Source organism: Lemur catta, chromosome 8 (assembly GCF_020740605.2).
Source record: "Lemur catta isolate mLemCat1 chromosome 8, mLemCat1.pri, whole genome shotgun sequence".
NCBI classification, from domain to species: Eukaryota; Metazoa; Chordata; class Mammalia; order Primates; family Lemuridae; genus Lemur; species Lemur catta.
Window position 1 is genome coordinate 5,212,330 of NC_059135.1, and position 60,948 is coordinate 5,273,277.

Genomic DNA, 60,948 nt, shown 5'->3' on the forward strand with positions numbered 1-60,948 from the left:
AAAAAATAAACGTCTTTCAATTTTGGGTCTTGCAGTCTATGAACACGGTATATTCTTTCATTTATATCTTATTTACTTTCTCTCAATGATATTTTGTGGTTTCGTATGTCAAGTGTGTGCAATGTTTTGCTTGATTTATTCCTTGGTGTGTAACGCTTTTTGTCATAAATGGGATTGTTGTTACATATGATAATTTACACCCTTTGTAATTATACTGCGGTTCTTGGATATTCCGTTCTGTCTTATTCATTCTTTGTTTCTCTGCATTTCAGCTTTGGAAGTTTCTATCGACATAGTTTCAGGCTCACTGACTCTTTCCTGGGCCGTGTCCCATCTACTGACAAGCCCGTCAAAGGCATTCGCCATTTTTGTCATAGCGCTTTTGATTTCAAGCATTTCTTTTTAACTTTTTTTAGAGTTTCCATCTCTCTGCTCACATTAATCATCTGCTCTGTTGCCTCTTGTTCACTCTGTCCATTATAATCCTTAGCATATTCATCATAGTTGTTTTAAATTCCCTGTCTGATAATTCTCAAACCTCTACCATATCTGAGTTAGGTTCTGATGCTTGCACTGTGTCTTCAGACAGTGTTTTTTGGCTTTCAGCACAGTTTGTTATTTTTTGTTGAAAGCCCATGTGATGTGCTGAGTAGATAGGACTTTAGCGTGAGGCTCATGTTTACCTGGCGAGGTGTGAGGCTGTGTTTACTGCTTATTGCAGCTCTGGTGCCACAGGCTAAAATTTTTCCCTTGTTTTTGTCTCCCCTATTGTCTTTTGGTTTTCCTAGAAACTTTTAAAATAGACTCTAAGGCTTGCAGTTCTTTCACTTTTAACCCTCTATGGTTATGTCAGATGGGAGCCTAGGGCAATGCTGCTGAGGTGGGGGGAGAGGATGCCTTCTACAGCACCATGACCAGGCCTCAGCCTTTCAGTGAGCCTGAGCTGGGTATTCCCCTTCCCTGGGCCTTCTTGGCCCTGGTAGAACCCAAGTTAGGCTCTGGTAAAATAGCTTCCCTTGTGGGTGTCAACTTTAGATCATGAGATTCAGAAAATATGATTAAGTAGAGTATATTCAAGCAAAAATCTTGAGGATTGCCACCCAGAAGACACTGACTCTAAGTGAATGAGGTCAGTATAAGGTTTCACTTACATAGGCAGAGACAGAGACATTTTAGCGGGATTATAACATTCTCCAAAGGAGACCAGGGCATGCATTACCAACCAACTATTTGATTGGTTGTACACTGTTACATTCCAAGGAAGGTTACTTTATTGCTCTGCACGGTGGAGTTGTGATCTGAGAGATTCTTATCTCTGGTGCCCTTAGGTCTTCCTCATTATTTACAGAAAAAAAAGGTAGAAGTTGCAGCTGCGTGCCTGTGACTCAGGCTGCATAGCCACATTCCTCTCAAGGCTTGGAATAATTTCAAGTTCCAGCAGCTTTAAGTTTGAATTATTTAATTTTGGAAAGGTAGCAGTTAAGGAGAACAGAATGCTCTGGACATATATTTAAAACAGTTGCTTCCCCCCAACCCCTCCCTAGGGAGTATGAGGGGTCTTCACAGTGACTGCGAGGCATGGCTTCTGCAGGTGAAACTCGTGGTAGTGTGGGGGTCCCTAAGAGTGGCCCCTCCTAGAGTTTTAAGCTCTCAAACTTGTCCAGCTGAGAGCTTCTGCTCCTTTTAAGCTGAGGTTCTCTGTATCTGCCAGTCTGTCTGTTTCTTCCATTTTCAGGACAGTAGTTCACCTTGGGACCTCAATTCTCTGAAGGATATAAGAACGGTTGATTTTCAGTTTATTCAGTTTCTTTTTGTTGTAGTTGTTGTTCTTATTGTGAAGATGGGACTGAAGACTTCTAAGCTCTTTACACATTGAACTGGAAACCAGAAGTCCTCTATATAATAGTATATCAAATATCATTAATTTTTGAATGGTAAACCAGTCTTGCATTGCTAAAATAAATGCAACTGGGTTATGTTCTATTATCCTATTTATATGTAATGGACTTTAATTTTCTAGTATTTTGTTTAGAATTTTTCATCTACATTCATAGGAGAAATTGGCTGGTAATTTTTCTTTCTTGTAAAGTTCTTGTCAAGTTTCTTTATCAAAGTTACGCTGCCTCATCAAATGAATTGAAAAGAGGTTTATGTTTTATAAAAAAATGTTTAAGATTAATGTAATTTCCCCTTAAAATATTTGAATTAATTCAGGCCTGGAGTTTTCTTTATAGAAAGAAACCTTTGACTTAGAGAATAAATTTCTTTGAGAGGTATAGAACTATTCATATTTTCTATTTCTTTCTATCAGGTTTGGTAAGTTCTCCATTGGATATCTGTGTTTTAAACCATTATTTCTGACTTTATTATCCCCTCTCCTACTTTCTTGGGCTTAATTTACTTCTGCTCTTATTTCTTCTTCTAAATAGGCATTTAGATCTCTTATTTTTCATCTTCTCTTTTTTCTAATGTATGCATTTAGTGCTATAAATTTCTAAGTACACCTTTATTTAGACACTGTGAATTTTGACATGCCATATTTTAATTGTAATTTACTTCAAAATATTTTCTAAATTTTACTGAGATTTGTTCTTGACACATAGGATATTTAGAAGCAAATGGATTAATTTCTAAATCTTGGGGATTTCCTAGTTTTTCTTTTTTTTTTATTGATGTCTAACTTATTTTCAAACAAGGTTGTGTTCCAAGGTACTGGGAGTTAGGTCTTCAACATACAAATTTTGGGGATGCAATTCAACCTGTAACACCTGCCTAACTGCCCTTTAGGTACTATTTACCTCCCATCTGCCTGGCCCCCCTGTGTGTGTTGGGGGGCACATGCCGGGTGCATGTGTGAGTGCGTGCACACACATGCATGTGAGTGTGTAAATTTAATTCACTCCCTTATCAAGCACAATTGGGGACACTGAGACTCAAGGAGAGAACAATCCTACCAGGGTCACTGCCCTCACAGAGCACACATCTCATCAGGGGAAGGAAGACAGTGAGATGCTAATCAGATGAAAGATGATTTTGTCTAGAAATCTATGTGTCCCGAAGAAAATAGGGTGACCCGGAGTCTGGCTGGGGGGTGGGGTAGGGTTGATCTAGAAAGGCCCCTCTCAGGAGATGAGAGGGAAGAGTGTGGCATGCAGAGGGCAAGGGCTCTGTGGCAGGACCAGCCCCAACTCCTCAGGGAACAGCAGGGCTCGCTTGACTGAGGGGCTGTGAGAGGTGAAGGGCCGTGGCGGATTCTGCAGGCCTTAGAGGCCATGGCAAGCCTTTGTGTTGTATTTTCATTGGTGTGGGCAGCCCTTGGAGGGATTTAAGCAGGGCACACTGTAGTTTGCATTTGCATATTCTTAAGTGTCCTCAGATGCCATATTACATAACTGAGACAGGAGCCAGCAGGCAGGAAGGTTGGAGGGCTCCTTTTAGGTCACAAGCTTTTAGGGGCAGGTTTTGACTAAAATAGACATCTCTAAATCCTCCTGCTGCCAGAGGCAGAGACCTGCCTGTCTCCTCTCCAGGGGTGCCAGGAGGGGCTCTTGGTGAAATACACATCCTGCATGCTTTCCGTACACAGAAGCAAGCAAGGCTGTATTATCTAAATTTGTTTCCCATCTAAAGCTTTCTGAGTGAAAGGCAATGAATTTTCCAATTCAGACTTTCATTCCCTTCACCACCCTAAATTGGCTTCCTGCAGAAAAACAGGTCATGACAGAAAATGGGCTATCATCAAACAGGAAGGCCGTGCGGATGCATTGGCTCGCTGGTGCATGGGGAGGCTGCGGATGGGAAGTAGCTGCATCTACGATCTGGCATCTCTGTGACACAGTGGCATTGACAAAGTGCACATTTTACCCTGAATCACTCTTCAGACTGCTCAACCTGCTTTGTAGGATGACATGAAGACTTGATAGCTTGTGAATTTATGCCATGGCTTTGGTACCCAGACAAAGATTTATAACTGTGAGTTGGGTATTGCTTTGCGTCTCTGGAGAGAGACGGGCGATGATCTTTGATAAAGTTCCCAGAGGGGCTTGGCTTGGAGAGGCCAAAACAGGGACTCTGGCAAGTGTAAAGAAAGACATGCACATCCAGCCAAACACACTGGGCACCCTAGTGACATGCTGTGTGAGAATGGAAGTTAATTCCATGCTGCCCACCCTTCCGCACTTGCCTCAAGTGGGTAAGGCAAGCCCCAAAGGCCTTTAGGACCCTCCACTTCTAGAGTAGCTCTCCCTAACAGAAATAGAGCACAAGCCACATGTGTAATTTTAAGTGTTCTAATAGCCACATTAAAAAAGTTAAACATTCTAATAATAGATCTTATTTAACATAACATATCCAAAATATTATTGTTTCATTATGTAATTATTTATAAGCCATTATTAACAAGATTTTTATATTTTTATTTAGCAGTGTTTGAAATCCAGTGTGCATGTTGCACGACAGCACATGTCACATACATTTCAAGGGCCCAAAGTCGCATGTGTCTGGTGCCCGGGAGATGAGTGATCATCTCGGCTCCCTGTGCCTTTTGTGTCTGTGCTCCTGGGAGAAAGTGGAATCAGAATTTTGCCAGCATGGTATAGTAATGTCTTGTCTTCTCAGAAGATCACACCCATCTTTTAGAGGACTTGAAACCTGTGTTTCTGGCGGGGTGGCCAATTAGGGGACTCTTGCACCTGGCCTTGGTGATTAACCCAGCCATGGGCTTCTGCCCTCAGCTACCCAATTAGAGTCCTTTCCTGTGATTTTAAAAACTGGGAAGAAGCCTCTGTCTTGTCCAGTGAAGAGACAGTAAGGCTGTAAAATAGAGTGTTTTATGGTATATGGTGGACTTACAGGGCCAGCTGGCCAGAGGGAATGAGGCCAACCCAGAGTGAGAGCATGTGAGTGTGTGCACACGTGTGCTCTGTGTGTGTGTGTGTGTGTGTGTGTGTGTGTGTGTGTGTGTGTATGACAGAGAGGGGGGAGAGAGAAAGAGAGAGAGAAGTCACCTCAATGCAGTGTAGCTTTGTCTGGCTTCACTCTGTTCTATGGGTTCATAAGCTAATAATTTTTTTCCACTTAAATTATGCAATTGGCTTTTGTCCCTTGCAAAATCTTGGCTTGTATACTTTTTTTTTTAAGTTCATCAAGGTGAGATTGTGTATCAGTGTGTTGGGGTTGACAGGTTGAGGAGCACAATGCTCATCCCTAAAACCCTTGCCTTCTTCCCAAAACTGTGGGACTGGGAGGAAATGAAGATAATGTTAACTGCGGATTGAAAAGAGAAAAAACTAGCCTACTTTAAAATGATAAATTTGGTTTTGGGGTTCAATCAGCTCTCCACCAACATGCTCTGTTTTCAGTGAAATAGTATTTTTCATTGTTACAGCTTCAGTCCTCTCCCGAGCAGTGACTGTCTTTTAGCCAAATGGTAGAGTGTTTCTGTGAAGCGTTCACTTGCTCAATTCATGAAACCCTCTCTAAACCCAGCTGTTTTGTGCTCAAGAGAATTTTAGCTTCTATCTTTTATTAAAATAGAAATAAACATGTCACTTTAAGTACAATAGTAGGAGCAATAACAGCAAATTGCATTGTTCATTTCTTTTCTTTTGGAATCCAACTCAATCATGTTAAAAGAGCCTCATGTCAGTTTTGTGTTAATGAGATACTTTTGCTACAGAATTCCTCTTAAGGTGAGCCAGCAGATTTTAAGTTAATATTCTTTTCACACCCATGTAGGCAATGCTTAGCTACATAAACCACATTTTCCCTATGCTATTGTATTCAAGGATCCATAAAATTGTCTATGGCAGTGTTCTAAATATGTTACTCAGGCTGTTCTTTGGAATTTCCAAATCCTATTTAGCTGTTCAATTCCTTCTTGCCTGGGATCATTTGAGAGCTGGTTTTACCCTGGAGCATGTTGCTTAGAACACTTTGTAAGACTCAAGAATTATTCAACCAGCTTTTGAGGCGAGGAGTAGGTGCTGGGGACAGGTAAAATAAAGCCAAGGGCATTCGCAACACAAAAAGGTCAGAGCAATGGTATGTAGCAGGGGTCCTCAGTGACATTTCGGAAGCCTCCCACTGAGTCTATTTCTCCATTAGGCCCAGGCTGAAGTCACGGGCCCTGCCTTTGCGGACTGAAGACTCATCAGTGTCCTCCACCAAGCAAGGGCATCCATTTCAATAGCTGCCCCTTCTCCCTTCCTTCCCAATGTCAAGAAGAAGGGGCGGAATGAAGACTTAGTTCCACAGCTAGATGGATTATGCTCTGTGATTCCCATCCTCTAGGAAGGCAGAAAAGACTGTGGTTATCAGGTGAGGCTTGGTTTCAAGTCACAAATGCTTCCTTCCATTACCTTGTCAGTGTGATCAGCACTGGAAGTCCTGGAGCCGTTACTGTTCTCCAAGAGGCCTCTGGAATTCTTCAAGGGGCCTCCTTGGCCAGAGTGTGGCTAAGGAAAGCCAGAGGGGGCTTTCTGGGTGTTGCTGCTTCACAGGAATGGTCATTTTCCTTAGAAACATCCTTTGCCACTTTTACTCAAGTCCGGGAACTATGCCTAAATGTGTTGCAGCTCCAGAAATACGATGTTGACAGAATCAAATTCCCAGTTGTCTCAGAACCACTGTGGTTTAAAACCCTTCCTTTGGATTTCGGGGCTCAATCTTGTATTCTCCGGAGGTCCCTTTAAAACAACTTAGATTTGTGGTTATCTCCCTCTTCACTCATTAATTCGACCAATTTTATCGAGTACCTGCTGTGCACCAGGAACTTGGCAGTGTACTTGGATATGTACACAGCAAGGAATGAAACAGAGTCTTTGCCGTCATCAAATTTATAGCAGAGTGGGGAATACAGACACCAGAGCAAATTAATACAAGTGTAATGAGAATTATAACGGGGAAAATGGAAACTACAATATCAATTGTTCCCTTTAATGAACATGATACGTCTTCTCCTCTCTGCCAGTTAGTTTTAAAGTATTCATCAAGGCCATCCACACACCTCAAGAGGATTGCTCCTGTGTATTTCATATTTATTGTTATACTGTGTATGGAATTTTCCTCCCATTACATTTTCTGCCAGGTTATTATTGGTGTAAAACAAAGCTATTGATTTTTATAGATTTATTTTGTAACTAGACACCTTATTAAACTCTTTTATTGTGTTTTAAAATTTGGTAATAGCTTTTCCAACAAAAGCAATTTTCGCTGACCTGATGTTCTCTTTCCAGAACTGCGCTGTCTCTCCAGCCATGTCAGGAGTAAAAATTATGTATGAAAAACCACTTCAGCGATAATTCTCTCCTGCTCCTTGGAGCAAGTCCACTTCTTAGGGGGCATTTGTTCTAATTCACCAGAATTGTGCCCTTCTCTTGAACTCCTTCATCTTTTCATACGTCTGGTGACTTCCCCGCCTTCTCTTCTCACCTGGGGAGGATGGTGTTTGCTCAGAACAGGAGCTTGAGGACGTTTCTTCCAGAGACGATGTGTTCAAATCTTTAGGCTCAGGTGAAGTAGATGTGGGGAAGTTTGGGTTTGGATGAATATGGAGGTTAGCCCATAAGTCCATTGGTGCGTCCGTTTATGTATTTCCTCAGGGCCGTGGCCTTGCTCTTCCCTTTTTCTGCAATGCTGTTCCCTCAGGCGTCCATGTGACTCATGCCCTCGCTCAGTCAGTCCCTTGCTGCCACAGCAACTTGTGTGAGCCCCACTCCTGACCGTTTAGTTCAGGCAGCATCCATGCTCCCCTTTGCCCCAAACTCTCCCTCCCTCGCCTGCTTCCCTGTCCTTGCTGGTCACCTCCTGACTCGGGATGTGCTTGTCTGTTCACGGCCTCTCTTAGAATGATGACCCCGGGGGGAGACTCCGATGTTCGGTTCACTCCTGTGTGCCCAGCCACTCAACCACGGTTTGTCCCTTTCTGGGCTCTCAACAAATCTGTGTGAAATGAATGGATTCAACCAGCACCCAAGGACCTGCTTTGTGCCGGTTTCTAACTGGGCTCTGGAGATACAGCGGTTAGCAAATCAGACGTGGATTTTCCTCTCAAAACACAGAGTCAGTGTTTCAGGTTCTTGGCCACAGAGTGCAGTGCTGGGCCTTCTGGAGAAGTTTCTTTTCCCTGTTTGGGGCACAGGCTCCACTCACTGGGGCATCCCCGCTTGTGCCTCAGGGATGTCTAGGAGCCCCCACTGGCCTGCTTGGCGTGAGGTCCCTGGAGCCCTGGCTGTGGCCAGCAGGTCTGTCTCCACTGCTCAGCCACCCTCTCCCCTTCATGGTCAGCCCCTGCCACTCTGCATTTAGAAATTTGCGGGCATTCTGTCCACATGCTGTCAGGAGGGCTTCACCCTCACATGTGTAGAATCAGAGTGGCTGGAACACCTTCAACTTATTTCTACCTATATAGATGGTCCCTGACTTACAACGGTTTGACTTAATGATTTTTCAACTTTACGATGGTGCAAAAGGCATATGCATTCAGTAGAAATTGTACTTCCAGTACTCATACAACCATTCTGTTTTTCACTTTCAGTATAATATTCAATAAATTACATGAGCTATTCAGCACTTTATTATAAAATAAGCTTTGTGTTAGATGATTTTGTCCAACTGTAGGCTGATGTAAGTGTTCTGAGCACATTTAAGGTAGGTTAGACTAAGCTATGATGTTCAGTAGGTTAGGTGTAGCAAATGCATTTCAACTTATGATATTTTCAGCTTGTGGGGGGTCTATCAGGATGTATCCCCATCATAAGCTGAGGAGCATCCATCTGTACTATATTTCACATCAAGTTCTCAAAGTTGATAGAAGGTCTCTAGGTTCACAATTATGTCCTGCTCTCTGTTTTCCAGCCTATGTGTTTTTCATATGTCTAAGTCTTTTTCAGCATTGATCATTTACTGGGAATTTTGAGAGAAAACAAAATTCAGAAATGGACTCAAGTCATCTTAAAAATTTTCATTGTGATCATTAATAGTGATTAATTCTTTTCTTTAAATTTTTATTAAAATAATTTCAGTCAATTGATATATCATTTTATATGTCAATGTCTTGTCCCCTTTCCTTCTTTTAAGGTCAACAAGAGTACCTCATAAACCATATTTAATTGATTCAAAGGGCAAATTTTTTTCACATTTCAATATATTTGCAATTGGAATGCCCACTACAGTTGATGGCTTCCTACAATCTCTGTTGGCATGACAACAATTAGTGTATCATTGTCATTGATGGCACATTTGTGCGGTGTAATTGTAATCATTTCAAGAATTTAAAAAAATGCATGTCAGCAACATGAACATCAGTGACTCTAATTTGAAAAGAAATCTCTAAGTGTCAAACTTCAAATGTGAAAAAAGCTTCAGGAATACCTTGACTAAATTATGTCACTTATATGACAAACATCTATATCTAAATAATTCTAAAAGAATTCTTTAAATAAAATAAAAAGTCTAAAGCCCTAGAAGTAATTGTGTTGTAGTTTAATTGGCAGCCTTTTTCTACCAAAATATGGTGCATCTTATAATTTTTGGTATCTTCAATTTGGTGAAATACACAACACATCACTATAAAATATATTCACAGAGATTTAATGATTTCTTCCCTTTTTCTTTACACAGTCTTCTACCTGATTCCAAAATATTTAAGAAATAATGAAGGTCATGTTGAGGGATCCATTCTCATTTAAACTGCAAAAACTGGATGTTGTCATTCCGTGTTACATATAACATGTCATTACATTTTTATATGTTTATTTATTTGTTCTGATAGGAAACACAAGGTTTCTAGATCAGACAGATTTCTAATTACTCACATAGCTACCACTGTGCCAGTTCCCCATGCATCAGTCTCCCACAGGGGCATGCCCTGAAACCCAGATGTGCAGAATTTGGACCACAGGAGAGGAACTCTGGGATTATGAATCTTGGAGCTTATATAAAAGCTGCTGGTAAAGCTGCTCTTCCTCCTCCCACCCCAGATGGAGAGAGAGCTTTGTTCTGAAAGGTAAACAAAGGTTCTCTGGGGAGAGAGAGAGAAGGTCTCTAGGTCCATCAACCACTGGAATATAAAAGCCTGTCTCCAGGGAGAGAGAGAGCTGTCAATCGCTCCAGAAGTCACTATCTTTCACTTCCAAGGCTTGATGCAATTCAAACATCTTTTAACCCAGGTTGCCAGCATTTTTTGCTCAGAAAGTCTTAAGTATGTAAACATAGAAATACTAATTGTTTCCCAATAATCATCTGATTTTATTTATGCTAATATCTGAAGAAGAGTCCCATGGATTGGGAGGTTGTGGGAGGCAAACTCTAAACTCTAATGAGTACTTGAAGTGGGAGGGAGAAAGTGAAAACCACCAAAAGTCCTTCTCAAAAGAGCTCTGTATTTGTTCAGAGGAACTTCATTAATACGTTGACAGGGGGTAGAATTTAATATCTTAAAGGTGCGGAGTACGGACTAGACTGTGGCACCAGAACCAAGTAGGGAGTATCTTGACTGTATCAGCAGGAAAGGAGGAGAGAGGAGAGAAGAAGGGAGCAGCATAAAAACAAGCAAGATGGTGTGAGTCTATTTGAGTGGATCTCAGAACAGTTTAACAAAAATCACCAATGCTTGATGTGAATAGGCTTCTTGTGAAAACTACTGAAGAGGTGGAATTCTGCATCTCAGTGTCCACCAGCACCAGCCCAGGAGGTCGCAGGAGCGCAGCAGAGAGCGCAGTGTGGGCTGCGGGAAGACACAGGCGTCACGGCGAAGGCGTCAGCCTGCCGCAGGCTGTGGCACTGGGGTGTGGGTTATGTTCGGCCAAATCTCCCAGGGGTAGAGGGCCCAGGTAACATGTGGGTCACACTCAATAGTAGCGCATATTTGTGGAATTGCAACAATGGTTGATTTGTTGTCTCATGCTTTGTGGCACTATTTTTCTGGGTCCTATTTGTCAACGGATGGGGCAGTGAGTCCAGGCTTATGGATCCGAGTTCATTACAAGCCACTGGTCTTTCTCAGTGGACACAGGTTGCATCTCTGCATCCAGCCATCTTACATACTGGTGCTGCTGTTCCTAAGGCAGAGCAGGGGTCAGGCAAGACTAAACTATTGGAAAAACAACTCGAAACTCATTTTCTGTAATAACGGCACAGTAAATCTTTTTTTATGGCTAAAGCATGTACCATCAGGTTTGCATTCATTTATTCTCTCATTCATTCATTCAGCCAATAGGAGCTATGCATAAATGGTATACATCCCAGTCCCCACTTAGCTCATGGCTGGAGGAGGAGCTAGATGAATCCATGTAAACTGACAGTCTGCATGTCCTAACATAGTGACACTATCACAGAGGCATGTACAATGTACAGTGAAGGAGAAAGCAGCTATTTCCACTTGGAGCCTCGGGCAAGACCCCATATAAAAGGTGTTGCAGGCAGACCTGGAAGGATTGGCTGTATGATATAAGCCAGGAAAGGTGCAGGTTGGCATTTCAGATTGAAGGGAAACATGGGACAGGGCCATACAAAGGCAAGTTTAAAGTTCACTGTGGGGGAAATGTGGGGACGTGAGTTGGAATGTCAGAAGCAAGACTGCCTCTCACTACTGTTTCTGCAGGGCTTTATTATAAAGATTAATAGCAGTGGTCTTTATGCTCAGGACCAAGGCAGGCCATCACCCTGCTGTTGAGCAAGTGCCCCAGTGTACGTGGTGGGAAGCTTAATGTGTCAGGCAGAACCATGCTGGGCTTTCTCTATTGCATCCCTGGGTCTGGCACAGAGTCTCACAGAGACTCTGTGTTCAATGAATATTTATTGAATAAAACAAATGAATTCTTTGGTAGTCTGACTTCATGTATTCTGCAATTCTAACATTTATACTAGCCAAAGCCATGTCCTGGTACTACTTGACATTCTTGAATATGATATAAAAATTCCCGTTGAGTTCCTGGTGCTTCCTGGTTTGGAACTGCATGATAATTTGTGCACATCTGAATGAAGGGGCAGATGTGAGAAGAATCCACATACTGTGCTGAGTGCCAGGGACTCGAACATTGTGCAGTTGCTCAGTGCTTTGGACTTTGTATCCTGTTTTATAGATACAAAGGCTTTTCCTGAATTTCTGAGGGAATGCACATTTTCTTGCCTAAAAGTTGGCAACAAGTGCTGTGACATTTTTAGCAACTGAATGCATCCTGGGCTGAGTCCCAGGATTCAGTAGCTAATAGACTGGTGGTGAGCAGTGTGCTGCTGCAGTGCTAAGCGTTCATCTAACCACCCCTAATGGCTCCTTTCAGGGTCACTTGCTGGCTGGCATTGCTGGGGACTGTCTTGCCTAATAGCAGTTGCATAAAATGTATTCCCACCACGTGTAAGAGAAATCTCTGGGGAGAAGGGGGAGGAACGGCAGGCTAAAGCTGCTGGGCTGTTTCTAACAAAAATGTTTCTAAGATTCAGGTATCGTATATATGTATACATAGACAGATAAGTGTAGTAGACAGTCACCTATCTGCTGTGAGTCCAGGGAGACTGTCCTCAGCCCCCAAAGGACAATTGCACATGCTTTGCCTGGAAATTTCCTATTGTGCTTAAGCCTCTTATTCCATAAGCAGAGTTATGGCTTAAAATGTAAATGCCTTCTGACCCAGTAATTTCACTCCAAGGCAAATAGCAAAGGTTGATATGGAAAGACATTCCCTGCAGGATTATTTTAAATGGAAAAATATGTAAAGCACCCAAATGCCCATTATGGAGAAACAAATCATGGCGTATCAATGCACTGGCATATATGCAGCAGGTTACAAGTGTTCCCCCAAGTTTAACATGTAGAAATATTCATAATATATTCTTAAGTGACATGAAGCAACAAATAACATAAAATTGTGTTTATCACAAGATTACAATTATGTAACATGTACAAACACATGCACATGCATCCACACACATAAGCACATACACACACATGCACATGCATGTACACACAAGCATACAAGCACACACAGCTTGATTCTACGCCACATCAAGATTGGCTGTGCAAGACATTGGTCTAGGCAAAGAATTTATGAAGAAAACCCCTAAGGCAATTGCAGCAACAACAAAAATAAACGAATGGGACCTGATTAAATTAAAAAGCTTCTGCACAGCCAAAGAAACAGTCACGAAAATAAACAGACAGCCTACAGAATGGGAAAAAATTTTCGCATACTACACATCAGATAAAAGACTGATAACAAGAATCTATTTAGAACTCAGGAAAATCAGCAAGAAAAAATCAAACAATCCTATCAAAAAATGGGCAAAGGACATGAATAGAAATTTTTCAAAAGAAGACATAAGAATGGCCAAAAAACGTATCAAAAAATGCTCAACATCCCTAATCATCAGGGAAATGCAAATCAAAACCACAATGAGATACCACTTAACTCCGGTGAGAATGGCCTTTATCAAAAAATCCCAAAACAACACATGTTGGCGTGGATGCGGAGAGACAGGAACACTCATACACTGCTGGTGGGAATGCAAACTAGTGCAACCCCTATGGAAAGCAATATGGAGATACCTTAAACAGATTCAAGTAGACCTACCATTTGATCCAGCAATTCCATTATTGGGCATATACCCAGAAGAACAAAAGTCATTCTTTAACAAAGACACCTGTACCCGAATGTTTATAGCAGCACAATTCACAATCGCAAAGATGTGGAAACAACCCAAGTGCCCATCAATCCACGAATGGATTAGTAAACTGTGGTATATGTATACCATGGAGTACTACTCAGCTATAAGAAATAACGATGATACGACATCTTTTTGGTTCTCCTGGAGAGAGCTGGAACCCATTATACTAAGCGAAGTATCCAAAGAATGGAAAAACAAGCATCACATGTACTCACCAGAAAACTGGTTTCCCTGATCATCACCTAAATGTACATCGGGGAAGGATACCAATTGGATATCAGACTGGGATGGGGGGTGGGGGGAGGGGATGGGTGTATGCCTACATGACGAGTGCGTTGCGCACCCTCTGGGGAATGGTCATGCTTGAAGGTGCAGACCCGGGGAGGTGGGGGGGGGAGGGGATGGAGGTATGACTACATGATGAGTGCCAGGCGCACTGTCTGGAGAATGAGAATGGACGCGCTTGGGACTCTGACTCGGGGGGATGGGCAGGACAAGGACAATGTATATGACCTGAACTTATGTACCCCCATGATGAGCTGAAATAAAAAAAAAAAAAAAAAAAGATTGGCTGTGCAATCCCACTACTGGGTATATTTCCAAAGGAATTGAAATCAGTATGTTGAAGAGCTATCTGCACTCCCATGTTCATTGCAGCCTTATTCACAGTAGTCAAGACATGAAAACAACCTAACTGTACACCAATGGATGAATGGATAAAGGAAATGTAGTATAGATACCAAATGGAATACTATTCGCCCTTAAAAAAAAGGAAATCCTGTCATTTGTGACCACATGGATGAACCAGGAGAAGCAGCGATGTAAGCCAGGCACAGAAAGACAAATACATCATTTCACTTACAGGTGGAATCTGTAGTCTAATCATAGGAGAGAGTAGAATGGGGGCCACCAGAGGCTGGAGGTGGGTGGCTATGAGGAAATGTTGGACAAAGGGCACAAAGTTTCAGTAAAACAGGAGAAATGTTTTTGAAATCTATTGCACAGCATGGTGACTATAGTTAATAATATAATTATATTTCCAAATTACTGACAGAGCAAATTTTAAATGTTTGCATGACAAAAAAGAATAAGTAGGTGAGATGATAGATATGTTAATTAGCTTGATTAAATGGTTCCATAATGTGTATATATAGCAAAACATTGCATTGTACCCTGTAAATATATACAATTATTATTTGTCAGTTAAAAATAGAATTAAAAAAAAGAAGAAAAGAGATTGATGTGGAGCCAGCAGTGAGCGCCCCCACTGAGTAGGACTTTGCCTGAGTCATTAGCAAGGCCCATGAGCAGGGAATGTGGGGAGGGAGGAGTGAGGCTAAAGTTGATGGGGCTATTTTTCCAAAGACATGACAAAGTTCAAAGGAGATTGGGAAAAAGCACTTTTCTGTCTTTCCTCAAAGAGGAGTATGGAACTGTGCTATGACTGAGTATAGCAAATGAGCTCAGGAAATTTCACCCCTTTATACTCCTTGGTATAAAGAGTATTTTGAATTAAAGGCTCTTAGAGATTAATAGCCAATGGTATTGGTACCACCTGAGAACCCACAAGCATGGCAGACCCAGGAATGTTTGAGAGGCTTGTTTCGAACAAAGACTGAAAGGAAATGTATCAACATGTAAAGAAAGATTCTCTCTTTATTGTGGGATTATCAATCCTTTAAAATTTTTTCCTTATACTTTTTTATATTTTTAAGTTTTTGAAAATAAGCACGTATTCCTTTCATAGCTAAAGGACAAACATTATTTCAAAAATTGTGACTGTCCTTGAGAAAGGGCCCACATAGATTCCTCCTAAGGAGTCGGAATACTCGCAGCGGAGCCTTCACAGAAGCTTGTGGGGTTGATGGGGGGCGGGGGGCGGGGTGCACACAAAGGAGCAGACGGGATTTAGCAGAGGCTACATAAATGTTTGTTAGGTCAGACAGCGAGCCCAGAGACAGCAGAGCAAACCATGCTTCAGGATTTTGGCAAGAATCAGCTCACCTTCTCCTCCTGTATTACTTTCCTGTTGCTATTTCAAATTACACGAACTCGGTTGGCTTAAAACAACACAAATGTACTCTCACGGTTCAGGAGGAGGGACTGCAAAATGAGTTGGCAGAGCCTTCTGGAGGGTCCAGAGGGAGGATGTCTTTGCCAGCTTCTAAGGCCTCCTGCAGTCCTCGGCTCAGGGCTCTTCTTCCATCTGAAGGCCAGTAGTATGGCATCCCCCACTCTCCCACAATTCTCCTCCCTTTCCTTCCCACTCCTCCCTCCCCCTCTCTCCCTTCTGCTTCCATCCTCACATTACTTTCCCTGTCTGCCTATCTTCTAATGGTCCTTGTGATGACATTGGGCTGCCTGAATAATCCAACACCCTCTCTCCATCTTAAAATCCTTAATCACATCTGCAAAGTCCCATTTGCCATATAAGGTCACACTCACAGGTTCTGGGAATTAGGACAGGGCCATCTTAGGGGACCATTGCTCTGCCTACCATACCCCCTTATGTGGACAGTAAGACCCTGCTACTCAGTGGGAGAAGTTAACGTGTTCATGAACAAGAATGTTTGTGGATGGGTTTGTCTTATCAACTTTAGAAAAAAACGCTGATGGTCATTCAAAGTTGGATGGCATGTCAACACCCCTGGAAAGAGATCTGCTGGTGAGGCAAAGATACACACTCACAGCAAACACAATACACAAAATAATCAATTACACTAGAAGACTGAATTTTTTGAGAGGTTTGAAAATTTGGTTTTGTTCACAAACAAGCGAACAACAACAAAAAAATACAGAGAAAAACAATTAGTTCTCACTTGAGTAATTTTTTTCCTTTTTGAGATCTTGTGTCTCTTAAAGCACAGCCAACAAAATGGGAATTTTGAGGGATTCCTAAATAGTTTCTTAAAAATAGAGTACATGAAGACAGAGTGAAAATGGGTTGTTTGCTGTTGTGTCCAGCCACACACTTCTCAAAGATTTACATGGATTTATGTGCAGATATAGACAATTATATGCAAATGGATTCATTCAACAGATAAATGCTATATGCTCTCAACAGTGCTAAGTTTGAGGGACATACCAGCAAATGAGACAGGCCTAGCCTTTTGCACATGGTATTTGCTCACTGCAGGGAAGAACAGGCAATAAACAACATGCAAATATGTTTACCACTTGCATTAATTACCACTTTCAGATATGTAGGTTCCTAAAAGAGAGGTCAAGAGGGAAGGCAGAAGTGAGCAATGGTAGAAATCATGCTAACTTTCCAGGAACAGTGTCATCTGGTTTTGCTTTTGCAGATGTGGCTTTGACAAATACATCTAGTCTTTAAAAGACATCTGCAAATCTTTTCCTTGGCTGCTCCACCCTCTGCTACACTCCCTCTTTCCTTCTCAAAACCTCTGCAGAGCATGACACTACTCTCTTGTCCATGGGTTCTCTTGCAACATGGAATCAGACACTGCCTCTCAGCTTTGCTCTTCCTTCACATTTCCTAAGACCACCTCACTGGCTCTCAGAGTGGTTGAGGCACTTTGCCTGTGGCCTCCAGGAGGAGATAAGTAGTACTGTCAGAACATTACAGACTTTCCAGCATTTTATGAAAGTCTTCTAGTTCACAGATCTAGTTTTTTGACTTTCCAAGTGTTGAAAACTAATCCCAGGGTTATGGTATTAAGAGGTGGGGCCTTTGGGAGGTGATTAGGTCATGAGGGTGGAGCCCTCACAAATAGGATTAATGCCCTTATAAAAGAGGCCCGAGAGAGCTCCTTCAGCTCTTCCACCATGTCAGGACACAGGGAGATGCCCTCTATGAACCACGAAGCGAGTCTTCACCAGATGCCAAATTTGCCAGCACCTTGGTCTTGGACTTCCCAGTCTTCAGAATCATACAAAATAAATTTCTGTTGTTTATCAGCTACCCAGTTTATGGTATTTTGCTATAGCCACTGAAAAGAACTAAGATACCAAGTATGGTAATGATAATAATAGTCATCTAACACATTTTCTTACACAGTATGTATTAGGCACCACTGTATTACATGTACTAATTGTTAACATTTAATCCACATATTTACCCTATGATATAGGAACTAATCTTATCCTCATCCTTTTAAGCAAGGAAGTGGGGCCAAAGGATTCAAAGCTCAGAGAACCCAGTGGATGGCTATCCTTGCTTTATTTCAATTTCTCTCCTTAGCTTAAACTCTGCCTCCTCAACAAGGTCACTCTTACCTGGCGTCCCATGATGTCTTCTCTAACCTACAGGTAGGAACCGAGCCACAGTGAGTGGGTGGGTGACAGAGAATGCCTTGCATAGCCAATTAAGGTAGGGCTTTGGGCCTGGGAGTGCACTAGGTGGGGCATTTCTTACCCAGGGTTATGGCATGTGGAGTTGGTGGATAATTATTTTTAATTACCTAAAGGAATACAAAGTGTGAGCTAAGGTAAATACTCCAACCAGGTTGGCAAGCCAAAGGGGGGACTCTTCAGGAATGGGACGCAGAGCTGGACACTGAGCAAGCTCTGGGGAGCAGATAGGGACAGTGTCCAGAGGGCCTGCGGATTCTCAGCTGCTGTAGTGTCCTCTGTGCTTCCCTCGTGGTTCCCATGGTGGCCTGCTCAGACATTCCATGTAGTCAGCTCTCTGCCACCCAGGCCTCTGCCTGAGCAGGCTGGGCCAGTGCCACAGATAATAGGGACGGGCTTCAAGTTCCAAAGGCCTGAGGCACTGCCCAGGGGGTGGTACTGTAGGCAAAGTACTTGGGGATGGGTGCCATGGCTCTTGCGGAGTTGCCTGCCTTCACTGTGTCTTGGCACTGTGTCTCTGACCCTGTCTCCTGCCCCTGCCCCTGATTCCCTGTACTCCAGCTGCACCAGGCTCATGAGCTTCCTTTTTTCAGCTGGCTCCTCTTTGTGTATGCTGTTCCTTCTTCCTGAAGGCTCTTCCTCCATGGAGCTTTGTGGTTTTACTTCCTCACTTCCTCCGGGTCTCTGCTGAACTGCTGTATTATCTGAGAGGCCTTATCTGAGTAGAAAAGAACCCCCAGCCCCATCCTATCACTCCCCACCCCTTTACCCAGATTCATTTTTCCCCGAAGTCTTTACCACATCCCAACTGATTCTGTGTTTTGAATTGTTTTTCTTCCCCTCGCCCCAATAGAATGCCAACTCCTTGAGGGCACCTATCTTAGTCCATTCCGGCTTCTGTAACAAAATGCCACAGACTGGGTGTTTATACATAACAGAGATTTATTTCTCACAGTTCTGAAGGCTGGGAAGTCCAAGATCAATGCAGCAGCAGATTTGGTGTCCAGTGAGGGGCCACTTTCTGGTTCACAGACAGCACCTTCTTGCTATGTCCTCATGTGGCAGAAGGGGCGAGGCAGATCTCTGGGGTCTCTTTTATAAGGGCACTGATCCCATCCATGAAGGCTCCACCTTCCTGCCCTAAGCACCTCCCACCTCCCAAAGTCGCCACCTTCTAATATCGTCACCTTGGGAGTTAGGATTTCAGCATGTGAATTTGGGGTGGGAAGCACAAACATTCATATCATAGCAATAGAGGCTTCTTTTTTCTTCACTAATATATCATTAAGGCCTGGAATGAAGTAGGTACTCAAAAAATATGTGTTGCTGGAAAAAATACAAAAAGAAAGATGAGCAAGACTAGTCACTGCAACCCTATTTGTAATAACAGAAGACTAGAAGCCACAAATTTTCATTTGTAGATGACTGGTTGAATGAACTGTGGTGCATCCATGTAGTGGAGACTACACTGTGTGGTAGGAGAGAAGAAAATGTCTGCAGGAGGTGACAGCAAAGGGCAAGGCAGCACGTACAATATGCTTCCATATACCCGAGAAAGGGACGAGGAGTGTGTGTGTGTGTGTGTGTGTAAAAACAATGGAAACATAAACCGTAAACTGTTTTTTAAAAAAGGGAAGGGAAGGACTAGGGAGGAAAGGGGCAGCAAGTAGAGAAGCTAAAATTCTTTGAACATGTCCTGTTTTGTAATTTGACTTTGGAACCATGTAAATATTTTTATAAAATTGTAAAACAAAATCACAATTAAAACCATTCATAAAAATGGAAGGCAAAATGGAACAAATGAGGCAGGCATTTGATGTCATGACCACACAAAGAGGAACTATGCCAAGCAATTTCAAAACACAGTAGTTTGACTATCCATCTCCTAGTGGGATATACTGTCAGGACCAAAAAAAAAAAAAACAACCCAAAAAACAAAAACCCACCACCACCACCACCACCACCACCAACAACAACAAATGCTGCTAAAGATCTTAAACAATTTTCAGCAATTACATTTTTGGTGGTAGTGTTGGCATTCTTATTCTGAGGCTGTTGTCTGTAGGTTAGTGAAAAGCAAATGAGTAATGATGTTGGTGGCATTGAGGACCAGAATTTTCAGTATGAGAGAAAGGAGACAGAAGTAAGATCAGTGAATTTGAGTCAAAAATCTGTATTCTGAATCTGGATTGGAAGTTAGTATTATAGTATGAATCAAGATGCATTTTATCTTAATTTTTAAAAATTTCCTAGCTTTGTGAAAAGGTCTAGAAACAATGACTGAGGCAGTATTAATTAGCACCTTTTAAGCCCTGATCATGGTTTCTAAATACCATTTCCCAAAAAAAGGAACCAGGGCTCTTTGGAGAAGAGTTAATATGGATTCTAGGGACAAGGAAAACACAGAATGCGTCTAGAACTTGTCATAACATCAAACAAGAAACCTATCAGAGATTATTACAGGCAAGTCCAAAGAACCCAGGAGCACAAGCAAAGCTAAATTATCATGACAGAAAGTAAATCCGTGGCTGTCTGGGTCCTGGACTTGGGGAAGGTGACTGATTGCAACGGGGTATTTGCAGAGAGCCTGCTGTTTTTCCTCTTGGATGGACCTGATCCACAAATTAAGGCGGGTGTGTTCTGGAAAGCTTTGTGATAAGGCAGGCATGTGACCACCTGAGGCTCTTCTCATGTGGCTGGCTGGGCAGACCCAGCCACAGGGAGCAGAACTGGAAAACTGCCCTTAACCGCTGTCACCTCCCCTCTGCCCTCTTCCCAGATGACCTGTTTCTTTTCTCAGCTTCTGACCCGTATGGTGAATTGTCCACTTGCCCCTCCATTGGGTGTCTCACAGGCATTCAACTTTTCCAAATCCCAAGCTTATTTTTTGATCTCTTTTCTCTGCCACTTAAGCATTAAAATTACTTTAGGCTTTTTCATTGCCAGGAAATGATACCCGCTTTGGGCCAGTGGCTCAAGTCAGAATTTGGAGTCATCCTTGACTTTTTCCTCTTCTGCTGCTCCCAACACCCAACCCATCAACAAGAGCTGTCGGTACTGCCTTTGAAGTAGGTCTCACATTGCCATCTTTCCTCCCGGTTCACCAGAACTGCTCTGTGCATGCTGCCTGTGTGTCTCCTTTGGATCACCACAGTAACTTTCAAACCTGCTTCCTCAAATCTACCATCCACACAGCAGCCCTGGGGGACCTTATTCAATAAACCAGACCTATCACTCCAGACACAGTAGTGGCCTCCCATTGCACTTCCCATTTAAAATCCTGAGTGCACCCGCAGGACCCTGCAGGTGTTCCCATTCCTCTGGGGTCATCTCATGCCACTCTCTTTTCTTTTGTTTTCTTGAAAATGCCAACCTTGTCATTTACCCAAAGGTCTTTGCTCCTAGTCTTTCTGTACTTGGAAAGCTCCCAAGTTGTGCTGTAGCCCCAGCCCCGACATACACCCTGCTTTCTACCTCCCGGTGATCCTTAAGGATCCAATGTGAATGTCAGCTCCTCCGTGGTGCCTTCCCTCCCTCTCCCCATCCCCAGTATAAGTCAGGGCTCCTGCTACCCTTCGACAGCACCCTGAGCACCTTTCTTACCTAGTTCTCACTTCTGCTTCTCACTGTGCGTTTACTTATGGGCTCATTTGCTGATGTTGTTCACTCCATGAGAATGTGAGACCCATGGGGACAGGAGCCTGTCACTTTTGTTACATACCACTTTATCTCTCATTGAGGACCTCAGTAAATATTTGTTAAGTGAATGAATGAATGGATTCATTCACACTATTGACAGCACAGCCACCCTTTTGCTAAATGCTTTCAAAAGCCTCCAGTTTCCCATAAGGCTCTATCTGCCTTATTTTGGGCTGCTTCCATACTTCCACCTCCACATTTACTTGTAACACTCCTGAGCTCACATTTTTTTCTGCCTTACAGTAAATCAGGTGCTTTAATATCTTCCTTTTCCACAAGATTGAAAGAAGAAAAATCTCTTAGTTATTTTTATATCTTCTAAGTTTGCAGCTCATAGGATTTACTAAAGAAAGGTATGTTTGTCAAATTAAAAAAAGCATTTTTTAATTATAATATTGTCCTCTGCAGTTCTGTCTCACGGATCTGTTAAAGTGTTTATATTTCTCAGTATAGAGCACCCATGGAAGCCTCCACTTTAACCCTTGCTGTGGACTGATCCCATGGGGTTTTCTATGGATCATTTAGTTCTAGGGCTCTGGTGACCACAGCTGTAGGGAGACACAGTGACAGCAAGAAGCAATCCTGCCCCAGGCACACAATGGCCTTCCAGTCACCATCTTTGTAAATGGAAATGGTGGCCCAACTGCAGTGCCCAGAAGATAGACTATTTTCATTTATTTTACATTATATGTTAAGACCTAAATATAAATATTCCAGCTATTCATCACAGCGTGATCTGGTTATGGAAACATAATCGGAATTGTTTAAGAAACACAGGCAGCTTCTATTTTGGTCCTGGCACAGGAAATTCAGGCTTTGTCCACTTTTACAGTTTGATTTATGTGAGGTTAAAAATTCATAATGCAGGAGCTGACCTCAGGCAAATATTGTTTTTTGTATGAGCCAATTCAAACGTTCTCTCATCTTAGGTTTCCTGTTCAAACGGTTTAGAAATGAGGAGTTCAGCGGCCGCAGACCTATTTGATCTACTGAAAATGAGCCAGCCTTTGTCACATGGGGGTAAGCAGAGGCTCAGCTCAGGTTACAAAAAGAGGGGACAGGGAGCCCTCCCCAATTCAGGCGCACCTTCTACATCGGCTGCCTGTGTTTGTTATCTTACTTAATCCTCCGGTAATCTCATGACGTAGGCCTGCTTATCTTTGCTTTTCAGAAGCAGGAACTAAGACAGGTTAAGTAACCTGCCTGAGCTTGCATGGCTGGTGAATGGCCAAATGCTGCGGCCTGACTGTGAGGCTGTGTGCCGGGCCTCCTGCTGCAGACAGGCCCGCGGAGCTGCCCGTGGCTTACTGCAGGCCCACCCTAATGGATAGAAAAATCACATCTGCATTTCATATCAACCCAAAGACTCCTAACAGAGGTGGGACGTCTTCATTTTCCTCCAGGCAACAACACACAGATGCCCTGTGCTTTAGGAACTGTGCATACGTGAGTGTCCCACAGTCAAAGGCTGCACATCGTGCTGTGGTCAAGGGAAAGCTTCTTAGAAAAAGCAGAGTGTAGTCTGAATCCTAAGGGGTGAGAAGGCACTAGGCAGAAGAGGAGCTGGGAGAAACAATATTGCATCTCAGGGCAGAGCAAGATCAAGGACACGAGGGCAAGAAGAGAGTATGGTGGTTCTGCAGAACCAAGCCCAGCTCAGTGTGGCTGGAATGCAGGTGGGTGAGGATTGAAACTGATGGAATATGAAGACCACACAGCAGCATGGCTCATGAGGACCAGGCTCACAAGGCCCTGGCAGAGGCGTGGGGGTCCAGACCACTATTGTTCTACCAGTTCTTAGCTCAGTGCCTACTTATAGTAGGCCCTCAACAAATATGTGTTGACTGAATGAGCTGTGTAAAAATGGCCACAAAGAGAGAGGGGAACAAAAAAAAAGTTTCTACTTTAAATTATTAAAAATAGCAACGATAATACATTAATCTAGGTCTATAGTGCAAAATTAAATTAAGAAAAACTAAGAAATAATCAAGAGCATAGAAGTAGATAAAGTGTATTGAACTTTAAGTCTTGTGTAAAAAGGAGCCAAAGTAATTGCTTTATTCTTGACTTAGATAATTTGATACATTTAGAGAGATATCTGAAAAAATTTAAAGTATTCATTGGTATAATTTTTTAAAATACCATAGTACTTGTTCCATGAACTATAAAAGAAAGCTGCAATAAAGCAAAACAGAAAGCACAACAAAGCAAGGTGAGAGATATTGGGCAAAACATTTTGGTTATGATAATGAACGGTGAAAGTTTAAAGTCTGCTTTTTCAAAGCAAAGTTTATAATAGGAAGCAAAAATTGAACTATATGATACAAGGCATGGGCATGAAGGAGAGCTGTTTTACAATTTAAAGTAAAAGACTGGGGAAAGAGAGGGGGCAGAAAGATGATTTCAATAGCAAGAAAATGCAGGCATCAACTCCAGAAGGCTTAAAGTCTAAGTACAAGCGTTGTTGTGCTATGAAAGGTAATAATACCAAAAACAGTCACTTAGGCTTCTTGTGCTGATAAACATAGCATTGGCATTTATAAATGTATGTTTAAAAAGTCAAAAAGAAATGACCAAAAATACAACCATTAGGAAGAATTTATCAGTACCACTATTCTATGATAGATAAAGAAACAGTGAAAAGGGAATAAAGTTATGTGATAGTATTAGTTGCATATAGCCTCTGTAACAAAGTGCCCCAAACTTGGTGATGTAAAAGGACACGTTTTTACTGTCTTCTAGTTCTGGAGATTGGAAGTCTGTAGTCAGTTTCCCTGGCTGAAATCGAGGCTTCAGTAGGTCCTCACCTGCTCCAAAGGCTCTGGGGAGAATCCATTTTCTTTTTTCTAACCTAGAGCTGCATTCTTTGCATTCCTTGGCTCGAGCCCCTCCCTCCACCTGCAAAGCCAACAACATAGCATCTTGCCTTAGTGATCACGTTGTCCTCTTCTTCTGTATCAAATCTCTCTCTGGCTCCACTTATGTGATGGCATTTATGTGCACCTGGGTAAGCCAGGTGAGAAAAAGAAAATAGCTAAGAGCAGTCTGAGCTATGTGAGGTATGCAAAATTTATTAGGCTCAGAGGGACGTGGGTATAGGACTTAAGTCACACCCCTTGCCCCCTCTCAGGCCCAGGGACAATTGTCTAAAGGCGTTTTGTTCCTGACTAGCCACCTCACCTATTATCTTCCTGTTCCTGGAATTTGTTATACAAAGAACAATGTATGGGCAAACAATTGCCTATGTTGTTATAATGTAAATTCTTGATAAACAACTTAGAAACTGCCTCTTCTTTTAGGAACTGCCTCTTCTTTCTTTGTTTAAAGCCTGCTTATAACTGCTGCTAATGGTAGCTTGAATCTGTGCTCCCGGGTTGCAGTCCTCAAACTTTGCCCTAATAAATTCTACTTATATTAATTTTGCCTCTTTTAGGTCAACTCAGGATAATCTCCCCATCTCAAGATCCTTACCTTAATCACATCTGCAAAGTCTCTTTTATTCTATATAGTAATATCCAAAGGTTCCAGGGATTAGGACCCGGCTTTCTTTAGGGACCATTGTTTAGCCTATCACAATGATAACAGTAAGACGTTAAAGAACAGGCTCATACTGATAGGGCTATTTATTCTTAAGTGTCTAAGGAACATTTGCGAAAGTTGCATAAATTTGGCTTTATAAAGTCCTCAAAGCAAAAATTGTTATTTGCTGATACAATCTTCTAAAATTCAAAATTTATAGCAAATGTTTAGAAAGAATAACCCAATTACTTAGATATTACAAATAAAATAAAAGCACTCCCAAATAACTAGTAAGACATCAAATGTTATTTCAGATTATTTAGAAAATCATAAGAAAGGAGGACACAACATAACTAAGGCTGTCACAGATATCTGGAGAGGTTGATTTTTTAACTCTAAATCCTTTTAACACCAAATTTAAAAAGTACATATATATATATATATATAAATATTACCAGTTGATGCAGGAAGTTAGAAAGAACATAATATAGATAAAAGCAGAAGTTAATAAATTAGAAGATGGTGGGATTAATAAGTGAAACAAAAAAGTGATTAAAGTGATTCATTTGCAGAGATAATAAACACGTCTGCCCAGTTGTTGCCCACCACCCAAGAACCACACACGAAAGGTGAGTGTTGGTGAAGGAAAAGTGGTTTATTCAAGTGCTGGCAGTGTGAGGAGAGGCAGACTGTTGTCTCAAAGACCATCTCGTCTCCTCTGCTTACTGAGCAACTTATAAAGGGAAGGGTGGAGGGGTCGGTGGCAGAAAGCAAGCTTTGTGCGCGTCATTGTGACTTGCTCAATGGTTATCAGCAAACAGTAGGTCATCTGGTGGATCTTGTCATCAGCAGTCTGTGGTTGACCTATTCTGGACTCCTGTTTTTCCTCAAGGTCACTTTCTAATATTATTCCATAGCAGCTGTGTAAGCAGGCAGCAGGGTAACTCTGAACTTTTAAGACAGAACAAACGGAAAGCAAACCAGAAGCAAAATGGCTACCCTTTAGCCAGCCTAGAGATACAGTCTGGATGGCCTTTGGGGTGCACTGCCACGGTATGTTCAAGAAGTAGAGAAACTAAAGGAAAAGAAACTTAGAAATGAGAAATGAGGATCTCCATTATCATCATATTACAATGTTATTCTTTTGGAGGCTCTGGACAGAGGACAGAAACAGGAATATACATCTGATATGCAAAAGATAAAACTATTATTTGCAGCTAGTATGATTAAATATAAACACCCCAGATTTTCAATCAAAATAATAATAATATATGGATTGCTGATAGAATTCAGTAATAAATAAAAACCAGGTCTTTATATTCTCTATAACCACTTAGAAAGCATAATAATTATTTTGAATATTATTATTATACTTACCAAAAATGTGCAGTACCAATAGTTTACATAACATGTCTTAGACGGTAAGATTATTTTGTATGACTAAATTTCCCAATTAAAGTTTCTATTTTGGAGAGCTTGCTAAAATAATTCCAAAATTCATTTGGAAAAATAAAGTATTGAGAATAAATTTTAAATATTTTGAGTAGGAAGTATTATGAGGGGAAGTGTTTTTTCCAACTATTAAAAATACTATAAAGCTATGTTAAGTTTTAGCCCACATAGCCCTATTATTAGAAAACGAGTTTGAATATATGATGTAGTTGGCAAAGGCAAATAGTCAGAGAAGTCATAGATTATTTAATGGAGAGTGCAGATGTTGCTAGTCAGAAGGAAATGTGTTGATTCCTTGAAATATGTTAAGGGGACATGCAGAGGGGTTATGGAGTTCTGATAAGTCACAAATACTCCACTCAGTACTCCTATCTCCCCCAGCCATATGGGCAGCTTATACATGTTCTAGGCAAAACTGCTGTCACTTGCTTTCTAAAATAATTGAACATGACATAACCACAGAGACCCAACAACAGAGAGAACCATCACCAGGCACCCAGCCTGTTTCCTCAATCCCAGACAACCAAGAATCACCAGGCAGAAGAGAATACCTAGACTCAAATAAGAAAAACCTCTACAAAGGAACAGAAAAAAATATATCCTAGAAGAAATATGGTAAATTGGAATGCAGAAGGAAAACTAAGAATGATACCCCAATTAATAGAGAGATATAAAATTTGTAATCCATAAACCAATAACAAGATCCTCTGAAAAAGAAAGAAATGGAAAATAAGAACAACTATTAGAGATTTAAAAATATAAAGGTGAATTCAAGGAAGTTTCCCCCAAGGGTAAAGAGATGAAAAATAAGAGGGAGATGAAGAAACATTAAGGTCGGCGAGGAGTGGAAACAGAGAAGACAGGGAAATAACCAGATTAAAAAAAAAAAGAAGTGACTCAAAATTAATGAAGGACATAAAACTTCACACAAAAGGAGCTCACTGCACAATTAATTATAGATGACCCCAAGTGAATCTTATGGCCTCTTTGATCATGTAGCTGATCATGTTTCCCCTGTGACCTGAATTCTAGGAAATGCAGAGATTAAGTTTTAAGCCCATGTCTAGAAATGTGGTCAGGGATGGGACATTTTCATACCGTGCTGAATTATCTACTGTCAGCTTGTTACCACCTCCACCACCACCACCACCACCATCATCACCATCACCATCACCACCACCACCATCATCACCATCACCACCACCTTCACCACCACCACCACCACCACCTTCACCACCACCACCGTCATCACCATCACCATCACCACCACCACCACCACCACCATCATCACCATCACCATCACCATCACCACCACCACCACCACCACCACCACCTTCACCACCACCACCGTCATCACCATCACCATCACCACCACCACCACCACCACCATCACCATCACCACCACCACCACTATCACCATCACCTCCACCTTCACCACCACCACTGTCATCACCATCACCATCACCACCACCACCACCACCACCTTCACCACCACCACCGTCATCACCATCACCATCACCATCACCACCACCACCACTATCACCATCACCTCCACCTTCACCACCACCACCGTCATCACCATCACCATCACCACCACCACCACCACCACCACCACCTTCACCACCACCACCGTCATCACCATCACCATCACCACCACCACCACCACCACCACTATCACCATCACCTCCACCTTCACCACCACCACCGTCATCACCATCACCATCACCACCACCACCACCACCACCACCACCATCATCATCACCCTCACCACCACCACCATCACCATCACCACCACCTCCACCATCACCACACCACCACCATCATTATCATCATCATCACCACCACCATCACCACCACTACCAATATCACCACTACCAACACCATCATCACCATTATTATCACCATTATCATCACCACATCACCACCATTACCATCACCATCATCACCACCACCACCACCATCACCACCATAATCATTACCACCACCACTCCTACCACCACCATCTGACCACCGTCATCATCAGCACCCTTGCCATAGGCATCTAAGGCTGGGAACAATATTTTTCAGAATCTCATTCTGAAACAGTTTTGGTTTAAAGTTTGCCCATGAGAATAACTTATGTAATTGACTTGGAAAGTGGAAACAATTGTTGTTAATTCTGAGCCTAGGCCTTAAGAAGCATCATGCTTTTCCATTTGTTGTCCTTTGCTCTGTTATCTCTAGGAGAAGAATATGCCCCACGTGGCCCCTGGTCCCAGAAGGGTGAAAGATTCGTGGAGCGGAGACAGCAGGGCCTGCAGTGACAGCTGCTCCCAGCTAACTGGCAGGTTTGTGAGGAAGGAATGCTTGTATTCCACTTGTATATATGTCACTGTGATTTTGTCATTGTCCATGACGCAACACTTCTGCGGTGCTAGACTGACACAGGTACACTGACTTTATCTTACTTCTCCTATTATTGTTTGCCATTATTCCTGCTGTTTTCTTCCCTTACTTAAGAAAATCCTATTTTGATTCATGTATAATAGTGGGATGTCTCAAATACTTGTTGGAGTAAGGTGAAGCATAAATAAGAACACCAGTGAAATGTTGTGGAGAATGCTACATTATCCCTTCTGATTTCCATGAGTGGTTCAGATGATTTTAAAATGGTACCTTGTGACAGTTCTTAATATTAGCTTGGAATGTAGCCATTAAAGGGAAGTCTAGGATAAAGAAGTCAAGTGAGAATAATGTCAATCACTTCAGCCATGGAGGGAGGAAGATTCTGGAGCAGGAAGCCAGGTGGAACATTACCTGCAGGTGATGTGCTGTAAAATAATGCAAATGAGTTAATGACTAAGTTGAGAGTAATCACTGGTGCATAGATTTGTCCTATTCTGTGTTTTTCCTTGAAGAATCTCATGGTTATATATTTTTTACATCAAGGATTTTCTTTGCTTTTATTCTCTGATTCATTTATTGTTTTAAGATTTATTGCAGTTATAAATTCTGAAAGAAGAAATCTCAAAGTCATAACATAATGAAATCTTAAGCAGCCTTATGCTAAAAATTATTACAATTATCTTCAATTTTTAGGCCAAAGTGCTAATATGCTTTAAAATGCTTTTTATGTATTGTCTCTCATTCTCCAAATTTAACCTTTTACTGCTTTCTATGAGATTGGGAGATCTCTAATGCTCAGTGATCTGAGAGCATTCCATCAATTGATAATGACAAAAGAAGAAAACCAGTCACCACCAACACAAAACCCTGGGGGAATTAACCAAAGTGGAAAACTATATATTTTGTGCAGAGGCTTAAAAGAATCAAAAATTATGGCTTTGTTAGATCTTCCCTACTTTCTGCAAGCATATAGCAGGTCTGTGCTATTCATTTTCGAGGCTGCACTGTAAGCCTATGCTGAGACGCAGCGAGTGCTTACTGTGAAATGGATCATTAATTCTTCTCCTGTTTTGCTGCATTGAAGCAGATGATGATTATTAACCCAGCAGCGTGGGGCAATAACTAAGGCACTCCTAGTCCCTGGGCTGGGGGAGGCATTGCTAATTGTGTATGGAGAGTCAGATTTTCCTCCCTGTCTTAGAGAGGTAACCTAGTTCTCTTCATGTATCTAAGTCCTGTGCCGCCCTGGTGCAGCAGCAATGTTTGTGTCCCACTCCAAGATCCTTTGCTATAATATTTTGAATACAGAAGGTCCCCAGCTTATGATGGTTCGACTTACGATTTTTGGCTTTATGATGCTATTCATGCAACCATTCTGTTTTGCACTTTTAGTACATTATTCAAAAAATCACATGTGATATTCAACTTTATTATAAGATAGGCTTTGTGTTAGATGATGCTGTCCAACTGTAGGCTAATGTAAGTGTTCTGAGCACGTTTAACCTAGGCTAGGTTATGATGTTCAGTAGGTGTATTAAATGCATTTTCAATGTTCAATATTTTCAATTTATAACATGTTTATCAGAGCATAACCCCATCATAAGTTGAGAAGCATCTGTACATGCATTTTTTTTTCTCGTGAAGGCAGGTGGGTTTGACACCGTTTGAGGAAGGGGTAGCCTCCACACGGGTGAAGGTTGCATGTGGAGAGTCAGATGAGGATCTCTGAGACAACGTTGGGCTGAGAATAGAAAGTGCTAGAAACCCACCACGCCTTGGGAAAAGCAATGGCCTTATGCACGGGTGTCAAACCAACCAGCTGAGTTAATGGAGGGAAAGCTGAGCCTAGGCTGCAGGACTCAGACTTAGGGGTCCCTAAGCTATAGTTCGGCTAACCAAGGCAGGGGCACATCTGCCAGGTATGTAGGGTCATGTCCAGTGGGCCTACACTGAAGGGCCGAATGTGAGTGCTTCAGTATCACTGAGGTATAAATCCAGCAGACTGCAAACATATGGAAGGCAACAAAGGGGAAGTTACTGGTGGCCAGTGGGCCTGGGGTTGAGGAGCCAGGCAGCAAGGCGATGACCACCGCAACACAGCGGGGTCTGGGCTGGCAGAGAACAGAGCAGCTTTCCTGGTCTTCTCTCGACCTCTGGTGACCTTGGCTGGGACATGGATGAGTCATGGCCAGTGAGCCGTGGAATTCTTTGATCCGTCAGGGAAAGGAAGTGGAAGCCCTGTAAAAGAAAGAAAAATGTTCTTGCAGGATAAGAAGAAGGCTTAAGCCATTTGATGATTAAAGAATAAGAATAAAGGAGATTTGACCTAAAGTTTAAGCCAGGCTAAGAAAATGGGTTGTGTCTGTTAAAGAGAGCACATCCTCATGAAGTACAGCAAAGCCTTCCAACTATTGGTACTTTTTTTAAACCACAAGAGTTCTGGGAATGTACTAGACAGCACTCAAGTAACCAAAAGCTTATGTCAGAAGAGCAGTATTTATTTAACGTCCCCATATGTGCAGAACATGAGTCATATTCAGGGGAATGGCAAAGAAAGTCAGGAATATGAAAGCATATGCTCACCAGAAACAGAATTTTATTTCTGCAAGGTGGACCAGCGAAGTTAGAGTCTGTATGAGTTAGGTGCTGCTGTCTGACAAATGACCACCAACTGAGCAGCGTACGACAACATAGTGTCTGTCCTCTTTCTTCACAGCTTCTGTGCTGGTGAATTCACTGACAGCTAAAATTGACATGTAACCCCCAAATCCACACTCATGGTGCTCTCACGGTCACCCATGGATGTGCACAGAGCATTGAAACATCTGAGTTGCCCGGCACACGCGTTCCACTGAGTCGAACAAAGCAATGCTCTGCCTTTGGTTTCGGCTCATACTACAGACGATTGTGCTTTCCGCAGTCTATTTAATGCCATGTTTTTTTCTTTGCCTCTGTTGTGTTTTTGATGGTGATTTCACTGTGTAAAGTGGCCCCCATGCGCAGTGCTGAAGAGCTGTCTGGTGTTTCTAAGCACAGGAAGGCTGTGCTGTGCTTTGTGGAGAAAACACGTGTGTTAGATGAGCTTCATTCCCGCAGGAGTCGCCGTGCTGTTGGCCATGGTTGTTCAATGCTAACGAATCAACAAAATATATTAAATAAGATTCCTTTAAACAGAAACACATAAAACAAGGTTATGTATAGACTAGGTAACAAAAGTGCTGTGACCCCAGGCTCACAGGAACCTAACCCTGTCTTTCCTGTAGCAGCAATGGTTCCGTATGCACTAGTTGGGTGGTCAGGTGACTTTGTGGGACATAAGTACTACAAGTAATGAGAGTCGACTGCACACTTGTTCTCTCGCAGCTCCTGTGGGTCAGCAGTCTGCATGCAGCTCAGCTGGGAGCTCAGAGTCTCACAAGGCTGCAGTTGGATGCTGGCCGATCTGCGTTCCTTTTCCGAGCCCATGTAGTGGCTGGCAGAGTCCAGTCCCTTGTGGCCCTGGGACTGAGGTCCTGTTTTCTAGCTGGGGCTGTTCCCCGCATCTAGAGGCTGCCTGTGGCTCTCTGCCATGTGGTGTTCTCACAGGATGGCAGCTCGCTCCCCCCAGTCAGCTGGGAGGGAGTCTCCTCTAGCATAACATAATCACAAAAGTCCCTTCCCACCACCTTCGCCATATGACATAACCTACTCCCAGGAGGGCACCCCTTCACCTCCGACGTATCCTATTGGCTAGAATCGAATCTCAGGTTCTGCCCTCCCTCAAGGGGAGGGGATTACACAACTCATGACTCACTGGCGGGTCATATTAAGATTCATTTGCTATGGAGACTTACCCAAAATCTTCCAGAAGATTCCATGCAAACATAGGGAAGATGAGATGTCACTGATCATACAGGAAAGATCTAATAATTTGGAAATCAACATCGACAAAGCATGGGTCACCAAGACTGCATCTTGGTGTGTCAGCCCACCTGGGTCCTTGTCTCAGCTCTGTCCCTAACTACCTGAGGGCAAACCACGGGCCTTTTTGTTTCGTCAGCCCTGCAAAGTGGGCTACACGGTTAGATGCCCATGGATAAGTGCACTGCAGACATGCCTAAATGAATAAAGTGGTGAACCCAGAGCATCACAGCTGGTCTACAGATCTCTCAGACCGTGGGGCAAGTGCCCAGGGAGACCCTACTTGTTCCTGTTTCCTTTTTGTTAAGAGTTCTTCAAAGGGCCCTCGTTTTGTGATGCAATTTCAGTGGAATGAAGATGGAAAGGCCCAGAATTTTAGAAATAATTATTTATGTTCGCCTTTTGCTAAGTCTAAAATTTGCCAGAAACCTCCATCAGCCCACACTGAGCCCACAATCTGCGCATTACTGCCTGACAGGCCCAGGCCGAGCGGCTCAGAAGGGTCTGTCCTGCATCCGGATCCTATGGTTCAATAAGAATTGGGTGAAGGGTTGACAGGGCACCCAAAACTTGTTCAGTTGTGGGTTTACGTGTCATTACAGGTAACTCCAAGGCACCATAATTATGTACCTAATATCTCTGACAATCCACATAGAGCTCATGGGGCACCTTAAGCTACCCAAGCATCCTCCTTGATCTAGGAATACAGAGGGAATTGGATTTTGGGGTCTCTCCAAAGGGCATTAGCGTGTGTGGCCTAATTAAGCTCCATTTGTGAAGAATACACTTCAACTGGGTCCTTTCTCTTTAAGAATTATTTTCAGACTGTAGTTCTTTGTTTAAGAACTGCTTTGTTTCTCTTTTATCTGAAGCCCAAAGCCATTAGCCAAGGAGTTCCTGCCTCTTTGGGGCATTCAGACACAGACTGCAGATGGCCAGAGTGGCCCCAGGCTGGATTTGCCAGGATCTTCCTCCAGCACAGCCTCTTACACCAACATTTGCTTTTTCAAAGCCATCTTTGCTGAACAAAGGCTCCTTTCTATATAGATGACTCCTAATAAACCTTTTATCCTCCCCTGTAAGGTTACTTGTTTGTGACCTTTGCAGAAACATATCCTAAATTCCCAATTAGGTAAGAAGCAGCCTGGGTCATCGATTCTCTGACAAGAGGCTGGTCAAACCAGGTCCTTTCTCTCTGATTCACTGTTATTTCTGTGCAAAACAAAGAGACTGAGTTTGATGACCTCCAGATTCCTTTTTTCTACTCTCAAATGCTAACACTGGGTATGGGAATGTAGAATAACTGCTATGCCCAGCTCCCAACATTCCCAACAAACAGAAGTTCTTGCTCAACATTCAGATTCCTGGGGCCCAGCCCAGACTGCCTGGATCAGGATCTGGAGGGGGTGGGGGGAAGGAGTCTGGGAGTGTGTCTTTATAGCAAGGCCCCCCCAAGGTGTTTCAGACATGCAGATTTAGGAAAAACTGGGTGGCATTTGTTTAGAGCAGCATGTTTCTGCTTGCAAGAATAAGCAGTTCATTCAGAACAGCAGGAGAACACCTGCTTATTCTACTGGTTAAACAGGCTCTGCCTTTCATTTAGGAGACAGGTGTGTGGTGTTTGGCTCAGGAAGAAAACGTATCAAATGGCTTTGGACACAATGATCTCTTAGTGAGCAACTCTTTGGCCTCCTCTTCCCCCAGCTTTTATCAGGACGTCAACCTCAGTGGTGAGCAAATACAAGTTTAAAAGGTACTGGCCACTAAAATTATGACAACTACAAAAAGTGGAATCATTTGTAAACTCATGTTGCCTTTCTCCATTCAAATGACTCCATCCTTTTTGCCAATCTCCTCGAAGGAGATTTAGTCTTATTTGGGGACTGGAAAGCAGTCTTCCCAGTCATTTGCCTAGCTTGTCACCCATGAGCACACATATCAGAACTTTATCAGGGAAGTAATAGGTGTCACTTATCCCTGTTTGGAGACTGATAGAGGCTCAGTGATCATCCTACCATGAGATATTGAAGGAAGTCAAATTCTGCTCCGTTGTCCTGAAGCTATTTCTAGCTACAGGCATGCTTGGTTTTTTACTTGCTCACATTAATGAAAGAACCCTCTGGTTGCTGGTACTCTTTATTAGAGAGGAAAGATAAGTAATGAAATGGTTCACCTGCAGCTTGGCCCTGCGATGAAACAGTAAGTGGTCGGTGCTGGAGGTTGTGGCAAGGAGGGGCTGCTCTCCTCCCCTGAATCGCCCAGAGGTCTGGTACCTCACTCCGGGAGGACCCTGGTGTTCACAAGCAGATCACGCTGACACCTCAGTGTGGGTCACGCTGTGTCCTAATAACTGGAGTGTCACTCTGAAGTGCCAGGGACAGCTAGTTCCCTGCGCATCCTCCCCGTATGTGGGGCGGGTAAATGCTGCCTTCCCTGGCACAACATGTTTGATTTGCTTCGGGGTTTAGCTATGGTTTTGATTTGTTTTGTTTTGTTTTCTGTCCTCATGACTAATGCTAAGAATGACGGACAATTTAGTAATTTGTATTAGATGAGCTCAATGACATGAAAAGCTCCTATTAAGCTTCTAAAAGGGGGTCTTATAGTCTCAGAAAATCAGTTTGGAATGTCTTTTGGCCTTGTCCTAATTCCACACTGCTTTTTATGACAAAATATTAGCATTTTTAGAAGAGAGTACCCATCACACCTTTAGATCAGGACCTTCCTGGGAGAGAGCTCTCCCATCCTCCTGCTTAGAAAGATGTTGACAGTGAGTTGGGCTCAGTGATTTTCTGCTCTGGGCTGTAATTGGAGCATTGTCTTCTGAGGTAAGGGACCTGGGTTGGTATGGAGGAGGTGAGAAGGAGGTGAGATTGTAAGAAAATATTGGGTCAGTGGACCCAGAAAGACCCTACTTCCAACCTTACTCTGTCTTCCCTCCCCATAAGGCATCCAAGGGAGGCTACACGGAGAGGACAGTTTCGGGGGACAGATATGGCTAACTAGAGCTGCAGTTCCAGGCACTAGCTCCAGAATGTCTCTAGAGTGGGAAGGGTTAGACCACACGGTGAGCAGACCTTGGCCCTCAAGATCAAGCCAAAGAGACCGTTTTACTCTGAGGCCAATGCTTAGTGGTCCTGGGTGCTAACTCTGACCACCCAAAGGCCAGGAAAGTTCACACGAACTTTTAACCTCGGCCACACGAGGAGAAACAAAGAGTGCAGAAAAGCCAAGGAGAGAGAGGGTCTAGAATCCTGCCAAGCTACTACAAGGAAAACCTCCCAAAGGGAGCGAATCCAGACCTGTGCTTGACCTTTAACTTGCTGACGTCACGCTAGGATCGGGGGTGGTTTTGCTCATTTCTCCTGCGTCTGCGGTGTCAACAGTGCGACAGGGGATATTAGGGGAGAGGAGGCTTGAGTCAGCAGCCCCTTCCCCTGTCTCTCTCTCTCTGGGAGTCTAGGCAGGAATGTCGCCTTTCCCTCAATGCTTGGAAGTAGAGACGAGCAGTGTTTCAGGGGAGGTCTGTCTGCACCTTGGCAGGACAGCCTTACCAACCCACCTCGTACCATAAGCATCGGGCATGCCTTTGGATAGTTGTGAAGACAGCGTTCACGTCGGCCATGCCTCTGGCTACGGCTGCCCCGTACCCAAAGTGGAGCAGAGGCCTCCCTGTCCCAGGTCCTCGCAGCCCCTCCAGGGACAGTCACACAGGGTGAGCCCCAGCACTTGACAGCACAAGTTACACAGTACACTTCCATACAGTAAAAAGGATGCGGATGGGCTGCTATCGTATAAAACTTAATGTTTTGTCATCCTCCCTCATGGAAAGTCATCAGGTAGATATAAACATGTTTCACTCTGTAGCCTGCACTTTTCTTACCACACCACCAGAAATGGCACATTTCCTGGACAGCCTTGGGAGCGGGTGATTCCCACGTCGAGTCTTTGCCGCGTCTTTCCCAAAGATCCAGGGAATCCAGGATGCACAAGGAAGTTGGCTCCATGTTCACCAAATTCACCCCAAGTCTCAAAGTTTCCCCTTTATTATTTAATAGGATGCTTCTAAACAGCATTAATCCTGAGACAGGAAGAGTGCTGTCTTTTATGACCTTGTTCCAGCCCTGGGGACAACCGCAGGGCTCTCTCGGGGATGTCTTACCCATTAGCACAGGGTCAGGGGACTTTTTCTGTGAAGGGCCACACCGAAAATGTTTCAGGCTTTGTGAGTGGTAAGACCTCTGCCACAGCTACTCAGCTCTGCCGTTGTGGGAAGGCACTGGGTGCAGCTGTGTTCCAGCAAAACTTTACTTACAAAAACAGTCCGTCAACCAGATTTGGTTGTCCTTTGCTGATCTCTGCTTAGCACATGAAGGGTGAGCCTGGGGGCTGGGGCCCCTCCTGTTTGGTCTGCCCCCTTCTCCTGGGTGGCCGTCCCCTTCTGAGTAGGGCCTTTGTGCTTGGCCTGACCCAAGCCTGGCCAAGAGGGCCTTTCCTCCAGGAATGTTCTGAAGTGGACATAGGAAAGAACCCATTGCTCTTTGGTGGTAGAAGCCACAAGACATGAAGCCCAGGCCCTGCTGAGGAAGCTCGTCTTGCTGGTGCTCAGAGCACAGTGACGATTCCAGAGTGAGTGTTGAGCCTGGGCATCGTGGCCTATCCCTGATGCCTGCCGGTGTTTACCTCTTTGAGACAACTCAATCTCTTCCTGGTCATAAGTTCCTCCTTTTTCTCTGACTGGTGTAACCTGAATTTCTGTTTGTTGTAACCAAAGGAATCTTCATGGATCCTCCAGGCCATATCCTGTAGGACCCAACTAATCCCCAAAATTAGAGCCAATGATTTTTCTAGGCTTCCAGTTATGTATTTGGGGGTCAGTCTTGCTTCCTTATGAATAAATACCTGGTTCCTAAAGGAAGGAGTTGGGTACCTTCTGCATGAATGACAAGATCACAATTCCCATTTTAGAGCCAGGGTCAGCACACATTGACCAGCCAATTCCAGAGGGTGAACGCAGAGCCATGGTCTTTTCTGTTCCAAACCAAACCCCTAGCAAGTGATGAGCCCGGGCTGACGAGCAGTTGGGCCACTTGTAGGAGACTTGTCATTCGACATGACTCAACTCATGAGACCAAAGCTCACTGGGGGCAACACCCCAGGCAGGCACCTCTCCACTCCCCTGTGGCTTTGGCCTGTAACCCGGAGCCGGAAAGACCCACCCAGCACTGGAGTTTCAGAGCAGAGCTACTGTGCTATCCTATACCCACCCCAGCCCTCACTGAGCTGCTTCAGTCCCTCTGAGCAAATGGGGCTGTGAGACCTGCTAGGGACACCATGGCTTTCTGGGTCCCTCTTAGGCACTGGGGTTTGTTGCCTGCACTATGTGAGGATTAAGGGGGGACCTCTGGGCCTTGTCCTATCTCAGCTGCGTCCACACACCGCTCAAAGGTTTGGGAACTTGAAGGCCTGTTGGAAGGAGTGTAGGGGGGTCTATGGCCACTTCACTGTCACTGACGCAGTCCTGCTGGTGACTTGCAGGGTGGTCACATGCACATCAGAGGACCTTGGCTTGGCTGCCACAGGGCGGGGCGAAAAGCTGTCTGGTTTCCCAGAGTCTTCGGCCCTGAAATTTTGATGAAAATGACATTATCAGACATTATCCCACAGAGCTCTGTTGTTTGTGCTCAGAGCCCCGGGGTGGAGGCCCATAGGCAGCCTGTCCGCACCAGGCGGCGGCGTCTTTCTGGTGTGGGTTTTGTTATCCGTGCTCTGCGGGGGCACAGAAGGGTTTGCACTTAATCTTCCAGAAACCGTCAGAGCACCAGCCACAGTTTTCACCTGTGGTTTCTCAGGTCCCCAGATGGGGGACAGAGAGGGAAGGCAGGTGTGGGGATTGTGTTAGCACAGGACTCCTATGTTAACCTGTGCTTCCCATATCTTAGGGGTAGAACCTCTATTTCAAGGGAACCTTTTAAGAAAACTCAACATGTGGGACAGTGCACAGCAGAGAGGCCCAGCCTGGCGGGCTGGGTGCTGGGCCTTTCCCAAAGGCAGGTTTCTGGGGGGCATGGCAGGACCGACTGTGAAATCCTCTGATGCCCATAAAAATGTATAATGTTAACACACAACAAGTATAGGTTGACTACACCCACTTTATGTTATGTATACTGAAAGCAAAACATTTAACATTCAAAAAGTGATTGCGCCATCGTGGCTGAAGGCAACTTGAAGGAGTCCTTAATGTGAAAGGCTCCCAAGTGAAGCAAGTTGCTGAGTTGGATAGAATGCCCTGCACCCCACTTGGGTTTGCTATCCTAGGAGCTGGGATCCCACAGCAACCTTTGCCCCTCTCTTGCAAAACCGGTCCTAATCTGCCTGCTTGTTACCTGGGTAGTCTTGTTGCCAGTCCCACCTTTATCTTAGACCTGGGCGCTTGCCTTGCAGCTTAAGACAAAGTGTGAAAGAATTGGTCCCCCACAGAAATCAAACACAGGGTGTCAATGCGGGGAGACTTGAGTTAGGCCCAGCTGGGCAGCAGCCCACTCCGTACAGCAATGAGGTGACCACGGCACCGCAGGGGCCTTGTTGAAGGCTTCCCATGGGCTGAGCACTGTGGATGAGGAGATGAGGAAGGCTTCTAGGTAGATTGTGTATTTAATCTCCTCTGAGAGATTCTCCTCTGGGCTTCTGGTCCCACAACCCCGGGGTGGTCCTGTGTCTCATTTTCATAAAGCAGCATTGTGTAAATGAATGACCTCATGCAGACTCTTTTACAACCCATTTATTCCCACTTAACAGATGAAGAAATTGAGGTTTAGAAAAACAGGTACCTTGCTGAGGTCACGCAGCTACTGAGTGGCTGATCTGGGATTCAAACTCAGATCTGTTTGCCTCCAGCTCTGAGTTCTTATCTGGTAAAGTCCAGGCCTAGTGATCATTTCTATATTTTGAGAATCATGTATTTCAGTGAATTGTCTTAATGGCAGAACAGGGTAAACTGAGATAGTGACAGTCTACCCCAGTGATGACTCGTGTTTTATACAAGGAATATGTGGAATTGTGGTGGGTTTTTTTGTTTGTTTGTTTTTTTGGAGACAGAGTCTCACTCTGTCACCCCAGCTAGTGTGCAGTGGCATCGTCATACCCTACTGCAACCTCAAATTCCTGGGCTTAGGTGATCCTCCCGCCTTGGCCTCCCAGACTACTAGGATTACAGGCATGTGTCACCGGGCCCAGCCAAATTGTGTGTTTTCTTCAATGTATTTTTATCTGTTTAATAATACAGAGAATGTCTTTATATACAGTGTGAACAAAAAGTTAATGCTCCAGGGAAGGGTAGCTCACTTCGCTCCTGACTTTGTCTCTCCACTGGGCGCTCTCTGCACACTTATTTAAAAGGCAAGGAAATATTTCACCTGGGATCCTTCTAGACCACAAGGAGCTGGAATCTGAGTTAAGGGTGTTTTACTGGGAACCACACTTTTAGCAACTGAGTGAAAGTCCTTAGATTCCTTGTAAGGGAATTGTGTGCATTTACTCAGCCAGTAGTTTTCAGGTATATAGTTTGTGTAGGGATTGTGATTAATAAAAAATGAACAAGACAAAAATAAATTCCTTCAAGAACTTTATAATCTTATAAGGAAGTTAAGACATATCCTCAAATAATGACAAAGAAGAGGTATTTTCACTTCACAAAATAGCACAGATTTAAAGAGAAGTGTAACAATGAAGTTCCAATGTAGGTTTTGGGCACCTTTCAGAAGGGGCCTGTGAGGTGGCTGAGCCTGGATCCCTGTGGGAAGGGGTAGCTAGACCATAGGTGCCAGGCAGAAGCAGGACCCCAAGTGGAAACTGCAAAATACCCAGCAGTGCTGAAGGAAACACACATGCCCATCTTCATAAAAGCATCTATACCCCAGAGATGTTGAGGGTCCTGCTGTCTCCTGGGATCAAGCCAGAATCTCCCATGGTCAACTTTGAGTCACTGTCCCCTGGCCCTTGTCTGCCTGAGAGATTCCTGACTTTAGCACCTGTTACCCTGACTTGCCCCTTGGTGGCGCCTACTGGAATATTGCCTCTGCTCCTCTTGGTCCAAGGTGTGCTCCCCGGTTTTTCAGTACAGCATGGGTCCTATTAGTCCATGCCTAGGGACATCCCTGGAAGGGCTACAGTTTTTATGCAGGGAGGGGGTTGAAGCCGTGGTTGCTCTTCCTGGGTGTGAATAGGTGGTCCTCTTTTAGGAACAGACCAAGCCCCTTGGAGATCCACAAGTAGTGACACCTCGGGAAGATTTGCCAAGCTACAGACGGCTGTTTGGGTTCATGGAAGATAAAGGGGGCTGTGAGGGAACAGGTGAGGGAGGAAGATGGTCGGGGGGTTAATTCATAGTCTCCTATGTTTTCCTTGCTGCAAGGCCAGTTTCCCTTTGTATAATCTCACTTGCCAACTTGGCACAGGTATTGAAACAAGGCAGCCCCTGTTCTCACAGACTCGGATTATAGAAGCAGAGATGGAAAAATAAAATCTAAAAGAAAAAATAAAACTTATTTAATTTTATTTTAATACTATTTTTAGTAATTTGAATTGTAACTTACTATTGTATTTCCTTTTATTTTGAAGTGTATTTTCCATGAATCTTTGGTGTAGATGGAATTCTGTGTTTATTGTATTAATATTCAATTTCCTTCTCTATTACAAAGTCTGTGGATTCTTGTGGAGGACTCAGAAATAGAGATTTTGGTTTGAAATAGAAGCTGATTTTGCAACACCTTTTGCAAACATTTTCTAAAATGATGTGCTTTACATAATTTGGGTGATTTGGGAAGCTTTTCTGCCCATCCAAGAACCAGTACGGCTTGGTTCATCCCCCCAACTGCCTGGTCTGAAGAAGTTCACTTCCTGCCCAGCGATTCCTGTAAATTCCAAATCTTGCCTGCCTTCCTCCCCATGTCAAACCATCTGAGGAAGAGTTTCCAAATGACGCATTTCAGGCCTCAACCCAAATTTGATTCAGTTGGTTTGGGGGAGAGGTTTGATGACTAAATTTTTAAAAAGCTTTGTAGGTGATTTAGTTGCATACTTTTAGTTCCAAACTACTGAAAGTTTAGAAATTCCTCGCTCTGTGGATAAAGAAATTAAATGACTTCCCTGAAGTTGAACTGATAGATACTGCGAATTGCCTCCTGCCGGGGGCCCCCCCCCGGATGTTAAGTGCTGTGAGCGCAGCTCCCAATCCTGCTTCCAGCCGTGGGCAGCTCATGCAGGTGGGCAGGGACCAGGAGTAGAACAGGGCACGCAGCTGGTGCATGTGTATGGCTGAATATCACTGAGAATCCTGGGGAAGGTGGGACCAGAGGGAAAGGATCTGTTTTGGGAGGTCCTTGCTTCAGAACCCACTGGTGCCATTTCCTAGCTATGCAATCTTGAACGAGGAGCTTAAATGTTTAGCCTCATATTTCTTGCTTGTAGCAAGAATTGTTGAGAGAATGAAATCACACAATCACCTTAAAATGTGTAGGAAAGTGCTGGATGCACTCTACAGACTTAACAGTGGCAGTTTTCCTTTTTGTTATAATCCAGTGCTCTTTTTGCTAATATATTTTGCCTATAAAATTTTTTTCATTTCTGTGTAATAAACATTTGAAGACTCTATTGAGATTGCATGAGGGCAATGTGAGCACTCTAACTGATGTCTGGAATTTCATATTACTTAGGATACAGACTGATGCCTTTCAATTCATGAGCCAATTTCTCATCCTATCTAATTTTAGTTCCCTTCATTACTTCAAAAAATTTCCCCTTGAATTGGCAAAGTGAGAATCTGACCCATTTATTTTTCCATTTGCTGTCTGCAAACCACATTACACTTCAATTTTCTTCACCTTTATGGTTATGGCATTTTTCTTACCATCAATTGCTGTCAGACTCTGCTGATACACAGTGAAACATTGGACAATTATAAATACGTGTGTGTACAGATTGGAAATTGCTGACTTCTTCAACATCATGGCTCTTACCTCTCTCGGGAATTAAAGTCCAGCATTGTGAAATGGTCCTGTTGGACTCAGTCTAAGGTTTGTTGATCAATGGTCAAAAATGAACATGGTTTCAGGGCTGGTCACTGAGGAGCCTCCCTCTCTGGCAAAGTCCTCTTTAGAATCCCGAGCTTGATCAGAGGGGTGATGCTGGCATGGCCCACAGGGTCCCAGTGGTTTTATCGACCTCATGGTGCCTTCAGTAGCAGGAAGGTAGACTGTCCCATTCAAAATCTGACTTGGAGAGGGAGAGCTATGCTCAAGATTTTATGAGTGAGCTATTGCCCGTTTATCAAAATAGCTTCTTTTAGCTCCTCCTGTTTCTGCCCCTTCTGTTCAGATAACAGCTAAATCCCATAATTAACAGACTAAAAGAAAGAGCATTTGGTTATTGGTGTCTTCTTCCTGACAACACCTGATACACTTGTGCTTTTCTTTCCAATGTTTTTCACTTTTTTAAAACTTGAAAATATTAAGGGGGTACAGTGTTTTTGTTACACGGATGAATTGTTTAATGCTGACGTCAGGGCTTTTGGTGTTCCTGTCACCAGAGTAGTGTACACTGTATCACCATGAGACACTTTGATATAAGATTCTAACATGCCTATGTTTTCCCTCCTGGATATTAATATTACGTATTTTCAAAAGCCCCGAGTTCTAAAAACAAATTCTTTAGAGTGTCCTTTTTTTCCCCAGCTGTCATGAGAATAAATGTTGCCCAGTCATTATCGGGATCCATTTCTGAGATTCTGGGTGTGTGTGACAAGTGTCTGCTCCTTCCACTTTGGCTTGGCCTCCTGATGAAATGAGCATGACATTGTTCAGGGCCATGTGGCCGCTTCCCCTTGTCTGTCACCCTGACACCTGTCCCCTTGTCCATGGTCAGAATCCCAAAATCAAGAGCAAAACCTCTATACAATAATAAAACAATAACTGGATAAAATAAATGGTAAATAGATAGAGCAATGGAAGGGATGATGGGAAGCTCCAGTGAAAACCAGCAAGACTCCAGGGAGAAGAGGTGAACAGAAAAATGAAACCAAATGCAAAGGGCAAAACAAACCCATTTCAAAGAAGAGAGGGCCACAACCAAAATGTCAAAACAGTAAGAAAAAGGAAGGCTGGGATGTTTACTTCTCTCCTGTCCCCCACTCATTGAGGCGACTTCTTCCCCAACACCACACACTGCACAAATGGCCAAAGTCATGTTGTCCCATGAGGGCTTTTGTGGCCATCAGTTGGTCTTTTCCTGGCGACTCCCACATCCCCGTGTGGTCTCAAGTTCAGTATGGTCTAATGTCTTCACGGTTTGAACAGTGAGGAACATAGACACTGAATCTTTGAGCACACTCCTTCCCAGGGCCCAGGGCCCTCTGGACTCATTCTCTTGTTCATGGCTCCTACCAGGTTCTCACACAGGGGAGCCCTGTCTCGGGCAGGGTGTTTGTGGATGCAGTTCCTCAGCACGCATGGTTTCCTTTCCTTTCCTTTTCTCCGTGTCCTCGCGTGGCCACTGCTGCTGGCCAGCACATCCATCCCTCTGCCCTGAGCACCCCCTCTGAGCATTTTCCCTGAGGCAGCATCTCCTGCCCCCCCACCCCCACAGGGTCTCTGTCCTGTGCATGTGTCATTTCCTCTGTAGTGCTCGTTAGGAATCATCTTTTACTTGTTTGCTGAATAGATTATAATCTGCCTTCTCTGGCTAGAATGGAAGTTCCACCAAGCAGGGGCCTCAAGAGTCACATTGACTGTGTCTCCACTGCCTAAAACATTGCCTGGCGCCTAGTAGCTGCCTGGTGGGTATTTGCTAAATGAAGGAATGGTTTTGAGTTCTCTGAGGGCCAGGCTCAAAAACAGATGAGACAATGGTCTTCTAGCAGGCAGGTGTGGACAGGGAGAGGAACTTTGTGAGGTGTGTGCATGCGTGTGAGTAGATAGGAGGGAAGGAAGCTCTTCCCAGCTGTCTGCTCAGGAAGCTTCTTCATTCTCACCTGGCATCCGGGCTCACAGCTGCTGCAGCGTGGGCATGGATGGAGGATGAATGCACATACTCTGTCTAGGCCTGAGACTGTTGGACACATACGTATGAAAAGACCCTGTTGGCAATGGTAGAGTGACGCCATTACTGATTTGGAAGCTTTGCAATCTATAACACTTTTAGCATAACGAGGAATTATAACTGAATACATTGATATAAGGGACTTAGAAAAAATTCATGATGTATATGCTGGGATTAATATATATTCATTTAACTCCCCTTCATTCTCATGGATCAAGATGTGTGATGAAAAATGTATATTTTCAGTGGCAACCACAACCACAAATCATTGCAAGAACTTAATTCTTCAACAACAACAAAAGTTTGGTGGTGAGCTGTACTGGGAAAAAAGGCAGGAAAGAAATTTTTTTTTAATCAACATGAACTAAAACAAAATGTCTTTTCATTAACTCTCAGTTGATCACAAACATATCTTAACCTCATAAATTTAATTTCCAAATTTTCCTACTAACCTAAATTTTAGTATACAAGATATATATCCCCCAATTTTAAAAACTCCAGTTTTTTAAATTCAATAATACAGGATATTGTATAGCATTTTTCAGCAGACAGGGTTTGCTGCTTTTCACCAGAGCTAGGATTTGGCGTCATGGCTCAAAGTTTAAGACTGCTGAGGAATTATAAATGCGTCTGGAACCAGCTTTTGCCATTTAATTAACACCTCCTGACTCCCAGGTGAAGACTGCAGAGGGATCAACTGCCCAAGCCACTGGCCAGCCAGCTCCTTCCCACACCTGAAGGCTAAATGCTGTCTTTGTGTTAGTGCTTGAAATCCCTTTGGAGGACAAGTATGTGCAGATCGACACATTTCTGTTCCTCAAATCCTCACTCTGTGATTTGGCTTGCAGGGTGCCAAATGCTTCCTAAAAACCTGCCCTTGGGACCTTTGGTCTAAATTGACAGGAAAGTGTGGGACGTATACTTGGTTTTGAAGATGATATTCCGAGATTTCTGCTGCACTGAGCACCCTCTGAGAGGCCATCTGTTCAGGCTGAGTTTCTGCAGTTTTTCTTCTAGACAAGGTGAACTTGCAAATGCAAAGAATAGCTCTTAAAATGTCTCTCAGTGGACGTTTGACCTCCTGGGCTTCTGCTCCTGTAGCTCTTCGGGCTCTTGTCCACGTTCTAACAGTGGAAGGGGTGGGCAAACAAAATGGGGAAGTAGCGAAGTTTGCTTTTTTTTTTTTCAAACTAATACATGTTTGCTGGTGAATACCTGGAAAATAAAATAAAATGACTCATAATCATATCAACCAGAGATAGTGCTCAGATATTTTGACGTTCTGTTGTTAGGTGCATATATTTTTAGGACTATGTTTCTTGGAGAATTCAGCTGTTTACATTGATTTGAGTTTTTATATTTAAAGTGGTTTCTTGTAGACAATGTTTAGTTGGGTCTTGCTTTTATTATCCCTTCTGACATTAACTGGTATATTTAGGCCATACATATTTAAAGTAATTATTGATAGAGTTGGATCAATATCTTCCATGTTTGTAACTGTTTTCTATTGATTGAGGATATAAACCAGGCACTGCCCCGATTGCTTTATATGTACAATTTCTTACTTTTCTCCACAATCTCATGATGCCTGCACTTTACAAATGAGGAAACACTTCTTAGATGTATGACGTACTCAAAGTCATGGGATTAGTGAGGGCAGAACTTGGAAAAGGGTGTAAAGCATTCTTTAATACTTCTTTAATGGATGCTTATGCTGGGCAGATGGATGTGTAGATGGATGAAGAATTGGATACACATATGGATAAATATACCTCAACAAAAGAGAGAACATATTCAATTATATGGATAGATTTGCAAATTAATATTGCATTTTAAGCATTTTCTCAAATTATTACAAATCTTTAAGGATATTTCTTAGGTTGTTAAAATCATAGTTCTAATACAAACAGAAAATAAGCACATAGCAGAGTTGCTTTTAACTCCTGGATGAAGAAGCCAGTGGAATAACTGGTGCCTCACAAAGGCTATGAGGACATGAGACACACAGTCAGTGAGGAGAGCAATGCTGAAAACTGCTTGGGGATTTAGGTAGGAAACTGGTTAATATTCGCACAGGGCAGTTAAACCACAACCTTCAGGGTTATCTTGTCCCACTGATCAGTCATTACACCTCATCCGTTTTCTTTAGGTGAACCGGGACCAAATCAATTATTAATCCAGCCCTTCTATTCTCTGAGAGTCAGATGACCTTCAGACAGGCTCATTAGAAAATCATTTAGCCCGATACTAAAAGGTAATGAAATCATATTTTTTGCCTGATTTCTCAGTTTTGAAAACTTTTCCTAAATATCTGTGAATATGACTTTAATGGCCTTTGTAAGAGTGTGTACTAGGAAAGTTACCAGGACAGAACCACCTGGAAGACTGCCTGCATGATGAGCAGTCTCAGGCTGGGTCCCAGACCCTCCGGAACCTGGCTTACTTCCTCATCCTGCTGCAGGGAGCAGGGGCCCTTCTGTTCAGATTTCAAGGGGTTCTGGTTAGGGAACTGTGTGGGGCACACCGTGCTTTCTGGTGGAACCCCACAGGGAGGGGAGTAAGCCTGGAAGAGCCAGCCCCATCCACACAGGGCTGCAGCCCTCCCTGAGCCTCACCTCTTGTCCTGTAGCCACAGGACAAGGGGACAGGTAAGCCTGGATTCCTCACTTTAAGCTGTCCTTGATTCCTGTAGGGGAAACACTTTGCTTTCCCTCCCATGTTCTTTCTTCTGCCCGTAAGTAAGAACCTCCCGCATGGGCAGCTCTAAGAAGACCTGAGAGGAACCTTCAGTCTTCCTCATTCCTCAGAAGGAGGTGTGCAAATCCAATTGGCTCATTTTACTGGTGGGGGGGTGGAGGCATGTCAAAAAGGAAGTCCTGCTCCTCTTTCCCACTTCCACTTCCAGATCTTTAAGGCCTGGCTTGGACCAGGTCTCGGGGAGCCTGGAGGCGTTTCCTCTAATCTCACAGTGAGCAGGCCGCAAAGGCCTGCCTGGGGCAGATCCCTGCCTCTGCGCCCCTGTGTCCAGGGTCTTCACCTGCAATCTGGGTGGCTCAGGGTCCTGCTGCCTTCAGTTCAAGGACAAGGGCATGAGGAGCTCCATCCGGGACTTGGCGGAGGGGCTTCTGCATAGTTTCCACGAGTGTCTGCATTTGGCTGTGAAGTCTCTGCTCAGCAGATACAGGGTAATGCTTAGGTCCCAGCTGGTTCCTGGTGTCCATTCTTCTCAGTTGGTTAAAATTTGGAGGAGGAGGGTGGTAAAGAAATGCATCTCCAAACCACCATTATTGCTCCAGAGCCGAGACCCCAAAGAACGAGCCTGTCTGGGCGGGAGTGAATGCTGATGCTCAGGTCATCTGCACAGCAAATCATCGAGAGCGTTAAGCTTGGCCCCAATCATGACAGACTCTTACAAAGGAGATTCTGTGTGTCTGCCCATTCGTGAGACTGCTGATGTCTTGTGTTTGGAGGGAACACAGGACTTTTGCTCCACAAACATCTGGATGTGCATGAAGTGAACTCAAACATCTTTATCTGCAGAATCAGATAGGATCAGAAAAGCCAACTGGGCGTGAGGAGACATTTACAGTATTCTAGCACCTGGGGCACTGCTGCCCACCTGCTGTGTGCCTCCACAGCGGACATTGCCACGGGTCGACACCCTGCCCCGTGGGGACTGCATGCAGTTTCCGCCAGCACTTTTCCATCCTGATGGCTACACGATCAGCCCATTTTACAGGAGATATGAACAGTACACAGTCGGGCTCCTCCCTCCCGGTGCAGGGATTGAGTTCATTAGCACTTTTGCTCATACTTTTAGCATGACTAGAGAATTAATGAGTGACCAGTCTGTCTCCAGGACAGGAAATTGTGTTGTCTTTCTCTGTCTTATGAAAGTCGTTCTCTATGAAATTACCTTTGTCTCATCTTTCTTCAAAAAATTTGCCTCATAAAATGGACAGAGCCTTGTAGCTCTTAGGAATGAGAACTTCAGGGATTAATCTTGCTGGAATTTGAACAGAGATGGATTTCCCTCCTAAGTACACATAGATTCCACAAGCTGTTTCTCTGTTACAGCTGAGTTGGTGCTTCCTGGACAGAAGATTTAGGCCTGCAGCAAGCTGATGTCCACAAACAGCCACAGGTTCTATCTGGCCTTTCAGAAACGGGAAATAATGGCTTTCAGAGAATCAATGCTTGGCTACTCTGCTAAGCCTTGCCTTCAGAAGACAGGTCTATTCTTGATGGTTGTATAGAGTAACTTTGAAATGGATTTGTACATACATAGGAAGAGCCGGAAGAATACGAAAAGTTCTGTTGGTGGTTTCTAGCAGGTTCATCATTATAAAACCAAGTTCCCTGCAATAAGTCTCATTATTAGAAGGAATTTCCTTAAATTCCTTCTAGGAAATCACTCAAACATAGTATCCAGAGGATGCCATCAGCCCCCCTCTCAGCCTTTTCCCCTTCTGTGCTGGTCCTGTCCTCAGGCGGGCTCTCTTGCGTGCATGGCAGGAGGGGCGCCATGGCAGCTCTGGCCTCCCAATCTCTGTCTTAGGTTCACACATCAGGACTAAGTAAAGACTCTGATTGACCTAGCTGGGGTCACATGCCCTTTCTTGACCAGTCACCGTGGCCAGGAGAATGGGCTACTCAGATTGGTCCAGCCTGGGTCATGGCACATCCATGACAAAGAAGAATTGGACTGGCCCCACCATCTATGTGACATAGGCTCCCCACAGAAGGGATTCTTTTACCAGGAGAATGGGGAGGGGCACTGGACCACCATTTCTAGAAAGAGGCCTCTCCTATCACTAATGCCAATAAGTACAAATGGACGTGACTTACTGTGTTCTCCTGAGCACTGGGTTCTCCTGAGCATGGGTTTCTCATAATTCCTTGTGCCTGGAAATGTAAACCCAACTCAGTTACCCCACTGGAAATTGCATAGAAACTGGTCCATAAATGTAACCCAGCTCAAGACTGGCTTCAAACCCTTTGACACTTTTATGGTTATTATATCACATTGGGGATCCTGTATCCTATGCCGTAGAATCCAAGGACTGAAGGGGGACACAGGGATATATATTTAAAATTGAGGAAATCACAGCACACTGAGGGCCCAGGTCATGTGGTCGAGTGGTGGCTGTGTGGAGCTTGATTGGAAGGCTGCTGGCATTCCTTCTAGGACAATGCCCTTTCCTTCTTTTAGGACAAGAGTATCACAGCTACTTTCCCTGGCATGATAGACAATGCATTGACAAATTGTGGTTAAATCTGCCACAAAGACAGCTTGAGATTCATTAGGAGAATTGGAGTTGAATTAGAAATGCTAATTTCAAGACATCCAAGCAATTCATTCTGGTTGGCATTTTTCATGTCGTTCTAGAGGCTGTTAAGAAATGAAGGAACTGAATGTGGAACAGTAAAGGTCAAGGGTGAAGTTTGCTGTTCCCCGGAGAAGGACAACCCAAACATTTCCTTCCTGGCACCGCCTCGCTAGAACTAAATTCCCCATTAACTGCAGGTTCAGTGGGTACTTGTAGGATTAAACTGAACTGTTACAACACAGTTCTTGCCAAATGTCCACTCCTGGGAAGATGCAGTAGATGTACTTTTTCCTATTCTCCTGCTGAGTACACGTTGCATATAAAACAAACATAAGGAGACTATGAAAGGTGGAGAAAAGGCAGGTCAGACAAGGACCCATGGCACACTGGTGAGTTTCCTGAGTTCTTTTTTTACCTTATATGTACCAGATTTAGAGCTGAAGAAGTCAGCTAAGTGGAAAGGTAAGGACAAACAAAAGTCCCAACAAAAGACTGCTCTCTCTGGCCAAAGGACCAGGAAAGGGCAACCTAGGAAGACAGAAAACTTATATGACAACTAACTACACCAGCCAAACACCACAGAAGAAAAACTGCAGCCCACCACTTACTCCACTAATAAAGGCTGCATGGGGAGCCTAGACTTCCACCTCTGCCTGTAACAAGAGGCTCCAATACCACACCAGGGTGGTTTTGGAGAAGGCTGAGCAAGAAGCCTGGACTTTCGTCCCTGTCCAACAGTAACGAGCCTGTGCACCCCCACTGGGCTGGTGTCAGGGCAAGACTTTTAACACCACCTGGGGTAATTAAGCCATCCTCCCGTTGGTGCCATTGGAGACTGTGTGGGGAGCAATAACGAGGTATTACTGACTGTCCCAGCCAGGGAGGGATCAGGGAGGTCTGTGGGTGCTGGAGTTCCTGACCATGCCCAACAATAACAAGGAGCCCTCCCCATCCAGGATCACCAGCTGGGGCACCTCTGCTTCCCTCACTAGTGCAGTGTCAGAGGAAGACAGCTGAAACAGAAGGTTTGAAAGGATCCAGTGTCTCCAAATATGCTATCCCAAATGTCCAGGTTTCAATCAAAAATCACCATTCTACCCAGAACCAGGAAGATATCAGATGGAATGGAAATAAGTAATCGATACCCGCCAAAATTGAGATGACAAGCATGTTAGAATTATCTGACACCAGAATAGTGACAGCATCAAATGTCAGCAAGAATGCAGAGAAGCTGGATCACTCAAACATGGCTGGTGGGAGTGTAAAATGAAAACTTACATTCCCACGAGAAACTGTACACAAATGTTCATAGCAGCTTGATTTGTAATAGCCCCAAACTGGAAACAACCCAGCTGCCCATTAACAGGTGAATGATTAAACAAACTATGGTACATCCATGCCATGGAATACACCGCTCAACAACAACAACAACAGCAACAACAATAAAAGCAAAGAAGAAACTATTAATACATGCAACAACCTGGATGAATCTCTAGAGAATTATGCTAAGTGAAAAAAGCCAATCCCAAAAAGTTATATAATGTATGATTCCATTTATGTAGCATTCTTAAAATGAGAAAGTCATTGAAATGGAGAACAGATTAATTGTTGCCAGGGATTGAGGAGGCAGTGGGAGTGGGAAGGAAGTGTCTATACAAGGACAACCTGAGGGGTCTCAGTTGAGATGGGAATGGTCTGCATCTTGACTGTATCAATGTCCACATCTTAGCCGTGATATTGTCCTGTAGTTTGGCAGTAGGTTACCATGTGGAGGGGGGGTCTGTATCATTTCTTACATGTGCATGTGAGGCTACAATTATCTCAAAATAAAAAATTTAAAGAAAAAAAAAAGTGAACCTCACTCTTCTGCCTTCAGCTAGAGTGATCAGCCAGCTTAAATAGTTCTGATATTTCTAGAACCTAGCATAAAAATATTAAACCCTGTTTAATACATTGAATTGAAATACCCAGTGCAAAAGGGATCACAAGTCAGAACAGACTGTCCACTGAGCCATCTGTGTCCTGGACGCTGCCCCCTTCACCCAGCTTCTGTGGAGAAAGAGCAGGGTGAAGTTATCGTATAAGATAAAGCCTCTTCTTAGTTGTGACTTCTTGGGCAAGGTACTTCAATTGTTAGTTTATTAGTAATATATATATAATAATATTTGCCTCCAAAGTTTTTATAGATTAAGTGAGGAAAAGTGAAAAGGTGGGTGGTGTTCACAGCTATGATTCAGATCTAACCATAGGTAGTAGGTTATTACAATGGACAAAAGAGGGAAAAATCAGTAGAAATATAAAATTTGCTGAAAATTATACACAGGAGAAATTGTTCTTTGTTCTATTTTTCTCTTTAAGCCTTCTTTGGATCATTCAATTATTTTTATTATTCCCTTGTTCTTATCAATTAGCTTTTTTGTTATACATTTCTTTATATTTCTTTTAATGGTTACTAAATATTATCATATACATCCTTCACTTATTAGAATCTAATATATATCAGTATTTTTTATCACTTCCAAGATAACGGAAAGAGCTTACAACACTTTAAATCTGTTTATCCCACCCTGCTTTTTGTGATAATATTGTTCAATTTTATATTTTAAGTCCCATGACACATTGCCATTGTTTCATATAGTTGGCGATATTTTTAAATTTACCCACATACTTGCCTATATCAATGTTCATCATTCATTCATGTTTTATTGTGCATCTACCTGGAATCATTTTCCTTCTTCCCAAAGAACTCCTTTTAGTCTTTATTTTCCCTTCCCTTTCCTTTTCTTCCTTTTCTTTTCTCTTTTTCTTTTTCTTTTTATCTCTTTCTTTCTTTCTCTCTCTCCTTCCTTCCTTCCTTCATTCCTTTTTCTTTCCCTCCCTCCTTCCCTTCCTTCCTTCCTTCCTTTCTTTCATCTTGCTATATTGTCCAGGCTGGACTCAAACTCATGGGCTCAAGCAATCCTCTGGCCTCATGCACCTACCTGAGTAGTGGCTGGGACTACAGGGGCATGGCTCTTAATATTTCTGTTATTTTATATCAGTCGACAATGAATTCTGTCAATATTCATTTAAAGATGTTTTTATTTTCCTTTATTTTTGAAGAATATTTTCATTAGATACAGAATTCTACATTAGTAGCTGTTTTCTTTCAGCACTTTAAAAGTGTCATTCCATTGCTTTTTGGCTCACACTGTATTCATTGAGAAATCAGTTGTCCGTCTTATTGTATCTTTAAAAGTAAAATCACAACAAAAATCTTTCCTAGTATAAGTAATTTTTTTAAATCTTATATTATACACACACACACACACACACACACACACACCACACACACCACACACACCCTAAAGCTCTCTTATGCATTCTAAATCTGTGGATAAATTTGTTAAGGTTTCAAATTAAAATGAAGGGTCTAAACTAATTCATTAACCTAGAGTGTAAAAGATAGAAACAGGGTGGTCACACTAATAGATCACATTCTTTTAAATATTACAGGTGTATTAAGTTATCCATTATGTGCAGATTTGGTTTTAATTTTTAAAAACCGTTTTACATTTAATTCTAACACTTCTGGAGTTAAAAGTTTTTTATCCACTAAAGAGTACAACTAAAATCCTATTTAACTAAGGTTATAAAATTCTAAATACTTCTGGAGTTAAAAATATATAAAATTAAGAAAACTTGATACATGAAAACATTTTAGTTAACTGAGATAAATTACAGCCAGAGATTTTATTTGTGTAAGAGATCTGCTTATACATTCATTGAGCCAAAAGGGCTCCTTTTTTAGAGTCACTGGGTCATGAGCCTCAAACTTATAAAGAGGTTGGTCTAAAAACTCACATAGCCCTTGTACCAGGAGTCAAGATATGCTCATTACTTCTTTTTTTCCATTCAAATGTCAGATGTCAACAGTTCCCACCCAGGATGATTACTTGTTTGGATTTTGCACTTCTTTTTCACTTTTAAGATTTGCATACATTTTCAGTCAAGGTAAACAGACTTTTGAATTTTATGGGATCTAAATTATGTATATATGTTTTCTATTTGGATTTAAAGACATTTGAATTTGATGTCTTTCTTAGAATTTTGCAATGCTTATGAATATTTTAAAAGCTATCTGGCTAATTTTGGACATCGTACGTGGCTTTGAGTTGTGGGAGTGGCATTTTAGGTTATTCTGACATTCCATTCTCCTCAGCCCCTCCCTCCCTCCTCCCTTGAACCTGGGGTGCCTTGCACTTGACATCCCCTGTGGCCACAGAAGAGGGAGAAGAAGAGGGGGATGATCGGGCGCAGGATCTGAGGGCTGCCTTTAACCTCCAGAAAAGGGGCAATTGGACATTGGGATTTCTTACAAGTTGTTCCACAAAGGTTTCTAGTTGTAGGAAAGGAGGCAGGATTCAGGCAAGAGCCCTTTCTTCAGGAATAAGAGTAGTGCATTTTGGATGAATCACTCAAAATGGGGGATGGAGTGCAAAAGAGTGAGGAATCGCTTTAGTTATGCCACTTTTACTTTCTGTTGTGGTGATGCTCTTGTTCTGTCACCAATACATGACCTGGCTGTTGAAGAGATGAGTGCTGAAAACAAGAGTGTCATGTTGTGAAGAGAACATTGAACTCAGAGCTAAGAGATCTGGGTTGGAGTGTTGCTTCCATAACCTAAAAACTCTGCTTCTTTGGGCAGGTCACTCAACTTCTAAGCCTACTTTTTTTTTTAAGTTGGTTAAATTAAAAATCTCACAGGGTGGTTGGAGAAACAAATGAGATAGAAACATGAAGAATCTCACCCCCAAATGCTGAGTTCATCCTTGGACTGGTACAGTACATATTCATTGAATTAATGGATTAAGATAGGCAGCCATTGACTTGCAGGTGACCCCGCTCCCTGCCGCGCTGATAATTGACTTTCCCTGAGATTGCTTTAGCAGTCCCTGCTATGAGCCCTTGACATCAGCAGGGGAAGCTTAATGGAGTCTGGCCTATTACATATTCCAAGTTTAATGCTTACCCTCAAGTTAGGAGTGAGGGGAGAACGGTGTTCATTCTTCAGTGGCATGTCAAAGCTATTAACATTTCTCTCTGGAGACTATATTCCATCAAGGATCTCTTCTCTGCTTTGCCTTATCAGTCTTGTTTCACTGAATTTGTACACATATCTTGGCCTCTTCCATGTCCCAGTACCTGCTGTCCCTCCGTGTTGCAAGCCTTTTTCTCTCTTCTTATCCCCTGCTCGATATCTTACCAGACTCGCCTAGTTTATGTACAGTAACTTTTTCAGGGCTCGCTTAGCCGTAGCCTTTGCCTCTACCACTTAGGTAAAAAGGCTTCTTAGGGCCCCTAAGCGATGTCTTAGTTGCCAAACCCAATGATCTTTTTTTAGTTGATATCTTACTTGGGCTCCCTGAAGCCAGGGAGACAGCTAACCAGACTTTCCTTCTTGAACCCCTGTCTTCTCTTTGTATCTGCAGTTTTATGTTATCCCAGTTTTCCAGGCACTCCTGGTGTAGCTCCACTCCTCTGTCTAATGCAGGCATTCCCCAAGGATTGGCCCCATATCCTCTGTTTCTTTCTTTTTCTATAATTTCTCAATCAAATATTCCCATAGCTTCAACTATCACTTCTATCCCAGTGACTTAAAGGCTATATCCCCACTGTTTTAATTGACAGATTCATTTCACACATCCTGTATTATGCTGCAAAAGATAACAGAAATGAGACTTAGATCACATGAAAAAGGCAGGGAACAAGGGAATCATAAGGAAAGCATTAAAAAGAACATAATGCCAAAATGAATTAAACTTAAATGTGTTCAATACCTTTTAAAAGATTCTTAAGCTTAATGAAAAACAAGATCCATTTATATATGTTTATAAGAGGCTCACCAAAAGCAAAAGTGACACATCTAAAATGCCTAATGTAAAATGAAATAGCTTAAGAATAACTCCAAAAAAATAAAAATGAAAGAACAAAGGTATAAACATTGAATACAAGCAAAAAGAAAGCAGGAAAAACATTACATGAATGTAAATCTGAGGAAAAATTAGTGTGATCAAAGGATCATTTTCAACTGCCAAAAGATATAATTCACAGTGATATACAACTGCTATGAATCTTTTTCTGAACATATCAAAATTAAAGGTCAAATTGTTAGAAAATCAAGAAGCAGCAGCTAGAAGTTAAATGGTGTGGTAGGCTTTCATATAACCATGAGGTAGAATTTCAGCTATGAGGTAGAATGTTCTATGCCCATAAGTTGAAGCTAATGTGCACAAAAAAGAATCTGGTATTATTAGCTTTTCATTTATGGGAGAAATGGATGAAGATATGTCCGATATTAAGGAGACTTTTTCCCCAACACGACCTTGGATAATTCACTTAAATTTCACTTGGCTTCTCCAACCTGTGCTCCACAGATGAAATATATGGACTGGAACAGAAGTGGAGGAATGACATTGAAGGCTGTTTTGCAACTGAAGAACAATCTGATTCAATGGCTACTTTGCTTCTGAGATATTAAGCTATTGGTTAAGAGTATTTTTAGAAATTCCAAATCTAGGTGCTTGGGCAGTAGAATATCATATTTACCTGGGCAATAACATTGATATGGAATGTCATCAGACTATTTGAAAAATCCCTAAGAAAACACTTTGACAATAATTGTTTGTGCCTTTCTTACATGGAGTCCATGGCTTTGTAACATCAAACTACAATCATGTCCTCGGGGAGACTAATGGAAATTAGAAGAATCAATTATTAGTGGACGCAAGACTAAGATTCAGAATGCATTATAAAATCATAGACTCTCAGGGTTAGATATAGCCTTCTTTTCTACCCAGTCCAGCTCCTCTTTGATTCTTGGATCTCTCTACAGCATGCCTTCTGGGGGCTGCACCACCAATGGCAAAATTATCATAATTCAATGCAGTCTGTGTGAACCTTTGTAGTGCTGACCTTTCAAAATTCTTTATTTTGATTCTGTACTTTTATTATACTTACAGGTTGCAGCTATATAATAAATAAACAATTAGAAAAAATCTAATCTCTCTTCCACATGCATATTAGTTGAAGATGGAAACCACATAATTCATTTAAGCAAGGAAAATATAATGAATTTCTGATTTTTTTTTCTTGAGACAGGGAATTGCTCTGTCCCCCAGGCAGCTGGAATGCAGTGGCATCATCATAGCTCACTGTAACCTCTAACTCCTGGGCTCAAGTGATCCTCCTGCCTCAGCTTCCTGAGTAGCTGGGACCACAGTTGCACAACACCATACCCGGCTAATTAAAATTTTTTTTTTTTTTTTTTTTACAGATGGGGTCTCACTATGCTGCCCAGGCTGGTCTCAAACTCCTGGCCTTAAGCAATCCTCCTACCTCAGCTTCCCAAAGTGCTGGTATTACAGGTGTGAGCCAATGCACCTGGCCATGAATTGCTAATTAATAGAAGGTGTTTAATTACTAAAAGATTTTTGAAAAGGATTCTAAGGGGTTCAGGAGAAGCAGGCACAGAGGAGCAGGTACTGCCTCCAGGATGAGGAAGAGAGGACAATGAAAACAAACAAAATATTAGGAGAGCCCCGTCCCAGCACTAGGGCTGAAACTCAGACCTCACTGAAGAGGGCACCACTGCTACAGGAGCACATACCTGCAGGAACCTTGTCAGAGGGCACAGGCTGGTGCTGGTCTTTAGAAGCAGCCACCGCTGACAGGGTGTGGGCAGGCTGGAGAGCCCGGCCAGAGGGACTCCTTTGCAAGGCAGCCGGCCTCCACACTGAACATTAATAATGAAGAACCCGACTGCAAAATGGGAGAGTCTTCCTGCTGCCGGGGCCTCACGTGGTCACTCCAGCACCCTCTGTTGGTGCCCCCTAACCTTCCAGCAGCTGGGAAGGGAGAAATGTTTACAGGGTCCAGCTCCAGAGTCACAAAACAGGGCAAAGAAGGTGGTGAATTTGGATCTGGGAGACGATATGGCACAACACAGCAGCATTCCTTTTATGATATAAAAATAACCAACATGTTTTTCTACATCCTCCATTTGCTCTTCTTTCTCTCCATACTGTCTTCAAAATAGGTAATCTCAAATTCAAACCTAATGTTTTCCCAACTTCTAGCTTTGTATTTCCAGTTGTCTACTGTTCAGCTACGCCTGGGTCTCCCATTGACACCTAAACTCATTACGTATGGGATTATTTTAGTTTCCAGAAAACTTTCCAATACATTTCTTTCCTATCTTCATCTTATCCCAACATGGTGTGATAACCACCCTCATATCTAGCAATATAAGCGTTCATCTCACTTTGTCTTAGGAAGCATTTCTTCTTTCTGACGCAAACCCCCAGAATTCTGACTTTTTCCTTTCAGTTTCCAACCTGCCCTTCCTGTTTCTACGTTCCCCTCAGAATCACAGCACCCCTGTTACTTGGATCATGGGTTTCCCCTGCTCCAAAAGCTTCAATGACTTTCCACCAATACTGGTCCTGCTTTATGCTGACAACACCTTTCAAGCTGAGTTTTCAGTATGCCAGTGCACATCGTGAACTTCCAACAGTAATCGCTAGAACGTAGCAGCCTTTTCTCAACTTACTGGCTATGCACAGAGCTCTTGTGCACCACAAAGGTCTGAAGAGAACACACTCTTAGAAATGCTGTGTTGCATCCACTCGGTTTAGGTCAAATCACACTCAGCGAAAACTAAAGTACAAAATAACTATGTTCACACACACAATCTAGGCCACCCGAGGCCGCCATGCAGCTCCACAGAGCCCTAGGAGCCCTGGCTTTATCCATTTTCCCCACCTTCCTGGTACCTGGCATCTATCTCAAGACCATCTCTTGGCATTTCTCCAGGTATCATATTTGAATACAGAAAAGAGAAAAGGAGATATAGCAGGGTGAAAGGTACACATCACAGAGCTCAATCAGCTCTTTCAGCAGCCTTGTTGGACACCCTACCCAACACTTCCACCTGCAGCTTTGTGTCCAGACCTTTGTCATATGACCACACTTAGCTGCCAGGGCAGCTGGGAATGTGGCGTTTAAGTGAGATGTAACATTACCCAATACCATCTGCATCCTCCTGCTGAGGAGAAGGGGAAGGATGTCTCCAGAGCTGGCAAATCGCAGCCTCTGTCTCACTGGTCCACGGAGGGAATTCAGCTCCTCAGCTTTGCATGCCAAGACCTCCATAATCTGGTTGCAACCTATCTTTCTATTTTATTTTTCATTTTCCCCCACACAGACCTCACTCTAGCTAAATACATGAGAACGTAGAGGCAATAAACTTTTGCAGAAATGATGGAAGTAGAGGAGGAGAAAAATAAGGGGGCATATGGCTTTCACTGTGAGAGCCCTAGAAAATAGACAGTTTTATAGAATTGTGGTGACAAACGTTAGACTTCTATCCTATCACCAATTTTTAATTTGTCACCTGTTTTCTTTCTTGAAAGTCAATAATTCTGCCCCACTTTCATCATCCCCATCCAATCTCTTGCTGCTCTATTAATGACCATGTTACCAGATCTGGCATTTCCATACTATTAATGAGATACATTATTTAGAATTGGTAAAAAATGTGTTAAATTGGTTTATTTTTTAGGAAGATTTAAATTAATTTCCAACACATTTTCTTGGATTTATCTCAGACCTTGTATATTCCAGCAATCATGCAACAGAGCTGCAAGTAGAACAGACGTGTTTGGAGTAGTTACACAAAAGGAATGAGGTTCACATTAACGACAGTACTGAAAAATGTCATCCAGACCTCTTGGTGCTCTGCTCATTTTGTTGATTTCTCATGAAATTTGTTTGTATTTTCGAGGATAAATGAGGGGAGAGTCCTCTGTTCCAGGTTTACCTGTTGGGAACTACAGGTGTGCTCAGTTGCGGGTTTCACCTGCTGGGGACAGGCGTGCCTCATTGGCATCACTGTCCCCATCGAGGACAGAATGGTGATGTAAAAAGAAGGTAAAGTCTCTCCTCCTTTAATGGAGGAAGGTTTGTGAGTCACCAGAAAGTGGCCTTCTGGGAAAATATTTATACAGAGATTTCATCAATGGTGAGAGCGGTAAATAGTCTTGGATGTTTAAGACAAAGCAAACAGGTTTTCTTTGTTTTGATTCACCTTCTTTGCATGTTCCTATCCTCAGGGTAAAATGTTTTTCGTAGTTGCAAGTCTATTTAAATTGGAACTGGATATAGGAGCTAGGGGTTTGGGAGTTCAATTTCTAACACTCCCCATGTAACTTGAGTCTCATTTCAAGAAACTGTAACCATGAAGGACACTAACCCACTGGATATAAAAGTCCCTCCTTGGGGCCAGGCCAGTACCTGATCCAGGGGCTTAATTCAGGCTTCTTTGATTAGACTGAAATGAAGGATTCAACCCAGGACTGTAGGCCTAAATGGAGTTTTCCACTCCCCCAAGAGTCTAAATTTTGGGGCAAGACTCTATGCTGTAAAGGGACAAAGAAACAAAAAGATATGAATAGAGTTTTCCTCTACAAGGAGACCCTGACTCCAGTTTCCCTAGAAAGGAAGTTTTTTACTTGAAGTGAGCAGACAGAATGGACAGGGTAAAGTAACACATGCT

General features: G+C 43.1%; 1 long non-coding RNA gene across 1 annotated transcript; it reads right to left on the bottom strand.

Moving 5' to 3' along the window:
• Positions 1–32,051: 32,051 nt before the first annotated feature.
• Positions 32,052–36,868, bottom strand: LOC123643796. Its single transcript, XR_006736926.1, has 3 exons — positions 36,815–36,868; positions 32,865–32,933; positions 32,052–32,161 (listed from the first exon to the last, which is right to left on the bottom strand). It is a non-coding gene; the product is annotated as an uncharacterized LOC123643796 (long non-coding RNA).
• Between the last annotated feature and the right edge of the window lie 24,080 nt (positions 36,869–60,948).